This window comes from Ranitomeya variabilis, chromosome 1 (genome assembly GCF_051348905.1).
Source record: "Ranitomeya variabilis isolate aRanVar5 chromosome 1, aRanVar5.hap1, whole genome shotgun sequence".
Taxonomy (NCBI): Eukaryota; Metazoa; Chordata; class Amphibia; order Anura; family Dendrobatidae; genus Ranitomeya; species Ranitomeya variabilis.
Window position 1 is genome coordinate 782,645,611 of NC_135232.1, and position 72,089 is coordinate 782,717,699.

Genomic DNA, 72,089 nt, shown 5'->3' on the forward strand with positions numbered 1-72,089 from the left:
TAAACCCCTGTTTGGGCACACGGGAGAGCTCGGAAGGGAAGGAGCACTGTTTTACTTTTTCAACGCAGAATTGGCTGGAATTGAGATCGGACGCCATGTCGCGTTTGGAGAGCCCCTGATGTGCCGAAACAGTGGAAACCCCCCAATTATAACTGAAACCCTAATCCAAACACACCCCTAACCCTAATCCCAACAGTAACCCTAACCACACCTCTAACCCTGACACACCCCTAACCCTAATCCCAACCCTATTCCCAACCGTAAATGTAATCTAAACCCTAACCGTAACTTTAGCCCCAACCCTAACCCTAACTTTAGCCCCAACCCTAACTGTAGCCTTAACCCTAGCCCCAACCCTAGCCCTAACCCTAACCCTAATGGGAAAATGGAAATAAATACATTTTTTTTATTTTTCCCTAACTAAGGGGGTGATGAAGGGGGGTTTGATTTACTTTTATAGCGAGTTTTTTAGCGGATTTTTATGATTGGCAGCCGTCACACACTGAAAGACGCTTTTTATTGCAAAAAATATTTTTTGCATTACCACATTTTGAGAGCTATAAATTTTCCATATTTTGGTCCACAGAGTCATGTGAGGTCTTGTTTTTTGCGGGACGAGTTGACGTTTTTATTGGTAACTTTTTGGGCACGTCACATTTTTTGATCGCTTTTATTCCGATTTTTGTGAGGCAGAATGACCAAAAACCAGCTATTCATGAATTTCTTTTGGGAGAGGCGTTTATACTGTTCCGCGTTTGGTAAAATTGATAAAGCAGTTTTATTCTTCGGGTCAGTACGATTACAGTGATACCTCATTTATATTATTTTTTTATGTTTTGGCGCTTTTATACGATAAAAACTATTTTATGGAAAAAATAATTATTTTTGCATCGCTTTATTCTCAGAACTATAACTTTTTTATTTTTTTGCTGATCATGCTGTATGGCGGCTCGTTATTTGCGGGACAAGATGACGCTTTCAGCGGTATCATGGTTATTTATATCTGTCTTTTTGATCGCGTGTTATTCCACTTTTTGTTCGGCGGTATGATAATAAAGCGTTGTTTTTTGCCTCGTTTTTTTTTTTTTTCTTACGGTGTTTACTGAAGGGGTTAACTAGTGGGCCAGTTTTATAGGTCGGGTCGTTTCGGACGCGGCAATACTAAATATGTGTACTTTTATTGGTTTTTTTTTTTATTTAGATAAAGAAATGTATTTATGGGAATAATTTTTTTTTTTTTTTCATTATTTTGGAATATTTTTTTTTTTTTTTACACATTTGGAAAAATTTTTTTTAACTTTTTTACTTTGCCCCAGGGGGGGACAATACAGATCGGTGATCTGCCAGTTTGCATAGCACTCTGACAGATCACTGATCTGAGAGAAGTGCAGGCTGCTTCACAGTGCCTGCTCTGAGCAGGCTTCTGTGAAGCCACCTCCCTCCCTGCAGGACCCGGATCCGCGGCCATCTTGGATCCGGGTCTGGAGCAGGCAGGGAGGGAGGTAAGACCCTCGCAGCAACACGATCACATCGCGTTGCTGCGGGGGGCTCAGGGAAGCCCGCAGGGAGCCCCCTCCCTGCGCGATGCTTCCCTGCACCGCCGGCACATCGCGATCATGTTTGATCGCGGTGTGCCGGGGGTTAATGTGCCGGGAGCGGTCCGTGACCGCTCCTGGCACATAGTGTCGGATGTCAGCTGCGATAGGCAGCTGACACCCGGCCGCGATCGGCCGCGCTCCCCCCGTGAGCGCCGCCGATCGCGCTGGACGTACTATCCCGTCGGCGGTCATACGGGCCCACCCCACCTCGACAGGATAGTACATCGGATGTCAGGAAGGGGTTAATACAAGTGTAGGAGAGCCTCATTCTGGATTTCATAGACTTGCATTGAGATCTTGTTAAGTACTGTAGCTTCTGACTTTGGCCAGTCACAATCTGCGCACACAAGATGGTGCCACGGGACCAGAGCGCTGCCATGAAACAGCAAAGACCCCTGAGGGTGAGTATATGACCAGGGGCAGGAGACTTAAATTTAAAGCGACACTCCAGTGCTAAAAAAATGCTGCTCCAGTGGTGCTAAAAAGGTGTTGCCTCTTTTCAACTATTTTAGTCCATAGGCTCACTGTTGTACAATTAACAAACTGAGCTTTATTTACCTTCCCCAGGTCCAGCGTTGCTTCTCCACCACTGCTCTAGGCTTTGACAGTGACGCAGCCAATCAGGAGGCTCATACCATCTACATTATTTTTTTCCTGACACTTTATCTACAGTGATACATGTCTACACTCACATCATGCACTGTGAACTAAAAAATAATGATAATTACATAATGAGTAAGAATAATCTGTTCAATCTTTTTTATCTTTAAAAAAGAAGTAAATAAATAAAAATGAACATGTCAATTGGTTTTTGAGGACAGTGGAAAAAAAGTCCTACATATATACCTTGGAGAAGTGACCCCTAATTTGGGAAAATGGCTGCAACAGATCCCAGGAGCAACATCTGAACTCTCTGGGGAATCTCGGGCCATCTCCGCTGCGGTCTCCCATTCTTCTCCTGCCGCAGTGGAGCCTGCTCAGTGGAGACGTCGGTCCCAGCATCTCGCTCATGCTGACTCTGTGCAAAGAGTTGCTGCTGCCTTTCCTGCTTCTGCCATTGAGGCCAGTGTTGGGCAGTGGTGAGCAGACGCTGCTGGGACTAAGTCCTGCTTTCCTCGTTCTGAGCATGCCCAGAGTAAGATCTCTCAGTGGAGATCGAGGGTCACATGTTCAGATACTGCTGTCAATTCTATTGGTCCTTCTAGGAAGGTCCTGTAGGTGTGCAGGCTCTGTAGCAGCCTCTCATTGGTCCTTCTAGGAAGGTCCTGTATGTGCTGCTTCTATTTAAGGCTCGCATGGCCGCACGACCATGCGCTAGTGTCTTTTCAAGTTATGTGCTTTGCGCCAGTGTGGTCATGTGTTTGGATGTATTCAGGGACCCTTGAAAAATTTTCAAGGAGAGTTTCCTTGACACAAGCCACACCCAATGGGATTACTGTATATAAACCCTTGTACAGCTGAAATCCTCACAGTTTGCTCCTGTATCCTGTGTCAAGATGGATGTTCGCATGGAGAGTTTCTTTTGGAATCTGGATTTGGATGTCAACTTGTTTCTTTCCTTTGCATTTGCTTGTGAGCAAGAATGGAAAAGAGAAAAACAGAGAAGACGGCTTCGGTGCTTTTGGCAGCACCCAATTGTTGAAGTTTGACAGAGCCGTGGAGCCTACTACTCCTTATTCAGTGAGCTCCGTGCAAACCCAGAAAAATATTTCGAGTACACGAGGATGTCTCAAGACAGATTCATGGAATTGCTGGATCATGTACAAGGAGCCATCAGCAGAAAGGACACCCAGCTGCGTAGAGCGATTCCTGCTGAGGAACGTCTGCTGGTGACACTAAGTAATATTTAAACATTAATGCCTGTCATTATTATTATTGTTCTGCAATGTACCTAATATTTTTCCCTTTTTTTCTTTTGCTAAAATACTGTCCTAAATATTATTGTTATAAAAGCCATGTTCTTTCTCGTTTTTTTTTCTTTGTTTAGCAAAACCCCAGTCATAAATATTATTGTTCTGATTTATTTTTTTTCTTTCTCTGTTTGGCAGATTCCTGGCTACCGGAGAGAGCTTATCATTGCTCCATTTCCAGTTCCAGATAGGAATTTCAACACTGTCTGGGATTGTCGCAGACACCTGCCGGGCTTTGTGCGATGTTCTCTGTGCGGAATTTATCCCCCTATCCACCATGAAAATCTGGCAGAAAACTGCTGAAAATTTTTTTGAAGTTTGTAATTTCCCCAACTGTTTGGGAGCAGTGGATGGAAAACATATCCAGATTACCAAAATATTTTTCCATAGTGCTCATGGCGATTGCAGCTGCGGACTGTAGATTTGTCACCATGGACATTGGATCTTTTGGCCATGGTAATGACTCCCAGACATTTAGAAACTCAGACATGGGCCAATGGCTATATTGAAATCATTTTAATTTCCCCCTTCCACAACCTCTTCCCAACACTGAAGGCCCACCAATGCCATTTGTTTTGGTTGGGGATGAGGCCTTTCAGATGTGTGGAAAACTCCTGAAACCATACTTCAGTTGGGGCTTGACACATACAAAAAGGATTTTTAATTACAGACTGACCAAAGCATGAAGAACTGTTGAGTGTGCCTTTGGTATGCTTGTCTCAAAATGGCACATTTTAGGGACAGCCATTAATCTCAAAATTGAGACAGTCGATGAGGTGGTCAAGGCATGTGTGGTTCTGCACAACTACATAATGACCCAACATTGAACATGATGAACCTGTTTCTAACCCATTGCCAGATTACCATCATCACCCTTTCAGAACAACAGTTGAAGTTGCCCAAATGAGGAAAACATTTGCGTCCTATTTTGTTTCTGAGAGTGGATGTCTGTTTTGGCAAGATGACATGGTTTAGTGTTCTTGTATTGTTGTGCAATGTTATGTACCTGTAATTATTTAAATTTACTTTAATGTTTGTTGACAATAAAACACCTCTAGTTAATCACCTGTTCCAAGTGTCCTCTATATTAGAATAATTATTTTTAAAGTTTAATAAGGTGATCACTGGTCACAACAACAGTTTTTATATAATCCACTCACTGTATCATGCAGATTGCATGAAACAGGGATTGGATTACAACCAAGTTAGGTTATGTAACCCATGTTTTACACTACACCTCTTCTCTCTGACGTCAGTGCTATGGTAGGTGACGTTGGAATAGCTCCATCGTCTCTTCCGTATGCATTTCTATTTTTCTATATATTAATGCAGACTGAAGAGATGATGGAGCTAATCCACCTCATATCTTTACTCACCTGCCCTTGTGTCAGAACTAGTGCACTCAGGATGCAGAAAATACAGCATCCTGAGTGCACTAGTGCTGACACCTGGGCAGGTGAGCATTGTTAACCCCTTACCTTTTTTGTTGTATTAATATACTGTATAGTTTTGGAGGATTTGCAGTCCTCTTTGTGTTTTTGCCACGTCATAGCTCCATGACAGACACAAGAAGCAAAGATGCAGTGTAAAGAAAATAAACAAGAGGGGCAATAGATTGTGTGTCATGGAGCTATGAGGTGGCAAAAAACACAGTGTGTGTACACGGCGACGTGTGTTGACAGCGCACGGTGTGTGCTGCTGGCGATGAAAGAGACAAAGATCAAGCAGTGATTGGGGAAAAACAACATAAATTATTTAAAAAAACAAACAAAAAAACCCACACAAATCTATTTAAAAAAAAAAAAAACTTTTACGAACCGATGAGGGGGAAATGTTATGGACCTGGGGGGTGTGGAGATGGGAGGATTAGCTATGGATGGACGATGAAGGGGTTCCAGGGGAAGGGGTAACTAAACTTGTGGGGTCTGGAAAGTCAAGGATGGAAGTAGACACATTAGGAGTGGAAGCATGGGACAGGAGAGACACATTGGAAGGGAGAGAAAAGCTGGACAACACAGACACATTGGGAGGTGAGGGTGGAGATAGCACGACATTTCTGCTGCCATGAGTCCTTTTGCCTTTCTGTCCACTTTTATGTGGCAGCTTCCTTTTGTGTCTCCTTGGGAGGGTGGGAGTGGTGGGTTCATCAGGTCTTTCACAATGTGGACCCGGCCTGGTGATGGCAGTGGACAGCCGTGCAGGATCTTCATGTGTCTTACTGGTGGTGGTGGTGGGCAGCCGTGCAGGATCTTCATGTGGCCTACTGCTGGTGGCGGTGGGCAGCTGTGCAGGAGCAGGACTTGGCATGGTGGTGGTGGTGGAGTGGCTTTGAGCAGCACCCGGCATGGTGGTGGCGGTGTAGTGTTGTGAAACAGGACTGGGCATGGTGGTGGCCATACAGTGGTATGCAGCAGAACTTGGTATTGATATTAAGTGTGTTATTTGTAGCACAGGTAGAAATACCACCTGTGGCTGGTGGAAGTACAGAGTCTGATGCATAACCTGAACGTAAGCAGCATTGAAGGCCTGCATCACATTAAGCTGGAGTTCAGGCATAAGGTGTTCCGACATGCCCAGCTCTATCTTACTTAAAAAATAATGTGATGGTCTCTGGAGGTCGGCTTCCAGATGGTTAAAGCGTTGGTTAACATCCTGGAAAAGTATGTTAATATGGCTCAGACCACTTTCCAGTCTATCTCCCAGCGCATTCAAGCAATTCAGGAAGACCGAGCTCAAGTGAATAAACTCAGGCATGAGGGACCAAAAAAAGAGGCAGAGGACTGGGACAGGGGAACACCTGAAGGACCAGCTGCCTCTTCTCCAGCCTGTGATTCCGGCCCACTTGCTGCTTCACTGGTGGATGGCTGGGATTGGTCCGTGGCTGTTCCATGAGGGACTGCTCCAGAGGACGATCCAGGTTCGAGAGTGCTGCTAAAGGTTCTGTGAAAAGAAAAGTAAAATATTACTACCAAAAAATAACAATTGTAAAAGAGCCAACTCCTATGGAATAGCAAAATAGCAAAATTCAGATTAGGGAATACAACATAATGGAATACAACACAAAAATACTTACGTTCTCTGAGCAAGGACAGGCCTCAGGAAAGCCAACAAATGGTGGTACTTATATTTCCAGATCCTTGCTGATGTCTCAGGTTAAAATTGTTAAACAATGCCTCGCAGGAGTTTCTCGCATCATGCACTGTGTGATTCCGGCCTTCAGGTTCACTGCCGCATCAGACCACACTGCAATACTTACGAAAAGCCTTTCTGACTCATGACGTGGTGTTGTCCCAGTTATCCATCAGCGCTTGGGCCACCTCAGTCCACAACCACAGAATCACCACAGCTTTCAAGTGCTGCTGCTCCCGGGTGTCCCACAACGGAACTCGCTCCTGCACCAAGGTGATGAGGAGGTCATTGTCTATAAAATCCCCCTCCCATTGTGGGACCTAGAAATGAAACAAAGACATTAATGTTGTAAAGATAAAACACTTAAAACAAAAACAGTCAAAAAGAAAAAAAAACAGTCAAGGATAAATAAAAACAGCCAAGAATATCTAAAAACAGTCAAGAATAAATAAAACCAGTCAACAAGAAACCCATGCGTACCCATGCATTTCGATAGACTGTAATGCATTTATGTGATGCACTCCTTCCACAACATCCGCATGCATATAGCGGTGGAAATTTGCTGCCACAAAAATTCTAACACGGTGCGTCAGTTGCGCCCAGCTGCACACCGCAAAAATACGCATGTGTAAGGAAACGCGGGTGAACACATGCAAGGACTCGTTGGTAGGGGACTCGAGAATGAGCAAGGACAAAGAGACCACCCACAATGGGAGTGAGAAGGAAGTTTCTCTTATTAATGGACTTTCTTAGAATTTCTGGCCAGTTGGCAAACCTGTCCCCACGGCTATGTAGTGTTACCTTTCCCTATAACATGGTTAATTGTAGCATACTATGGTTCATTAGTATGAGAAGTTGTATAAAGTGATCATCTTGCCGCTTCTAAAGTAAAAAAAATAATTGAAATAATGTCACACAAGCTTGCCCACTATAAAAGTGACAGTCCCAGTACCCAATATATGCAGTGCCAGGCAAAGTCTCCAAATACAGTGAATTTCAATTTTTTTTGTTCAAAAATCATCAACACCATATTTACATACACTTAACATGGTGTGAGGGGTTGGCACTTAGCTGCTTCCTCAGGTAGACACAGGAACCGTTCTGGTAGCGAATCATTTGCTGGTTTATTGTGGATAGCATAAACCTTGGCAGGGTTCAGCAAAATAAACAGAGCCTTGCTGGCATAATCGTAAAACAAACAAAACACAGTCCTTATGAGTCCTTTCCCTGCAGGGTTCACCTTAAGTTATCCCGCACAGTCATTTAGCTCCCCTGAGAGCTATGTGCTAGTTCCTGCTCTCACAATACATCCAACACCCCACTGACTCTCATGGCCAGGTATTTAAGATCCATGTGATTGTCACATGACCTTGACCTCACACAGGTTCTGCATGTGGAGATATGGTGAACCTCCGCCCACCCAGTCTATGGATGTCCACTAAAACCTGCCCATAATATAGGTTACTACTAACCCTCTCAGCACTTAGCGTGCTGGAGGCAAAAACACTCTGGTTTTACATCACTGACCACAGTGACACGTAACTCCCTTCACATACTATGCCAGTAACTCTGTAGGTGTGATTGCTATGCAGAATAAAAGCAAGTCATAGTCTTGGTCAAACTTTTTGTCCAAGGCAGATTTAAGAAAACCTGCTCTGGGCTTTTGTGTTTTGAAATGGATTACAGGATGGTAGTGGTGCAGTCCATCTCATTCCCAGCCTGGGTTTTCTAGGTTGGCCATGGCCACAGATTCCAGTTTAAATCCCTGCAGTAAAGGGTTTGGGTGTGTCAGAGACAGAGTCAGTGTTATGGCCCCGTCTCACATAGCGATTTACCAACGATCACGACCAGCGATACGACCTGGCCGTGATCGTTGGTAAGTCGTTGTGTGGTCGCTGGGGAGCTGTCACACAGACAGCTCTCTCCAGCGACCAACGATCAGGGGAATGACTTCGGCATCGTTGAAACTGTCTTCAACTATGCCGAAGTCCCCCTGCAGCACCCGGGTAACCAGGGTAAACATCGGGTTACTAAGCGCAGGGCCGCGCTTAGTAACCCGATGTTTACCCTGGTTACCAAAAAAAACAAACAGTACATACTCACCATCTGATGTCCGTCAGGTCCCTTGCCGTCTGCTTCCTGCTCTGACTGAGTGCCGCCGTACAGTGAGAGCAGAGCGCAGCGGTGACATCACTGCTGTGCTCTCACTGTACGGCGGCAGTCAGTCAGAGCAGGAAGCAGACGGCAAGGGACCTGACGGACATCAGATGGTGAGTATGTACTGTTTGTTTTTTTTTACATTTACGCTGGTAACCAGGGTAAACATCGGGTTACTAAGCGCGGCCCTGCGCTTAGTAACCCGATGTTTACCCTGGTTACCAGTGAAGACATCGCTGAATCCGTGTCACACACACCGGTTCAGCGATGTCAGCGGGACCTCAACGACCAAAAAAAGGTCCAGGCCATTCCGACACGACCAGCGATCTCACAGCAGGGGCCTGGTCGCTGGTACGTGTCACACATAGCGAAATCGCTACCGAGGTCGCTGTTGCGTCACAAAACTTGTGACTCAGCAGCGATCTCGCTAGCGATCTCGCTATGTGAGACGGGGCCTTAAGTTTGTTCTAGCCAGCGTGCATAGCTGAAGGCTCTGCAGAGCCACACCTGTGTGAGGCAACACAGGCAGGCGGAGCTGAAAGGCCTGACACCCACAGTGTACACGGCGGTGCAGTCGCCCACGGCATCCGGTCTTGGAGGTAGACGGCCATGTTTATTGACTGAAAACCAGAGGATATGGTTCCCAGCTGTGATCAAGGAGGATATCGTGTGCTGTGTTTATGTGAGTTGAGCATTAAAAAGACTTTTGTTTTGAACTTTGTTGGGTCACTGCCTCATCACTGTACAGCGTGGATACTGCTGCACTACATCGCCTACCAACCATTAAGAGTTCTGGCTCCTACAGACTAGTTAGATAGTTAGACACTCCTAATCAACTCGTTACCTGCATTAAAGACAGCTGTCTTACATAGTCAACTTTATAAAAGACTCCTGTCCACAGACTCAATTAATCAGTCAGACTATAACCTCTACAACATGGCAAGACCAAAAAGCTTCATAAGGCTATCAGGGACAAGGTCATAGACCTGTACAAAGCTGGAAATGGGCTACAAAACCATAAGTAAGAATCTGGGTGAGAAGGAGGTAACTGTTGGTGTAATAGTAAGAAAATGGAAGAAATACAAAATGACTATCAATAGACATCGATCTGGGGCACCATGCAAAATCTCACCTCGTGGGGTATCCTTCATCATGATGAAGGTGAGAGATCAGCTTAAAACTACACGGGGGACATGTTAATGATCTCAAGGCAGCTGGGACCACAGTCATCAAGAAAACCATTGGTAACACATTACATAAAGGATTAAAATCCTTCTGTGCCTCCAAGGTCCCGCTGCTCAAGAAGGCACATGTGCAGGCCCATCTGAAGTTTGCAAATGAACACCTGGGTGATTCTGTGAGTGATTGGGAGAAGGTGCTGTGGTCAGAAGAGAAAAAAATTGAGGTCCTTGGCATTAACTAAACTCGCTGTGTTTGGAAGAAGAGAAATGTTGCCTATGACCCAAAGAACACCGTCCCCACTCTCAAGCATGGAGGTGGAAACATTATGTTTTGGGGGTGTTTCTCTGCTAATGGCAGAGGACTACTTCACTGCATCAATGGGAAAATGGATGGAGCCATGTACCATAAAATTCTGAGTGACAACCTCCTTCCCTCCACTAGGACATTAAAAATGGGTCATGACAGGGTCTTACAGCAAGACAATGACCCAAAACACACAGCCAAGGCAACTAAGGAGTGGCTCAGAAAGAAGCACATTAAGGTCATGGAGTGGCCTAGCCAGTCTCCAGACCTTAATCCAATAGAAAACTTATGGAGGGAATTGAAGCTCCGAGTTGCCAAGCGATAGCCTTAAAATCATAATGATTTAGAGATGATCTGCAAAGAGGAGTGGACCAAAATTCCTTCTGACTTGTGCGCAAACCTCATCATCATCTACAAAAAAAGTCTGACTGCTGTGCTTGCCAGCAAGGGTTTTGCGACCAAGTATTAAGTGTCATGATCTCCATGGCCAGAGAACTAGCATAAGCCTCAATAGGAACAAGCTCTTGGAAGATGTAACTGTACTGACCATGAACTAAACCTACCGCATCATCTAGAAGTAGCCAGGTAGCATGTCCTACTTTTTATCCCTATATGCCCAGCGCCGGCCGGAGAACTAAATAATGCTAGCAGAGGGAAATATAAGACCTGACTCACCTCTAGAGAAATGCCCAAAAAAAAGGAGACAGAGGCCCCCCACATATATTGGCGGTGATATGAGATGAAACAACAAACGCAGCAGGAAAATAGTTTTAGCAAATTTGAGGTCCGCTTTCTAGATAGCAGAAGACAGAAAGCATACTTTCATGGTCAGTAGAAAACCCTAACAAAACACATCCAGAAATTACTTTAGGACTCTGGCATTAACTCATAATACCAGAGTGGCAATTCCTGATCAACAAGAGCTTTCCAGACACAGTAACGAAACTGCAGCTGTGAACTGGAACCAAAATACAAAAACAAAACATGGACGAATGTCCAACTTATCTAGTAGATGTCTGGGAGCAGGAACAAGCACAGAGAGGCTTCTGATAACATTGTTGACCGGCAAGCATCTAACAGAGAAGCCAGGTTATATAGCGACACCCAGATCTAATCAGAACAGGTGAACAGGGAAGATGATGTCACAAGTTCAATTCCACCAGTAGCCACCGGGGGAGCCCAGAATCCAAATTCACAACAGTACCCCCCCCTCAAGGAGGGGGCACCGAACCCTCACCAGAACCACCCGGGCGATCAGGATGGGCCCTATGAAAGGCACGAACCAGATCAGAGGCATGAACATCAGATGCAGTGACCCAAGAATTATCCTCCTGGCCGTATCCCTTCCACTTGACCAGATACTGGAGTCTCCGTCTGGAAACACGGGAGTCTAGGATTTTTTCCACAACGTACTCCAACTCACCCTCAACCAACACCGGAGCAGGAGGCTCAACACAGACATAGCTCTCCAGTCAAGGACTGGGTTGTGAGACTGCAGCCATGGCAATCCCAGCACCAAATCATCATGTAGATTATACAGCACCAGAAAACGAATAGTCTCCTGGTGATCCGGATTAATACACATAGTCACTTGTGTCCAGTATTGTGGTTTATTATTAGCCAATGGGGTGGAGTCAATCCCCTTCAGAGGAATAAGAGTCTCCAAAGGCTCTAAATCATACCCACAACGATTGGCAAAGGACCAATCCATAAGACTCAAAGCGGCGCCAGAGTCGATATAGGCGTCCGTAGTAATAGATGACAAAGAGCAAATCAGGGTCACAGACAAAATAAATTTAGACTGTAAAGTGCCAATGGGAATGGATTTATCAAGCTTTTTAGTACGCTTAGAGCATGCTGATATAACATGAGTAGAATCCCCACAATAGAAACACAACCCATTTTTCCGTCTAAAATTCTGCCGCTCGCTTCTGGACAGAATTCTATCACACTGCATGTTTTCTGGCGTCTTCTCAGTGGACACCGCCAGATGGTGCACTGGTTTGCGCTCCCGCAGACGCCTATCGATCTGAATGGCCATTGTCATGGACTCATTCAGACTTGCAGGCACAGGGAACCCCACCATAACATCCTTAATGGCATCAGAAAGACCCTCTCTGAAAGTAGCCGCCAAGGCACACTCATTCCACTGAGTAAGCACAGACCATTTACGGAATTTTTGGCAGTAAATTTCAGCTTCATCTTGCCCCTGCGATAGGGACATCAAAGTTTTTTCTGCCTGAAGTTCCAAATGAGGTTCCTCATAAAGCAAGCCCAAGGCCAGAAAAAACGCATCCACATTGCGCAACGCAGGATCCCCTGGTGCCAATGCAAAAGCCCAATCTTGAGGGTCGCCGCGGAGCAAGGAAATCACAATCCCAACCTGCTGTGCAGGGTCTCCAGCAGAACGAGATTTCAGGGACAAAAATAACTTACAATTATTTCTAAAATTCTGAAAGCTAGATCTATTCCCTGAGAAGAATTCCGGCAAAGGAATTCTCGGCTCTGATACCGGAGCATGAACAACAAAATCTTGCAAACTTTGTACTTTCGTGGCGAGATTATTCAAACCTGCAGTTACACTCTGTAGATCCATTATAGACAGGTGAACATAGAGCCATTCAAAGATTAGAAGGAGAGAGAAAAAAAAGAAAGACTGCAGCATAGACAGACTGGCAAGTGATCCAATTAAGAGCACACTAACTACTAGAAAAAAAAAAAAAAAAAAAAAAAAATTTTCAGCAGACTTCTTATTTCTCTCCTTTCTCAGCCAAGGATTTTAACCCTTTAGTGGGCCGGTCAAACTGTCATGATCTCCATGGCCAGAGAACTAGCATAAGCCTCAATAGGAACAAGCTCTTGGAAGATGTAACTGTACTGACCATGAACTAAACCTACCGCATCATCTAGAAGTAGCCAGGTAGCATGTCCTACTTTTTATCCCTATATGCCCAGCGCCGGCCGGAGAACTAAATAATGCTAGCAGAGGGAAATATAAGACCTGACTCACCTCTAGAGAAATGCCCAAAAAAAAGGAGACAGAGGCCCCCCACATATATTGGCGGTGATATGAGATGAAACAACAAACGCAGCAGGAAAATAGTTTTAGCAAATTTGAGGTCCGCTTTCTAGATAGCAGAAGACAGAAAGCATACTTTCATGGTCAGTAGAAAACCCTAACAAAACACATCCAGAAATTACTTTAGGACTCTGGCATTAACTCATAATACCAGAGTGGCAATTCCTGATCAACAAGAGCTTTCCAGACACAGTAACGAAACTGCAGCTGTGAACTGGAACCAAAATACAAAAACAAAACATGGACGAATGTCCAACTTATCTAGTAGATGTCTGGGAGCAGGAACAAGCACAGAGAGGCTTCTGATAACATTGTTGACCGGCAAGCATCTAACAGAGAAGCCAGGTTATATAGCGACACCCAGATCTAATCAGAACAGGTGAACAGGGAAGATGATGTCACAAGTTCAATTCCACCAGTAGCCACCGGGGGAGCCCAGAATCCAAATTCACAACAATTAAGTCTTGTTTGCCAGAGAGATCAAATACTTATTTCTCACTGCAAAATACAAATAAATTTATATAATTTACACAATTTGATTTTCTGGATTTTATTTTTAATATTCTATCTCTCAATGTTAAAATTAACCTACTCTTAAAATTATAGATTGTTCATGTTTTTGTCAGTGGGAAAACTTACAAAATCAGCAAGGGATCAAATACTTATTTCCTCCACTGTATATATATAAAATATTTTTTTGTACTGTAGTCATTTACTGGTAGAGAAATGAAGTGCAGTTGAAATTACTGCTGCGCAGTCCCAGGTGTTCAGAATAAACCTTCATTAGTGCTAAATTGCTTTACAATGACAAACAGAGGATTTAAGGTCAGATTGGGGACAGAAAATACCCCTGAACTAAAGATGAGACACTTACAATGCCAGAGGGGAATACTCCTAACTATAAAGTGATAGTAGAGAAAAGGCTATTTCAGATTTCCCCTAAAGGAAGATTTTCTCACCTTATAATTAAAGAAACTTTATACTTCTGAATATAGTACTTTTACCAATTATCAAAAAGTGATGGTGAGAAATGTAGGGTGTAAAATGAGACTGGTGTCTTAGAAGGTTCTGTAACGTTCTTATGTTTTGGCATCTGGGGCTGTGTGAGGGTTTATTTTTTGCACCCTGAGTTGACGTTTTTACTGATAACATTTTATGGTAGATATGATCTTTTGATCGCCTTTTATTGCAATGTAGCTGTTACCTAAAAAAAGGAATTCTCACATTTTGATTTTTTTCTCTCTACACCATTTACTGATCAGATTAATTTATTTTCTATTTTGACACATTTCTGAATGCAGCAATACTAAATATTTGTATTTTTTACTTTTGAAGTTTTAAACTTTTGTGATTTTTTTAAATCTTTTTTTTTGCTCTTTACTGTATTTAATGGTTCCCCTTGGAGACTTGAAGCTGCGATTGTACGATTGCCTGTGCTTTACATAGCAGTACTTTAACACTTCTGTGTATAGCACAAATCACAATATCCTATGAACGCCAGGCCAAGAGGCGACATTCACAAGAGGATCGCGATGACAGGCACGGGGTTCTTTAGCAGACCCATGGCTGTCATAACAACCCATTGGCTCCCTGCAATCATGAGACTGGTGCGCCAGCGGGATCAATGACGCGCTTCCTGTAGGCATGTGCTAAATGACGCTCAGTAACATCAGCATTTAGCTAGTTAACAGCTGTGGATGGATCTCGGATGCAGTCACAGCTGTTAGAGGCACTTGATGGCAGATTAAATCAGACATCAAGTGTGGGGCTCGGAGTGTAAGCCCACATCAAAAGCAAGAACACGGCTAATGAAGTAAATATATGTCATCGGTCATGAAGAGGTTGATAATAAAAATAATTTCAAACATGAAAGTCTCCTTGTGGATTGAAAAAGAATGTATGCACCAGAAAATCATACCTAAAAAATAACTCTCCAAAACAAAAAAGACTGTAAAATAGGCTGTGTCCTAAAGACCATTGTTGCTCAGTTTGACTCTTCAGAGTCTATTCTTTGCTAATAGAACATGGACATTTTGCACAACTCTTAAGGCCCCCATCAGACTAATGTCAGACAAACCCACCGATAGCTAGTTTGGCTGACAGTCTAATGTGTGTGCGAGTGACAGCTGACTGATGGTTGGGAGAGATGTCAATAATACATGTTTGATTTCAGACTGCTCATCACACAGTTCTCCCTGAGATAAGCTGCCAGCCAACGTGTCAGTCGGTGGCTTTCTCATAAAAGCACAGGAGCGCTTAGTCGAATGAGTGCTACTGTTTATGGAAGAGTTGGCTGAGTTGACTGTCGGTTGAAGCATCATTCAGCCAACTGTGTACAGCCAGCTTTAGTCCTAAAGAACTATATTAGTCCAAAAATGCTACAAAAGTAAAAATTTCCAGAGTGATTACTTCTACAATAATAGCTGTAACCAGACCCAAAATTAGATTTAATCCTTGAGACTTTTGCTTCATTCAATGTCTGGTTTTTTTACGTACATAAAAGTAATGGACCAATTTTCATCAGTATTTTGAATCATACCTTCATTAGTGTTTGGTCAGTGTATCAGTTTTACCATCAGTGTTTCATCTGTGATTTTCCCATTTGCTAAAAAAAGAATGCCAAGCTTGTCCTACCCATTGCCATTTTAAAGTAACACAGCACACTGATTGCACTCTTGCGCAGTCTGTGATTTTCATTGACCAATAGATCTGTTTGTCCGGGGTCACACTTGCGAGTTCAACCCGCGCGAGTTTCTCACATCAAGTTCCGGCACTCGGGACAGGAGCATTCAGCTGCATAGAAATACATGCAGCCGCAAACTCCGGTCCCGAGTGCCGGCAGCAGTGCCGGGTATTGATGTGAGAGACTCGTGCAAGTTTCTCGCATTGAACTCGCAAGTGTGACCCCGGCCTTTGACTGATTTTGATCAGCGATTAGATTCAAAACCAAATTTATGTCTTAGATTTTTTGTTAATGCTCGATCTGCAAAAAAAAAAGAACATTTGAGCAGCCCCAGAGAATATGAATGGTATGAGCTTGATTCATGAAAAACGATAGAACACATACGTCAAAAACAGACTCTGAAAGAGTCCTTTCAGTCTCAAAGATTTAAATTGAAAGCAGTTTGTTCTAAAAAATGTTTGTTACTTTTTTTGTTAAAAAAAAGAAAATATCTGCAGATGAACATTTTAGTATTTAGAGCTCTGTGTATCTATCCTACATGTTCATCAAACGTATGTGTGTTTCTTGAATGGTAGATACAGTATTTGCTTGCCATCAATGAATGGATATTCATTTCTAGAAAGACTCGTAAATATACAGATTATGGTCTATGCCCTATTTAACCTGGAACATATTGAAGTCCTAAAGCCAGAGGAAATGGTTTGGGTTACTACATTACTCATCCCACACTGTCTGCATTTCCGGGACACACAAGGTCAGGTCAGTAGGGAGATCAAAAATATGGTCCTGTCACAAAAACAGCTGGAGAAATTTTATTTATTGCTTATTGGCCATTCTAAATAGTGAAGGAGCCTGCAGCTGGAATGAAGTGTTTCTTAGAATATAATGTTGCCACTCCTAAGGTTAATAATGAGTTACAAATTTACAAAAAACAATTTTTCATGTTTTCTTTATAGTGATTCCAGCATTGTTCATTGTAGAATTAGATAATGTCCTGGAACACACCAACTTTCATTCCTGCCATGTAATATTATAGTAATTAGTTTATAAGTGATATTCTGACTTTCCTATTTCAGGATACATTACCATAATTAAGACTAATGTTTTCATTGACCAGCAAAGTGGTTACTATCTGCTGGAAAATCCCTAGGAAAACTAAATATATTTATAAGTAAGGACTGTTTCACGCAACATTTTTGTTGGAAAAAAACTGATCTGTTGTTAAAAAAGGAAATGGAAACCCACACAAATATGGGGAGAACATACAAACTCCTTGAAGATGTTGTCCTTGGTGGGATTTGAACCAGAACCCCAGCGCTGCCCCAATACAAATTGAAGGAATTTTCAAGCAGCGTATAAAAGCTTTTTCAACATATATATGCATCTAATTTTTTGGGAAAAAAAGAAAAGGTTTTATGAAAGAAACATAGGAAGGAGTGTCAGAAGATCATGTGACTTATTTTTCGGAAAGAAATGAAAAAAAACATGAGAAGGCATGTCAAGATCATATGACATTTTCTGAAAAAGAGAGATGAAAATGGATGCAAACATATGACAGTATATTTGCATATGTCTTCCATAAACTGTAAGGTTGTAAGCATTAATTAGTCTTTTTAGTCTGTTTTCTGCATCCTGTGAAAAGAGACCCAGATTAAAACAGATATGTGCGCTTACATACGTGTGAAACAGGCCTAAGATCTACAAATGCTGGAAACAGATACAGATGCTTGGATGCATGACACCACTGCTGATTAAGGTGGGGGATCCACAGTTAGGGCTCGTGCAAATGACTGTAAAAACTGAATTAGTGCTATTTGTCGTTTTGATGGATAGCTCTTGTCCCCATGTTATTCGATGGGGCTGTGCACATGTCAGATTTATTTACTCAGATTTAGTCAGCCCGAGGAAAAAAATCACAGCATACCCGATTTGCTTCCGAGAATCAAATGGCACTTACCCATTCAACTCAATGGGTCCATGGAAAAAATCAGGCTGAACTCCGATGACATCCAAGTGCTGTCCTGTTTTCACAGACTGACAATATAGAGAAAGTAGAGAAACTTTTTTTTTCTCCACCTTCATTCAAGTCAATAGAGCCTACAGTTGATTGCAAAATTATTCACCCCACCACCCACTTGGCATTTTATGTGTTTTCCTACCTCACAACCTGGAATTTCACTGTTTTTTTTGAGGGTTTGCATCAGTTCATGTAAAGAACATACCAACAACTGTGAACATTTGGTTTGCTTTTTCTTTCTTGTGAATCAAATAATAATTAGGACAAAATAACTGAAAACTTCAGTGTGCATAACTATTCCCCCCCCCAAAGACACTTCTTTGTAGCACCTCGTTTTGCTTCAATTACAGCTGCAAGTCGCTAAGTCTCTATGAGCTTTCCAAATCTTGCCACTGGGATTTTTGCCCATTCCTCAAGGCAAACTGTGCCATCTATTTCAAGTTAGATGGTTACTTCTGGTGAACAGGAACCTTCAAATCTGACCACAGATTCTCAATTGGATTAATGTTTGGGCTTTGACTAGGCCACTCCAAAACAGTTACATGTTTCCCCTTAAACCACTTGAATGTTGCTTTAGCAGTATGGTTTGTGTCATTGTTTTGTTGGAAGGTGAACCACCATCCCATTCTCAAATCACTGACAGACTGAAGAATATCCCTGTATTTTGCTCTATCCTTCTTCTCCTCGACTCGGACCATTTTCCTTGTCCCTGCTGACAAAAATCGTGGTGTTCTCGGGGTGATGAGCTGTGTTAGTTTGGCAACAGACATAGCATTTACCTTGGAGGCCAAAAAGTTCAATTTTGGTCTAATCTGAGCACAGCACATTCTGCCACACATTTGGGTAGTCCCACATGTCTATTGGCGAACTCAAAACGAGCCTTACAATTTTTGTGTGGAAGTTAAAGCTTTTTTCTGCCCACTCTTTTATGAAGGACACCTCTATGTAGTCTCTGCTTGGTAACTCTGCAGCTCCTAGAGGGTTTCCTTTGGTCTCTGGTTTGCCTCTCTGATTAATGCCTTCCTTGCCTGGCCTGAGAGTTTTGGTGAGCGGTCCTCTCTTGGCAGTTTTGTTTTGGATCCATGTTCTTTCCATTTGATGATAATTAGTGATGAGTGAATATACTCGTAACTCGAGGTTTCCCGAGCACGGTCAGGTGTCCACCGAATATTTTTTAGTGCTCAGAGATTTAGTTTTCATCGCCGCAGCTGAATGATTTACATCTGTTAGCCAGCATAAGTACATGTGGGGGTTGCCTGGTTGCTAGGGAATCCCCACATGTAATCAAGCTGGCTAAGAGATGTAAATCATTCAGCTGTGGTGATGAAAACTAAATCTCCGAGCACTAAAAAATACTCGGAGGACACCTGAGCGTGCTCGGGAAATCTCGAGTAGCGAGTATATTCGCTCATCACTAATGATAATCAATTTGATGGTGCTATAAGGAATCATCAGAGATTGTGATATTTTTTAATAATCCAACTCTGACTTATACTTCTCAACAACTTTTTCTCTATCTTGTTTGAAAATTTCCTTGGTCTTCATGGTGTTGTTTGGTTAGTGGTGCCTCTTGCTTAATGGTGTTACAGCCTCTGTGGCATTCTAGAAAACGTGTGTATATATTGACAGATGAAAAAGAAATTGAGTGTTCCAGTTCCTTAAAAAAGTCCAGTCATGAGTGGACAAAACTTACAGATATTCAGAATGAAATTGAAAATGCCAAATTACTACTATTTTAATGTATCTTTCAGACAATTGTCGGATGAACACATCAACGTTTTTCACTGGGTCTACATTACGGACCAGATTAGAGTTTCGATCTATTTTCTACCATTTTAAATATTAAGAAATTTATATGCAATCTTACAATAAAAAAAATCTGAAATGATGACACTATTGTGCCTGATCAATGAATACCAGAATTTGGATTTCAAGTAACAGATATCTTTACTTGCCTTCCAGGATTTATGCACTGAAAATACTGTGAATCATGAGTTCACTAATTAATTCTTAAATCTGAATGTCAGGAATCCTTTTTTTTACCCCATCCAGTCAATGTCAGAATGTATGGACACATGCCAGGAAATTGTGGAAAGGGAATTAAAATTTTGAGTGATAATGTTGAAAGTAAACACAATACAGGTAGTAATTTCTCACAAAAGCAAAATATTACCCTACAGGAATTGAAAAACATGTCTGATATTACTGTAAAAATGTTGGGCAAAGGGGGGTGGTCATTGTTATGAACACTGAGGATTACGAAGCAAAAGTTTTGGAGCTATTGTCAAACACATCGAATTACAAGAAACTCCCAACAAATCCCACACTCAGGTTTAAAGCTGAGATTGATGAAATCATTAGGTTTGGTCTAACATTGGGTGTTCTAACAAAAAAATAAGTTGAGTTCCTAGATGTTCCACACCCTAGTCTTCCCATATTACATGGATTACCTAATGTTCATAAAACAGATGGTATCCCTCCCATGAGACCAATTGTCTCAGGAACAGAATCAGCCATTGAACATTTATGTTAATGGCTTGACTCACTGTTGCAACCCCTAGTACGCAGATGGAGCGCCCCCCCTCCACGTATTAGGGCAATGGGGTACTCGGCACCGGGTCCTTCAGTACTCTGCGGGGATGTCACGGTGGCCCGACCCGGTCCGTGGCCCTTTGAGGGGCGTCCAATAAAGAAAAGAGTTTTTATGGTTTTGGGAAAGGTCTTTAAAGGGATAGCTCGTGATGCCACCTGTGGTAATCGGTCAGGGTGACCGACGCTGCTTAGGGGTCCGCTGGGGTGATGTTATGGCAGCTAGATGGTATACCTTCCCACAGGTGAAGGTTTTCCCCAGGGCTTCCCGGATGTGTAGATGGTGATGGTGGATAATGTAAGGCGCAGAGAATAACGAGGACACAAGGTTGCAGTCTCTTTACCTTTACTGAAGACTTCAGCATCCACAGTCCAGGGTATAGACCACAGGGTAGGCAGAGTCCAGCCGGTCCAAAGGCAAATCCAGAGTCCCCTTATCCAGGTGGAAATCAGTAGCCTTCCTACTAGCGCCTGTGTGTTGTAGTACCTCCCTGCTGAGCTTCCCGGTAAGGTCCTCACAACTCTTGTAGATGTTCTAGATGTTATTTCTTCCTCTCTGTCCCCCAGATGGTGTGGCTAGGACAAACCCATATGACTGATGGCATGAGGCTTGTTTATAGGGACCCTAGAGACGCCCCGACCCCCACAAGTTGTCACTGTGTCTTCTTAGGTATTAAGGTCGGGCAGCCAACTTGGAATTGACTGTCCTGCTGGTCTCTGAATTAAAGCGTACGTAAAGACAATTACTCCCTCGGTGTTCCGGCCACCGGCTACACGCCTCAGAAGGAGGCAGCCTATTTCAGGGCAGAACTCCTCCTGGTGTTTTCTCCTTGTGATATGACTTCGTTTCTCACCCTCTACAACACAGTTCTCTTCGTGTCCGTTCTTAGGATGCTGCTGCACGTGGGGCAGGCACAGCTCTATGTCTTTCTTTTCTAGCTAGACCTCCGACAGGATCCCACACCTGCCAGGGGCCCTCTGTCTGCAGCTCCGATGTTCCTCCTTTCCCCCTGTCTGCCTGACAGGTGTTGCCTGGGCAAAGCCCAGCCAGCTTCTCTCTAACTTTCTATCCAGCCCACCAGTTTTACCCTTCTGTGAGGAGTGCCCTAGTAGATAGGAGCAAGGCTCCCCCTGGTGGTCTGGAGTGTGAAGTGTGGTGTATGGTTTGTGATACCTGGTAGGAAGATCTCCTTTATTGCCATCAGACGTAATATCACTCCCCCTGGTGGAAGAATGACATTACTGCAACGACCAGGACTCTGGGGCGCTGCACTCCCCCCCCCGTTAAATCCAGTACTCCCAGACTGGGAAAAGAAAACAACAATACATTAGCAAAAAGACATACAAAATTTTTGAAATGCTTTGAAACAAATTAATATAACAATGCTTCCCTTTATGGGAGGTGAGAACACTTGAACGTTGCAAACAAGAACATATTTACATTGCCAGTAGTGTTGAGCGATACTGTCCGATACTTGAAAGTATCGGTATCGGAAAGTATCGGCCGATACCGGCAAAGTATCGGATCTGATCCGATACCGATACCCGAAACCAATACAAGTCAATGGGACTCAAGTATCGGAAGGTATCCTGATGGTTCCCAGGGTCTGAAGGAGAGGAAACTCTCCTTCAGGCCCTGGGATCCATATTAATGTGTAAAATAAAGAATTAAAATAAAAAATATTGATATACTCACCTCTCCGACGCAGCCTGGACCTTACCGCTGTGAACCGGCAGCCTTCTTTGCTTAAAATGAGTGCGTTCAGCACCTTCCATGACGTCACGGCTTCTGATTGGTCGCGTGCCGCTCATGTGAACGCCACGCGACCAAACAGAAGCCGTGACGTCATCTCTCAGGTCCTAAATTCCTAGAAGGGAATTTAGGACCTGAGGGATGACGTTGCGGCTTGTGATGTCATGGAAGGTGCTGAACGCGCTCATTTTAAACAAAGAAGGCTGCCGGTTACCAGCGGTGATGTCCAGGGGCCTCCGAACAGGTGAGTATATCATTATTTTTTAGTTTAATTCTTTATTTTACACATTCATATGGATCCCAGGGCCTGAAGGAGAGTTGACTGTCCTGCTGGTCTCTGAAGTAAAGCGTACGTAAAGACAATTACTCCCTCGGTGTTCCGGCCACCGGCTACACGCCTCAGAAGGAGGCAGCCTATTTCAGGGCAGAACTCCTCCTGGTGTTTTCTCCTTGTGATATGACTTCGTTTCTCACCCTCTACAACACAGTTCTCTTCGTGTCCGTTCTTAGGATGCTGCTGCACGTGGGGCAGGCACAGCTCTGTGTCTTTCTGTTCTAGCTAGACCTCCGACAGGATCCCACCCCTGCCAGGGGCCCTCTGTCTGCAGCTCCGATGTTCCTCCTTTCCCCCTGTCTGCCTGACAGGTGTTACCTGGGCAAAGCCCAGCCAGCTTCTCTCTAACTTTCTATCCAGCCCACCAGTTTTACCCTTCTGTGAGGAGTGCCCTAGTAGATAGGATCAAGGCTCCCCCTGGTGGTCTGGAGTGTGAAGTGTGGTGTATGGTTTGTGATACCTGGTAGGAAGATCTCCTTTATTGCCATCAGACGTAATATCACTCCCCCTCGTGGAAGAATGACATTACTGCAACGACCAGGACTCTGGGGGCTGCACAGAGTTCCTGGGTATATCAAAGATTCAAGAGATATACAAACAAAACAGCACAATGATTCCTCTAGACCGCGGCGTCAAAACAGGCTCGATGTTACTTCACACAGGCTGAGCCTTGCAGAGCAAGTTTGCAAACCAAGACTGACACACCCAACCCCTTGCTGCAGTGTTTTTAAATAGAATCTGTGGCCATGGGCCTCTTTTAAAACCTGGCCTGGAGGGAGTGAACTGCCCCACTACCATTTTGTAGTTTGCTCCTAAAATAAAAGCCCTTAACGGGTTTTCCTAAACATTGCCTTGGTCAGGTAACTTGACCAGGTCCACACTTACTTTTATTTTTCACTGCAGCCACAGCTATGCCTGTGACTGCAATGCACTCCAGCGGGTTTAATACTCTTCTGTGTGCATCCTGGGGGACACATGGCCACCCTCGCATAAAACACCTGTCACTGCCCCACATGTATGCCACACACCTTGGCCATGCAAACTCACTTAATTAGATTTAGCAATTACTTCCAGGATGTCATCAATTTCATTTTACAAGTCACTCATTTTTTTCTCACACACAATTTTTTCTCTTTCGATCAGAATTATTATTTGCAGAGAGCACGGCGATGGGTGCAAAATTCTCACCATCACTAGCCAACTTTGTTATGGCTTTTTGGGAATTTGAAATTTTGTTTTCTGCACTTAATGTCTTCACAGAATCCATGATCTGGTATGGTAGATACATCGATAACATCCTCATCATTTGGACAGGGGGATATATCTGCTGTACCAGACTTTATGTGTTTTTTAGTTCCAACAATTACACTATCAGATTTAATCACAAACATAATTCTAGTAGAATATCTATTTTAGACTTGGATCTCTGTGTTTCACATGACCAAATAATATCTACAAAAACACATTGCAAGCCCTCAAGTGGCAACACAATATTTAATGCCACTAGTAACCATCCAAAACAAAACAACAGATTGATCCCTGTTGGGGAATTTATTAGAGGAACTGTAGCGATGCTGAGGATTTACGTCAGGAATTACACCTATCCCAGACTGCTGCAGCAGGTTTAGTGGTGCGGGGGCTTCGCTGCAATTTTGTGAAAGCCCAGAGCCCCTGCACATCCATTGCTGCAATGCAGTGGCCTCCAGAAAATCCTATCCCAGGATGGTTCAGCGGTGGCTCCGGGCTTTCACAAAATGTCGGGGGAGCCCCCGCACCACTGAACAATCCTGGGAGAGGAGTCAGAGCATCACCCTGCAGCGTCGGATCACCGAACACCCCCTCTTCCCAGCCCAGGGACGGCAGAATTACGTGACTTCTGCTGCTGCCACACTCCTGGTTAGTACATTTGGACAATAAGACGTACCCCTGTTTTCCCCAAAAACATTTTGGGAAAAAAATGCATCTTATAGTCTGAAAAATAGGGTAAAATAAAGGCAAAATCAAATAAAGAATTCAGACAAAACCTTTTGTCTGTCTTCAGTCTAGTCCTCAATTTAGTAATATCAAAGATATTGTAAACAATTTTTTATATATTCTACATGAAGACCAGATTTTGGCATCAGTATTACGCTCTGGAATTAATACAGTTTTAAGGAGAGCACCTTCTCTTGGAAATAAAATATCTCCAAGCATGTTCCGTTCTAAAACTTAAAAAAAAACCTGTTTGTAGTGTAGGTTTTTTTTCAAATACGGCAATGTTATTTTGTAGAATGTGCAAGTAAGCAATGTACTCCAAAACATTCAGTAACCATAAGGCCATGTGCACACGTTCAGTATTTTTCGCGTTTTTTTCGTGTTTTTTCGCTATAAAAGCGTGATAAAAACGCGAAAAAACGCAAAAAAAACCGCTTACATATGCCTCCCATTATTTTCAGTGTATTCTGCATTTCTTGTGCAAATATTGCATTTTTTTCCGCGAAAAAATCGCATCGCGGAAAAAAAAGCAACATGTTCATTAAATTTGCGGAATTGCGGGGATTCCGCACACCTAGGAATGCATTGATCTGCTTACTTTCCACATGGGGCTGTGCCCACCATACGGGAAGGAAGCAGATCATGTGCGGTTGGTACCCAGGGTGGAGGAGAGGAGACTCTCCTCCACGGATTGAGCACCATATAATTGGTAAAAAAAAATAATTTAAATAAAAAATAGTGATATACTCACCTTCGATGGCCCCCTAGTCTTCCCGCCTCTCATCGGTGCATGCTGCCGCTTCCGTTCCTATAGATGGTGTGTGTGTGAAGGACCTGCGATGACTTCGCGGTCACGTGACCGCGACGTCATCGAAGGTCCTGCACACACACACCATCTATAGGAACGGAAACCGCTGAGGAGATCGGCTGTCTGCAGGTGAGTATAACCATTTTTATTATTTTTTTTTATTATTTTTAAACATTCTATCTTTTACTATTGATGCTGCATAGGCTGCATCTATAGTAAAAAGTTGGTCACACTTGTCAAACACTATGTTTGACAAGTGTGACCAACCTGTCAATCAGTTTTCCAAGCGATGCTACAGATCGCTTGGAAAACTTTAGCATTCTGCAAGCTAATTACGCTTGCAAAAAGGCTAAAAAAAAAACGCGAAAAAAACGGGAAAAAACGCAAAAAAAAAATGCGGATTTCTTGCAGAAAATTTCCGGTTTTCTTCAGGAAATTTCTGCAAGAAATCCTGACGTGTGCACATACCCTAATAATTCTTCCCACTTTAATATAAAGCAATTTATCAACTGCAACTCAGCTAGTGTTGTTTATAAAATTGATTGTTCTGTTTGTCATAAAGCATATGTGGGATGTACGTCACAAAAATTGAAGACACGTATATCTAAGCACCAAGTTTTATTTGAATATAAGTTTGTTCACATGGTATAATTTTATGCATTTGGGATTTGCAGGACCTGTCAGCTGTCATGTGATTTGACGTGACTATGTAAGCAGGTTGCGGGATGCAGTGACAGACAGAGGGCAGAGCAAGGGTTAACAAATTTAATTTAACAGGGGATACTCCAGGCAGGGAGATAAACAGTTGAATGAGAGTTAAACAGTTCAAGAGTAGACAATAGGTAGAGTTGTTGAGCTATAAACAAGATAACGCCAGTTCCTTAAATCACTTAACTGTCATGTATGGTCCTCTGCATCAGATGATCCCGCGGGGGGTTGTAGAATGGCAACGGCTGGGCGATGTCCTCAGATGGGGTCCTTTAAGTGATGGTCCGCTTTCTGGTGGCAGCGGTCGGTCTCTGGTATCTTCCGCTGAGCCCCTAGTCCATAAACACATTCAGCAGCCGAAACAAACAAGGCTGCGGCACTCTCAGAGACAAACGTAAACAGGTGGGAAGCAAGTGGCAAGTTAGGCCGCAAAAGTCTGTCTGGTACTCGGCCTTCTCTTCTCTGCACGTGCGCGGTACTCACAGTCACTGAGCGCACGGCACTTCTGTCTCTGTCAGCTACTGAACGCACGGCACTTCTCTCTGCAGTAGTCCCGCTGGAGGTGGCGAGGACCAAACAATGCAGCCCGCCATGGCGCCGATGCTCAGGGGATGTGCACGCTGCTCACCTGGCTGGGCGCTACTGCTGATTCACGCCAAGCTGCCCAGCATGCGCTGCTCTGCGCATCCCCCGATACCATAAAGTCTCTCATGCAGTAAATCTCTCATGCAGCCATCCTGGATCTGTGCTCTGCGGTCCTTATCTCTGCTGCGTGGTCTGTCATTTTACGAAGCGCGACACACACCTGCTTCTGGCTTAGTCACACTCCCTCTCCCCGGGTCATGGGGCCTGTCCTGTCCACTATTCTTTCCTCCAGACAGCATGGCACGCAGCCTCAGTAGTCGGACCCAACATGATGCAGGCACCTGCAGCCCGGTCTTCCTCCTTACAACTACATGATTGGTCCCTGCATATCATAAATATCGGTGGCAACTAGAGGGAGGCAGCTTTGATAAAATCCGCTATTGCAATCAAAAGGCATCACCTGTTTTCCCCTGTCCGCTAATGACTATGGGTCATTTATCATTTTAAATTTGGACTAAATAAAGCCTGGACTTTTTAAGGAGCTGGAACACTTCATTTCTTTTTCATTTGCCTGTGATGTCTCATCAGGATGGAGCTCCGTGCTCGTGCAGTAGCTGTCCTGGCAATTTGCTTCTTTTTCTTCTCTACATATATTGACAGACCATGTGACACTTAGATTGCACATGGGTGAACTTTCTTTCCCTCAGCATGGAACTTATGAAGGTAATTGCTTGCACCAGAAATTTTTAAGCACTGACTTCATCACAAAAGGGGCGAATACATATGCACATGCCAATGTTTAATTATTTGATCTCATTGATTTAATTTCTGCCTATATTTGTATCACTTCACTTCACCAACTGAGACTATTTAGTGTTGATGTTGAGAAAAAACAAGCTATTGTTCGAAATGCATTATCTGTTACTCATTATCATGTGAATTCATCTGACTGGACTCTCTGTTTTATTCACAATAAATATGGAATTTTTTTGGGAAGCGGGATTTTTCCTTTCCTTGCCACATTAGCTCCATGTGACAACTACACGATATCCGTGCTTCCCCACAACACCTGCAGCTGGTTTTTCTACTTTTGTCTATCAGCCAGCTATGCTTTGTTGTTATATCAGTGGGTCTCCTATACTGTTATTGCATATGCAGTTACGCACCCCAATACCCCTTTGAAGAGATGTACAGGAGGGTCTCCTGAAAACAATGTTCCCATTATTAGGAAGTGGGTCTCCCATAGTGTTTGCCTATGCAGTGAATTCAAGGTCGGCCAAAAATTTGGAGGCACTCCAATGCCCCTTTGAAGAGACGTAGAGGAGGGCCTCATGAAAAAATGTTTCAATTATTAGGAAATAGGTCTTCCATAGTGTTTGCCTATGCAGTGAATGCAAGGGCTGCCAAAAATTTGGATGCAACCCAATACCACTTTGACACGATGTACAGGAGGGCCTCCTGAAAAAATGTTCATATTATTGGGAAGTGGGTCTCACAAAGTGTTTGCCTATGCAGTGAATGCAAGGGCTGCCAAAAATTTGGATGCACCCCAATACCCCTTTGACGAGACGTACAAGAGTGCCTCATGAAAAAATGTTCCCATTATTTGGAAGTGTGTCTCCCATAGTGTTTGCCTATGCAGTGAATGCAAGGGTTGCCAAGAATTTGGACGCACCTCAATACCACTTTGACGAGACATACAGTAGTGCCTCATGAAAAAGTGTTCCCATTATTAGGAAGTGGGTCTCCCATACTGTTTGCCTATGCAGTGAACGTAAGGGCAGCCAAAAAATTTGACGCACTCCAATGCCCTCGGAAGAGACGTGGAGGAGGGCCTCATAAAAAACTGTTCTCATTAGAAAGGAGTGGGTCTCCTATACTTGTAATGCCCATGCGCTAAGTGTATGGGCTGACAAACATTTACCCCTGAGGGGTATACATGAACATAATGTCTAGCAAGTTGTTTTTACGCGCATCATAAAAACACTTTAGAAAAATTATGTGGGTGTTGCATCACGGACCACAGTCACCCTGATCAGCCTGTCAGCATTTTCAGTTGACAGGTGGATGTGCTTATCAGTTATAATTCCACCAGCGGCACTAAATACCCGCTCTGACAAAACGCTAGCGGCAGGGCAGGCCAGGATCTGTGTCCAGCTTAGATTCCCAATAATTATAAGGCACAGAGGAATCATGGAGGACGTTGGTACGGTCAGCAAGGTACTCCCTCAGCATCTTCCAAAACGTTGCACTCCTCATGAGAGTACCGCGTGCCTCAGGGCTTTTGCGACGGGCGTGTCTGAGAAAACTCTCCCAGAATTTTGCCAGTGTTCCCCTGCCTCTGCTGGATTGGAGTTGTGTCTCTCTCACCTGTACTCCTTGGTTGTCCAACAAACTGTGACCTCTGCCGCCAGCATTTTCAGATGGGAATTTTTTTTAATAATTCCGCAACAAGGGACTTCTGGTACTGCCCCATTTTAGTAGACCTGTCAGCCTTGGAAACAAGAGATAGAAAGTTCTCCTTGTAGCATGGGTCTAGAAGTGTCACCAACCAGTAATGACTGTCACCCAAACATTTGAGAATGTGAGGATCACGGAAAAGGCAGCGTAACATAAACTCAGCCATGCATGCCAGACTGCTAACAGGAATGACTTCCGTGTCCTTACCAAGAGGATGACTGACCATGCTTTCCTCCTTCTCTTCCTCCTCCCTGTCCTCAGGCCATCCATGCTGAACAGACGGTATGACAGTTGTGCAGGTAGTACTGTCTATAGCACATGAAACTAGCTCCTGTTCTTCCTCCTCCTTCTTCCTCATTGCCACCCAATCCACGTTGGGATTAGATGAAGCTGGGCTGTGTGTAATCACACTGAATGGTTCCTTGCTCCATCTCATCTTGCTCCACCTGCAGTACATCCTCTTTGATTGTGAGCAGAGAGTGTTTCAGAACACAGAAAAGTGGGATGGTGATGCTAATTATGGCCTTTCTCTTTCCCAAATGGGGTATTGAAATTTTTGTGTCCTGTTGGAAGAGGCTGGTCTCACCCTCTCTTGTTCATTCCTCCTTTGTTCCCTTGGTACACAATATTATTGACATTTTTGTGTAAGACAGGCATTGTCAATGCCTGCACAATGTGAGATAACTTGTAGCAAATAGATCAATGGCTGCACTCAAAATTTACTGTGCTAAGGCAAGGAAATGTGCAATATGTGAAATGTGAATAGCATAATGGCTAGGGAAATTTATGAAAAAACACATGAGATTCTTAGCACAAGATTTGGCCAAAAGTTGTGAGCCCATCCACCAAACGTCAAGGTAATCTCAGATCGGATGGGTAACTGAGCTGACTGCCTAGTGTGAACACTTACCTATGGCTAATAACATGGTAAAGCCTGATTTTATAGGAAGCTCAGAACCAACTGTGTTAGGATGTAATTAAAATCACAGCATGGTGAAGGGCGGAGCGTTCAAGCCAGAAAATAATACATAGTAAATATAAGAAAACTGACCGAACAGCAATCTAATCTGAACTGGTGCATAACCAAAAAAGTCATATAGCAAATAGATCAATGGCTGCACTCAAAATTTACTGTGCTAAGGCAAGGAAATGTGCAATATGTGAAATGTGAATAGCATAATGGCTAGGGAAATTTATGAAAAAACACATGAGATTCTTAGCACAAGATTTGGCCAAAAGTTGTGAGCCCATCCACCAAACGTCAAGGTAATCTCAGATCGGATGGGTAACTGAGCTGACTGCCTAGTGTGAACGCTTACCTATGGCTAATAACATGGTAAAGCCTGCTTTTATAGTTAGCTCAGAACCAACTGTGTTAGGATGTAATTAAAATCACAGCATGGTGAAGGGCAGAGCGTTCAAGCCAGAAAATAATACATAGTAAATATAAGAAAACTGACCGAACAGCAATCTAATCTGAACTGGTGCATAACCAAAAAAGTCATATAGCAAATAGATCAATGGCTGCACTCAAAATTTACTGTGCTAAGGCAAGGAAATGTGCAATATGTGAAATGTGAATAGCATAATGGCTAGGGAAATTTATGAAAAAACACATGAGATTCTTAGCACAAGATTTGGCCAAAAGTTGTGAGCCCATCCACCAAACGTCAAGGTAATCTCAGATCGGATGGGTAACTGAGCTGACTGCCTAGTGTGAACACTTACCTATGGCTAATAACATGGTAAAGCCTGCTTTTATAGGAAGCTCAGAACCAACTGTGTTAGGATGTAATTAACCCCTTCCCGACCTTTGACGCCACGTAGGCGTCATGAAAACCCGTGCCAATCCGACCCATGACGCCTATGTGGCGTCATGGAAAGATCGCATCCCTGCAGATCGGGTGAAAGGGTTAACTCCATTTTCACCCGATCTGCAGAGACAGGGGGAGTGGTACTTCAGCCCAGGGGGGGTGGCTTCACCCCCCCCGTGGCTACGATCGCTCTGATTGGCTGTTGAAAGTGAAACAGCCAATCAGAGCGATTTGTAATATTTCACCTATGAAAATGGTGAAATATTGCAATCCAGCCATGGCCGATGCTGCAATAGCATCTGCCATGGCTGGAGACCCCGATCTGCCCCCCCCCCACCGATCGCCCCCCCAGTCGTCCTTTCTGCCCCGATCTCCTGTCCGCTCCCCTCCTCCCGCCTGTCCGCTCCCCCGGTCCTCTTGTCCGCTCCCCCGGTCCTCCGATCCCCCCCACGTGTTCCGATCCCACCCCCCCATACTTACCTAGCTTCGATGTCCCTCCCGGTGTCCGGCCGTCTTCTCCATGGGCGCCGCCATCTTGGAAAATGGCGGGCGCATGCGCAGTGCGCCCGCCGAATCTGCCAGCCGGCAGATTCATTACAAGTACATTTTGATCGCTGTGGTAGGTTCAATCGCAGCGATCAAAATAAAAAAATAATAAATAAACCCCCCCCTTTATCACCCCCATAGGTAAGGACAATAATAAAATAAAGAAAATATTTTTTTTTCTTTTTCCACTAGGGTTAGGGTTAGAACTAGGGTTAGAACTAGGGGTAGGGTTAGGGTTGGGGGTAGGGTTAGGGTTACGGGTAGGGTTAGGGTTAGGGGTAGGGTTATGGCATGTGCACACAGTGCGGATTTGGCTGCGGATCCGCAGCGGATCGGCCACGGATCCGCAACGGATCGGCCGCGGATCCGCAGCAGATCGTCAGCGGATCCGCAGCGGATCGGCCACGGATCCGCAGGGGATTGGCAGCGGATCCGCAGCAGATTGGCAGCGGATCCGCAGCGGATTGGCAGCGGATCCGCAGCGGATTGGCCGCGGATCCGCAGCGGATTGGCCGCGGATCCACAGCGGATTGGCCGCGGATCCGCAGCGGACTGTTCGCGGATCCGCAGCGGATTGGCAGCGGATCCGCAGCGGATTGGTCGCGGATCCGCAGCGGATTGGCCGCTGCGAATTCGAAGCAGTTTTCCATCAGGTTTACAGTACCATGTACACCTATGGAAAACCAAATCCGCTGTGCCCATGGTGCGGAAAATTCCGTGCAGAAACGCTGCGTTGTATTTTCCGCAGCATGTCAATTCTTTGTGCGGATTCCGCAGCGTTTTACACCTGTTCCTCAATAGGAATCTGCAGGTGAAATCCGCACAAAAAAACACTGGACATCTGCTGTAAATCCGCAGGTAAAACGCAGTGCCTTTTACCTGCAGATTTTTCAAAAATCGTGCGGAAAAATCTCACACGAATCCGCAACGTGGGCACATAGCCATAGGGTTAGGGTTGGAATTAGAGTTAGGGTTGGAATTAGGGCTAGGGTTTGAAATAGGGTTAAGATTAGGCTTGTGGTTAGGGTTACGGATAGGGTTAGGGGTGTGTTGGGGTTACAGTTGTGGTTAGGGTTGGGATTAGGGTTACGGTTGGGATTAGGGTTAGGATTAGGGTTAGGATTGGAATTAGGGTTACGGGTGTGTTGCGGTTAGGGTTGTGGTTAGGGGTGTGTTGGGGTTAGGGTTGTGATTAAGGTTATGGCTACAGTTGGGATTAGGATTAGGGGTGTGTTGGGGTTAGTGTTGAAGTTAGAATTGAGGGGTTTCCACTGTTTAGGCACATCAGGGGTCTTCAAACGCAACATGGCGCCACCATTGATTCCAGCCAATCTTGCGTTCAAAAAGTCAAATGGTGCTCCCGCCCTTCCAAGCCCCGACGTGCGCCCAAACAGTGGTTTACCCCCACATTTGGGGTACCAGCGTACTCAGGACAAACTGGGCAACAACTGTTGGGGTCCAATTTCTCCTGTTACTCTTGCAAAAATAAAAAATTCTGGGCTAAAAAAATATTTTTGAGGAAAGGAAACACATTTTTTATTTTCACGGCTCTGCGTTATAAACTTCTGTGAAGCACTTGGGGGTTCAAAGTGCTCACCACACATCTAGATAAGTTCCTTCGGGGGTCTAGTTTCCAAAATGGGGTCACTTGTGGGGTGTTTCTACTGTTTAGGCACATCAGGGGCTCTGCAAATGCAATGTGACGCCCACAGACCATTCCATCAAAGTCTGCATTTCAAATGTCACTGCTTCCCTTCCGAGCCCTGACGTGTGCCCAAACAGTGGTTTACCCCCACATATGGGGTATCAGCGTACTCACAACAAACTGGGCAAGAAATATTGGGGTCCAAATTCTCCTGTTACCCTTGTGAAAATAAAAAATTGCTTGCTAAAACATCTTTTTTGAGGAAAGAAAAATGATTTTTTATTTTCACGGCTCTGCGTTGTAAACTTCTGTGAAGCACTTGGGGGTTGAACGTGCTCACCACACATCTAGATAAGTTCCTTGGGGGGTCTAGTTTCCAAAATGTGGTCACTTGTGGGGGGTTTCTACTGTTTAGGCATATCAGGGGCTCTGCAAACGTAACATGATGCCCGCAGACCATTCCATCAAAGTCTGCATTCCAAAACGTCACTACTTCCCTTCCGAGCCCCGGCATGTGCCCAAACAGTGGTTTACCCCCACATATGGGGTATCAGCGTACTCAGGAGAAACTGGACAACAACTTTTCGGGTCCAATTTCTCCTGTTACTCTTGCAAAAATAAAAAATTCTGGGCTAAAAAAATATTTTTGAGGAAAGGAAACACATTTATTATTTTCACGGCTCTGCGTTATAAACTTCTGTGAAGCACTTGGGGGTTCAAAGTGCTCACCACACATCTAGATAAGTTCCCTTGGGGGTCTAGTTTCCAAAATGGAGTCACTTGTGGGGAGTTCCTACTGTTTAGGCACATCAGGGGCTCTGTAAACGCAACCTGATGCCCGCAGAGCATTCCATCAAAGTCTGCATTTCAAAACGTCACTACTTCCCTTCCGAACCCCGACGTGTGCCCAAACAGTGGTTTACCCCCACATATGGGGTATCAGCGTACTCAGGAGAAACTGGACAACAACTTTTGGGGTCCAATTTCTCGTGTTACTCTTGTAAAAATAAAAAATTCTGGGCTAAAAAAATATTTTTGAGGAAAGGAAACACATTTTTTATTTTCACGGCTCTGAGTTATAAACTTCTGTGAAGCACTTGGGGGTTCAAAGTGCTCACCACACATCTAGATTAGTTCCTTGGGAGGTCTAGTTTCCAAAATGGGGTCACTTGTGCGGGAGCTCCAATGTTTAGGCACACAGGGGCTCTCCAAACGCGACATAGTGTCCACTAACGATTGGAGCTAATTTTCCATTCAAAAAGTCAAATGGCACGCCTCCCCTTCCGAGCCTTGCCGTGCACCCAAACAGTGGTTTACCCCCACATATGAGGTATCGGCATACTCAGGAGAAATTGCCCAACAAAATTTAGGATCCATTTTATCCTGTTGCCCATGTGAAAATGAAAAAATTGAGGCTAAAATAATTTTTTTGTGAAAAAAAAGTACTTTTTCATTTTTACGGATCAATTTGTGAAGCACATGGGGGTTTAAAGTGCTCACTATGCATCTAGATAAGTTCCTTGGGAGGTCTAGTTTCCAAAATGGGGTCATTTGTGGGGGAGCTCCAATGTTTAGGCACACGGGTGCTCTCCAAACGCGACATGGTGTCCGCTAAAGATTGGAGCCAATTTTTCATTCAAAAAGTCAAATGGCGCTCCTTCCCTTCCGAGCCCTGCCGTGCGCCCAAACAGTGGTTTACCCCCACATATGAGGTATCAGCATACTCAGGACAAATTGGACAACAACGTCCGTGGTCCAGTTTCTCCTTTTACCCTTGGGAAAATAAAAAAATTGTTGCTAAAAGATCATTTTTGTGACTAAAAAGTTAAATGTTCATTTTTTACTTCCATGTTGCTTCTGCTGCTGTGAAACACCTGAAGGGTTAATAAACTTGAATGTGGTTTTGAGCACCTTGAGGGGTGCAGTTTTTAGAATGGTGTCACTTTTGGGTATTTTCAGCCATATAGAACCCTCAAAATGACTTCAAATGAGGTGGTCCCTAAAAAAAATGGTTTTGTAAATTTTGTTGTAAAAATGAGAAATCACTGGTCAAATTTAAACCCTTAGGCCGGGGACACACTTAACGTATAAAAAAACGGTCCGTTTTTCACGGCCGAGAATCGCACAAATGTTTCCAAAACAGTGATCCGTGTGCAGTGCGAGGATGCGATTTCCTCGCATCAAATGATCCGTGTGACATCCGTGTGACATCCGTATGGCATCCGTATGCCGAGATTTTCTCGCAAGCTTGCAAAACCGACATCTAATGGATTTATGTGCTCAAATGTTCGGGAAAACATATATACAGTATATATATATATATATATATGTCATTGAGACACATATATATATATTCTGTATTTAGATTTCATTCAGCGCGATATCTGTGAAAAGCCGGTAATTCAATTGCCGGCTTTGCATTTCTCCTGCACAAACCCGACAGGATATGAGACATGGTTTACATACAGTAAACCATCTCATATCCCCATTTTTTTTGCATATTCCACACTACTAATGTTAGTAGTGTGTGTATGCAAAATTTCAGCGCTGGAGCTGCTGAAATAAAGGGTTAAATGGCGGAAAAAATTGGCGTGGGCTCCCGCGCAATTTTCTCCGCCAGAATGGTAAAGCCAGTGACTGAGGGCAGATATTAATAGCCAGGAGAGGGTCCATGGTTATTGGCCCCCCCGTGGCTAAAAACATCTGCCCCCAGCCACCCCAGAAAAGGCACATCTGGAAGATGCGCCTATTCTGGCACTTGGCCACTCTCTTCCCACTCCCTGTAGCGGTGGGATATGGGGTAATGAAGGGTTAATGCCACCTTGCTATTGGAAGGTGACATTAAGCCAGATTACTAATGGAGAGGCATCAATTCTGACACCTATCCATTATTAATCCAATTGTTGGAAAGGGTTAAAAAACACACACACACATGATTTAAAAGTAGTTTAATGAAATAAACACAGCGGTTGTTGTAATAATTTATTGTTCTCTCAATCCATCAGGACCACCCTCGCTTGGAAAAATAATAAACGCACAAGATACATACCTTCTGGTGAACCGTCTCGTCCCACGAAGTAATCCATCTGAAGGGGTTAACTAATATTACAGGCAGGAGCCCTGCAAATGCAGCTGTAATCCCCGGCGAATGAATGAAATGTAGGTCATTGACCTACATTTCCTTCAGTCGCGGTGATGCGCCCCCTGGTGGATGTCCTCATATGACCTGGAGCGTGGGAAAAAGTTCCCAGGCTGCAGTTCATGAGAACATCCACCAGAGGGCGCCTCACCGCGACTCAATGTAAGTACAGATCCTGCTTTCCTTTCAGCACCCGGGGATTACAGGTACCAGCGAGTGGTTTATCGCAGCTCTGCCTGTAATATTAGTTAACCCCTTCAGATGGATTACTTCGTGGGACGAGACGGTTCACCAGAAGGTATGTATCTTGTGCGTTTATTATTTTTCCAAGCGAGGGTGGTCCTGATGGATTGAGAGAACAATAAATTATTACAACAACCGCTGTGTTTATTTCATTAAACTACTTTTAAATCATGTGTGTGTGTGTTTTTTAACCCTTTCCAACAATTGGATTAATAATGGATAGGTGTCATAATTGATGCCTCTCCATTAGTAATCTGGCTTAATGTCACCTTCCAATAGCAAGGTGGCATTAACCCTTCATTACCCCATATCCCACCGCTACAGGGAGTGGGAAGAGAGTGGCCAAGTGCCAGAATAGGCGCATCTTCCAGATGTGCCTTTTCTGGGGTGGCTGGGGGGCAGATGTTTTTAGCCACGGGGGGGCCAATAACCATGGACCCTCTCCTGGCTATTAATATCTGCCCTCAGTCACTGGCTTTACCATTCTGGCGGAGAAAATTGCGCGGGAGCCCACGCCAATTTTTTCCGCCATTTAACCCTTTATTTTAGCAGCTACAGCGCTGAAATTTTGCATACACACACTACTAACATTAGTAGTGTGGAATATGCAAAAAAAATGGGGATATGAGATGGTTTACTGTATGTAAACCATGTCTCATATCCTGTCGGGTTTGTGAAGGAGAAATGCAAAGCCGGCAATTGAATTACCGGCTTTTCTATAGAACACCGCTGCGTATTTCTCGCAATGCACACGCATGGTCCGTGTGTAATCCGATTTTTTCTCGCACCCATAGACTTGCATTGGCGAGTCTCGGCCGAGATACGCTGACAATCGCAGCATGCTGCGAGTTCCCTCGGATCCGAAATACGGTGGAGAAAATATCGGATGATGGGAGCTGAACCATAGATTAACATTGTGCCGAGTGCTATGCGATTTTTTATCGCATAGCACTCGTCCGTATTACGGTCTAGTGTGACCCCGGCCTTATAACTTCCTAGCAAAAAAAAAAATTGTTTCCAAAATTGTGCTGATGTAAAGTAGACATGTGGGAAACGTTATTTATTAACTATTTTGTGTCACATAACTCTCTGGTTTAACAGAATAAAAATTAAAAATGTGAAAATTGCGAAATTTTCAAAATTTTCGCCAAATTTCCATTTTTTTCACAAATAAACTCAGAAATTATCGACCTAAATTTACCACTAACATGAAGCCCAATATGTCACGAAAAAACAATCTCAGAATTGCTAGGATCCGTTGAAGCGTTCCTGAGTTATTACCTCATAAAGGGACACTGGTCAGAATTGCAAAAAACGGCAAGGTCATTAAGGCCAAAATAGGCTGGGTCATGAAGGGGTTAAAATCACAGCATGGTGAAGGGCGGAGCGTTCAAGCCAGAAAATAATACATAGTAAATATAAGAAAACTGACCGAACAGCAATCTAATCTGAACTGGTGCATAACCAAAAAAGTCATATAGCAAATAGATCAATGGCTGCACTCAAAATTTACTGTGCTAAGGCAAGGAAATGTGCAATATGTGAAATGTGAATAGCATAATGGCTAGGGAAATTTATGAAAAAACACATGAGATTCTTTAATTTAGATTGCTGTTCGGTCAGTTTTCTTATATTTGAGATAACTTGTACATCGGTTTATTCTGATATATATTTTTTTTTATTTTTTTTTATTTGTTTTTTTTGGGAGATATAGGCGCCGCTCTATCTATATTTATACGGTTACTACGGGGCTTCGATGTGGGACAGGCACTTTTTGTGCTCTCACGGTTAAAACTGTCTCTATCTCAGTCCCTATGGCTTGCCTGGGAAACACCATGTGGCTCTGGTTCTTCCCATGATGGGTTAAGTATATGCTTATGTGAAGAGTATGGCGCCGCATTTCCCCCTCTGCACTCTTTGTCATACAGCGTCAATGATAGAACTCTTTGTAAGACAGACACTATTTACGTCTGCGTTTTGCTAGTACAAATTTTACACCGGCACACGCTGACTTGATGTGAGTGACTGATAAGTGTCTGATAAGCGCCGTACTATATGTTTACAGAGAGTGATCACGATACTTTGATGTGTGGCATACACCTCCTGCGCAAGCGCAGCTCAACCTATGTATCTTCTTTTTCCTTCGTTTTGTATATGGCGCTTCAGCCTAGTGAAAGACAGGCATTATTTACGCCTGCGCAGCGTCATTTCAGTGGACTCGAGCGCACTAGTCTCACACGCAGGCATGGATCTATTTGTCTGTACAGGGTTACCATGGTTCCTAGGTATGGGGCGGGTATCTCTGCGCACTTGCGCAGATGAACCTGTAACCAGGAAGCGCTTCACTGAAGTCCACATGCGGCGGTTTGCACACAGCTGCAACTGGAATATTATAATGGAACTTGCATATAAGGTAAAACAGACAAAGCGGGAGGCACCCCTGACGAAGCCTCCTTTGAGGGGCGACACGTGTCGGGTCTTCGCTTCACCTGCGCTAATCTGATTGAGGGTTACATGATCGATTCATGGTATTGTATGGCATGGCTGCACATGGGACTCCTTGCATGTTCACTCGCTTTTAGCCTTATTTGGTGATGCGAGTCAGGAATGTTTTTCTCCTGTGTGTATGCCTAAGTAAGGGATATGCCTTTAGTAGGGTTAGCATTTAGGGCTGCATTTGCGGCAACACTCCTGGTATAGATTGCATATGCTTTATATTGATAGGATTATCTTTCACCCTGTTTACTCTGAACAAATGTCTATGGGTGTACCCTATTGTATTGTATGTGTATACACAGTGGTGTCCATAGAGGCATTTCCTTATTGGCGCAGGTGTCAGCCTCATTATGGGCTATGTTCTTAAGGAACAAGAATGTTCCCTTTTTAATTGTTTTTAAATGTATGTTTTCTTTATAGCTTGTTTCATATGTATTGTAGTGTATTAATAAAATTATGTCCATTTTTGCTGAATCCATTGTGTGGTGATCCCCATTTGTATGACCTTTACTTTCTTCTGTGTTTTTTTTGGGGGGGTTTACAATTGTTATAGGTCAGGGTGATCCCACTGCTGTGTCCGTGTTACGGAGTTGTGCCTGTGCCTTACAGCGGCAGACTCCTAAGAAAGGACAAGAAGCGAGGTTTATTGTGAAGAGTGAGAAACGGGAATACAGCAAAAAGGAGATAAGACCAGAAGGAGTCGTGCCTCAAGAATAGCAACATCCTTCTGAGGCGCGTAGCCGGTGGCCGGAACGCCGAGAAAGTAAGAGACTGCACGCATTACTTTAAACTACGGCCGGGCAGTTAACTATAGGTTGGCTGTCCCACCATTACACCTAACGAAGACAACGGAGGCAAACTGTGAGAGAGGGGCGTCCCTAGGGTCCCTATAAAATAGCTCCAGGCCTTCCCCATCATACGGGTGCGTCCTAACCATATCATCTGGGGGATGAAGAGAGAGAGAAAGAACAGAAACATACACAACAGTTGTGAGGACTATCCCGTGGTGCTCAGCAGGGAGGTACTACAACACACAGGCGCTAGAAGGTAGACACTGATTTCCACCTGCAAAGGGAACTCTGGATGTGCCTTCGGACCGGCCGGTCTCAGACAGCCCTGTTAGCAGTGCTCTGGATTGAGGATCCCGAAGCCTTCAGTAAAGAGGTAAAGAGACTGCAACCCTGTGTCCTCGTTATTCATCGCGACTTGCACTACGCATCACCTACACCTTTCATTGGACGCCCCTTAGCAGGGTCACGGACCGGGTCTAGCCACCGTGACAACCCCAGAACTGAGACAGAGGGGCCCGGTACCGAGTACCCCACGGCTCTGCGTCTGGGGGTGCTCCAAACTTGGCGTCACGAACAGGATCTACTTAAGCCTGAAGAATCAGGTCATGTGTTCCTTGGAACTGTGATTTATTGTGCTTGAACTGTGATTTATTGCAAAGACTGTATGTTGCTATTTGCCGCCAAAATCCGCCATCGCCGCGCACGAAGGGAGGAGCCATAGCTTCGTGGGCGGAGCTGGTCAAAAAGAGCGCGGAACCAGAAGACGCAGTAAAGCGACGATCCCGGAAGAGGAACACCAACTTCCAGCAGGTTAGCAGGGGGAAGGAGCGGCCATGTCTGAGTCGGGGGGAGCAGAGGCGGTGGTCGCAGCCGTTGACCCAGAGGCATCTTCGGCCCCCGCAGTAGACGCAGCCGCGGGCCTTGTACCACAGCCGGTTGCCACAGAGCTCGCTGCCCCTATCCGCCAGCCGGAGGCTGCTGCGGCTACAACAGCCATCATGCCCTTCTCCATGCCATACCTACCTGGAGCAGCCTGGCTCCCGCGATACTCTGGAGAGTCACATACATTAACTGACTTTAAAGAAGGGATCTGCAGCCTGCTCGAGTTCTATCCCTTGACAGAGCCTCAGAAAGTTCATATGATAACAGGCCAACTCTTTGGGGTGGCTCTGAGGGAAGTTAAGTCCTGGCCAGCCGCGGATAAGGGAACTGCACAGCAGGTCTTTGCAAAGCTTAAAGCCACCTTTGACACCCGCACCGCTACAGAAATTAAGTTGACTTTCTATGGATGCAAACAGAGGCTGCAGGATAGCCTACGGGACTATGCCCTTAACCTCCAGCAGGCACTGCGGGCCATCAAGCAGAGTGACCCCGGCAGCATGCAAGATGAAGATAAACTCCTGAAGGAGTGGTTCATTGAGGGGCTCCTGTGCAGCCACCAAAGGGGTCAACTGCACTTCCTGGCCATGCAGAATCCAGACCTGACTTTTGCGAAATTCAAGGATAAAGCCATCCAGGCGCTACAAGAGCGACAGCCCAGCCGTGCAATGCCTCCCAGGCGTCCAGCTCTCAAATACCACCAAGAGGTGGTGTCAGATGCCCCAGTTGCCGCCGAGGCCGATGCCCAGAGCCTGGAGGACGACTCCCCCGCAGGACTGCGCCTCCAGATGCAGGAGCTGACCAAGAGCGTTGCTGCCCTAGCCCGGACCGTGCAGTCCCTATGGGAGGCCCCCAAGGAGAAGATTCGAAGATCCAGCTGGCCTCCAGACCAGAGGATGTCCCCTGGATGCGACAGAAGAGGACTCCGCCGACCAGAGGCAGGGACGACGATCGCTTCCATCGGGACGGACGACCTATCTGCTGCCGCTGTCACCAGGTGGGCCACCTTGCAAGGTACTGTCCTTTAAAAGAGCAACCCCTGGGGCAAAGGGCCAACCCCCAGGAGTAGGACGATCAGGCCCGCAGCATTGGAGAACCAAATACGTTGGAGGGAGACCAGTTCTTCCTGTTGTGATCGACGGTATCCCCATGAGCGATTTGCTTGACACCGGTTCTCAGGTGACGACTATGCCTTACGTGCTTTATAAACGGTATTGGGAGGACACCGATATTACTCGTGGTCCCGATGACGATTTCACCATAATAGCCAGTAATGGTCAGCCATTGCCACAAGTGGGGTATAAAGAGGTCACTATCAAAGTGGGGCGGGTGGAATTGAAGGCCCAAGGGATTGTAATTGTTGATATTGACCGCCGTGAGTGTAATCCCATGATGACCATTGGTACTAATGTTATAGAAAATTGTCTTGCAGAAGTTATTGTCCTATTACAACAGGTAGCAGAAACAGCTGGCTACAGTGAACAACGTGTCCTGCAAAAAGAAATCAGGGCCCTAATGCAAAGACAGCAGGTGGAGCTGACTGGTGGTGAAATTGGTCGTGTCACAGTGAGTGATTCAAACCCCATTGCGATACCCCCCAGGAGTGAAATGTTAATATGGTGTCGGGCGGCCATAGGCCTCAGGGGTAAAGATTATCAGGCCCTGGTAGAACCTGTATATTCGGATAATAGGCCTACCCTCCTGACAGCCAGAGGGGTGGTTGACATCTGCTAGGGGAGGGTGCCAGTACGTGTTCTCAATTGTTGGTAGGAAGAAATCCAGCTAACCAAATATGCCACACTTGCCAAACTGTTTACTGTTAATAGTAGTGTGATACAGGCACCTGGGCCTTTGGTCCCGTCCAATCCGGCGGAGAACAATGGTTCAGCAGGGCAACCGAAAGAGTGGTGTCGGGAATTACACGTGGGCACTGACTCTACCCCACCTCACCAGAAACAGGGGGCCTACAGGGTGGTTCATGAGTATGAACGGGTCTTTAGCAAACACCCCCTAGATTTTGGGCAGGTGAAAGGGATCCAACATCATATCCCCACTGGGGATCATCGACCCATAAAAGAGAGATACCGTCCTTTACCCCCAGCTCATTATCAGTGTGCCAAGGACATGTTGCGAGAGATGAAGGAGGTAGTGAGGGACAGTTGTAGCCCCTGGGCAGCTCCATTAGTTCTCGTAAAGAAGAAAGATGGCACAATGAGAATGTGTGTGGATTATAGGCAGTTAAATCGCATTACACATAAAGATGCATACCCACTGCCCAGGATAGAGGAGTCACTGGCTGCGTTAAAATCTGCTAACTACTTCTCTACCTTGGATCTCACCAGTGGGTACTGGCAGGTTCCCGTAGCGGAGGTGGACAAGGAGAAGACGGCGTTCACGACGCCGATGGGTCTCTGTGAATTCAACTACATGCCCTTCGGACTGTGCAATGCCCCGGGGACGTTCCAGAGGACGATGGAGTGCTGTCTGGGGCACAAGAACTTTGAAAACTGTACTGCTGTATCTGGACGATGTCATTGTCTTCTCCAAGACCTATGAAGACCATCTGAAGCACCTGGCCGAGGTGTTTGAAGCCCTGTCCAACTTTGGCTTGAAGGTGAAACCATCCAAATGCCACCTGCTGAAACCCAAGGTGCAGTATCTCGGCCATGTGGTGAGTGCTGAAGGAGTGGCCCCAGACCCCGACAAGGTTACGGTGATTAAGTACTGGCCGAAACCCAGCAACCTCCATGAAGTCCGGCAGTTCCTCGGGTTGGTAGGCTATTACAGGAGGTTCATCAAGGACTTCACCAAGAAGGCCGCGCCATTACAAGATCTGTTGGTGGGCCAATCCAAGAAGACCAAGGGGAAGAGCACCCCATTTGATTGGAACGAAGGACTGGAAGGGTCATTCTCTTGCTTGAAGATGGCGCTGACGGGAGACGAGGTACTGGCCTACCCTGAGTATGATCAACCGTTTGTTCTGTATACGGATGCCAGCAACGTAGGACTGGGAGCTGTGTTGTCCCAGGTCCAGAAAGGCAAGGAGAAGGTAATCGCTTACGCCAGCAGGAAACTTCATCCCACGGAAAAGAACCCTGACAACTACAGTTCCTTCAAGCTGGAATTCCTCGCCATCGTTTGGGCAGTGACGGAGAGGTTCAAACACTACCTGGCCTCAGCGAAATTCACCGTCTTCACGGATAACAATCCACTAACGCACTTGGACAAAGCAAAACTTGGGGCCTTGGAACAGCGGTGGATGGCCCGGCTGTCCAATTACGATTTTACCATCAAGTACCGGGCAGGACGTAAGAATGCGAATGCCGATGCCTTGTCCCGGATACCCAGTTTGCCAGAAACGGGGGAGGACCCGGAGGCACTTGAAGAAGTAGAACTGCCCACTTTCCATCGCCCCAAAGCCACTCAATGCTCCCATCATGTGAAGAACAGGCACAAAAACAACCAGGGTGCCACGCTGAATCCCCTGCCCCACCACGGGTGGGCAGAGACCCAGGATGGTGACCCTGCGGTCCATCAGTTGAAAGAGCTCCTGACGCAGGCAGGTTTGCATCCCGGCCCGGATGATCTACAAGAAACCCAACAGCTGTGGAAGGGGAGAAGCAAACTGTTTATTCACGATGGTAAGCTGTGCCGAAGGAGTATCGATCCCCGCACCCATGAATTGGTATGGCAGATAGTGGTTCCAAGACAAGATGTGCCCATGGTTCTGGGAGCGTACCACGATGGGGCTGGACACTTCGGGTGGAGGAAGCTGGAGAGATTACTCCTAGGGAGATTCTATTGGATTGGCATGAAAAGAGCCATTGAGCAGTGGTGTCGGGAGTGTGGCCCGTGCAGCCTACGCCGGAAGGACCGTGACAGCCAACGGGCTCCCTTGCAGCCCATCATCACCAAACGGCCGCTAGAACTGGTCGCGCTAGACCACGTGTAGCCGGTCGGGCTATATTTATGCTCTCACCATAGTGGATCACTACTCCAGGTTCCTGGTGGTTGTACCTGTCAAGGATCTAACGGCCAGGACGGCCGCCAAAACCTTCCAGCAGTACTTCTGTAGACCCCATGGGTATCTGGAGAAGGTACTGACCGATCAGGGACCAGCATTTGAGGCGGAGGTGTTCCAGGAGTTCTGCCATCTGTATGGGTGTAAGAAGATCAGAACCACACCGTACCATCCACAAACCAATGGGATGTGTGAAATGATGAACCAAGTGGTGATCGACTTACTGAAGACCTTGCCTGTAGAAGAACGGAACTTGTGGCCAACAAAATTGCTCGACCTGGTAGACATGTACAACCACATCCAAGTGAACACCACTAACTGCACTCCGGCGTACCTGATGCGAGGAAGGCCTAACAAGTTGCCCGTTGATCTGGACATGGGGATTCTAACCCCCGAAGATACCTCGCCGGATGCCGATTGGGATACAGAGAGGCAGCAAAGGTACCGCAAAGTACAGGAGTGCATGGAAAGAAGTCTCGCTCAGGCCAGGCAAAAACAGGAAAGGGACTACAACCAGCATGCTCCTGCGATTCCCTTGCCACCTGGTGAGCAAGTACTCAAGCAGAAGAGAAGGCTACACAAGCTTGACGACCAATGGGAAGCGGAACCGTATACCATCCTGCCGTCCGATTTCGACAATACTAAAGTCTGTCTCATCAGCAAAGATGGGGGGGGAACCTCAACGGCAATATCCAGGGACCACCTTAAGGTATGCCCTGACAAGTTGAGAGAGAAGGAAACAGATCCAAGAACCTCTCCACCTGTAGAAGAGGAGAAGATGATACACACTGTTCTTGGCGATTTTCCCCAGTCTTGGACTCAAATAAATCAGGCCATCGTGGTACCTGTCTTAACGTTTCGTCAACCGAACCCGCCTGAACTAGACGTGGTGCCAGATCCTCTGGACCCGCAATCACCACGGACCCCGCCGGACGATGCCATGCCCACCATCGGACCGGCGGAGCCTCCCTCTGCTATCGGCGAATCTGCCGTACCCACTGTTGGTAGCAGCAGCTCTGAGAGATCCAGCATGCCAGTGCTACCCAGACTCACTAGAAGCGTAGCTAGAAGGCAGTGCACTACACCAGTGGTAGCAAGCATAGCGAGCCCTGCTAGGACAATAGCAACCCCTGCACTACGGAGGTCTACATGTAGCACCAAGAATCAGACTCCCCTTCGCTACAAAACTTGGAGGTATTAACTAAAGTTGCTAATTGTGTTTGTGTAAATATCTTTGTTACAAGTTTAAAAATGGAAAACGGAGCAGTGGACAGTGAATTGCTCCAAAACTTTCAAAAGGGACCCCTTTGTTTACCTGGGGTCCCTGCTGTTTTAAAGTTACAACCACTGGTCTGAGAGTAATAAACTGTGTATGACCAAACTTTCGCAACGTTCAAGAGTCCTCACCTCCCTTAAAGGGAAGCACTGTTATTATTACTTGTTTATTGCATTTTAAAATTTGGTATGTTTGTTGCTAACTTGTATTGTTGTTTTTCTTTTCCCAGTCCGGGAGTACTGGATTTAACCGGGGGGGAGTGCAGCGCCCCAGAGTCCTGGTCATTGCAGTACTGTCGCTCCGCCGCTAAGGGGAGTGATGGTATGTCTGATGGCACTAAAGGAGTTCACCTGACCAGGTATCAAAGACACACATTACACTTCACACTCCGACCACCAGGGGGAGTGGTTCTATCTAGTAGGCCACTCCTCACACTCTGGTAAAACTGGGGGTTGGACAGGAAGTTAAGGAAAAGTAGCTGGGAAGAGCTCGAGAGAGGACCTGTCAGGGGTTGGATCCTGGCAGAGTCCTAGAAAGGGACAGATTGTTACGGAGTTGTGCCTGTGCCTTACAGCGGCAGACTCCTAAGAAAGGACAAGAAGCGAGGTTTATTGTGAAGAGTGAGAAATGGGAATACAGCAAAAAGGAGATAAGACCAGAAGGAGTCGTGCCTCAAGAATAGCAACATCCTTCTGAGGCGCGTAGCCGGTGGCCGGAACACCGAGAAAGTAAGAGACTCCACGCATTACTTTAAACTATGGCCGGGCAGTTAACTATAGGTTGGCTGTCCCACCATTACACCTAACGAAGACAACGGAGGCAAACTGTGGGAGAGGGGCGTCCCTAGGGTCCCTATAAAATAGCTCCAGGCCTACCCCGTCATATGGGTGCGTCCTAGCCATATCATCTGGGGGACGAAGAGAGAGAGAGAGAAAGAACAGAAACATACACGACAGTTGTGAGGACTATCCCGTGGTGCTCAGCAGGGAGGTACTACAACACACAGGCACTAGAAGGTAGACATTTCCACCTGCAAAGGGAACTCTGGATGTGCCTTCGGACCGGCCGGTCTCAGACAGCCCTGTTAGCAGTGCTCTGGATTGAGGATCCCGAAGCCTTCAGTAAAGAGGTAAAGAGACTGCAACCCTGTGTCCTCGTTATTCATCGCGACTTGCACCACGCATCACCTACACCTTTCATGGAAGCCCCTTAGCAGGGTCACGGACCTGGTCTAGCCACCGTGACAACCCCAGAACTGAGACAGAGGGGCCTGGTACCGAGTACCCCGCGGCCCTGCGTCTGGGGGCGCTCCATGAGCACACAGTCGGCGTACTTTCACAAGCAGATCCATCAGCTACGGGTAGTTTTTGAGAAACTGCTGAACCATGAGGTTAAGCACATGGGCCAGGCATGATACGTGTGTCAGCTCACCTCACCTCAGAGCCGCCACCAGGTTCCAGCATTGTCGCACACGACCATGGCTGGCTGTAGGTTCAGCGGTGTCAGCCACAGATCTGCCTGCTCTTTCAGAGCTGTCCACAACTCTTCAGCATTGTACGGTTTGTCACCTAAGCATATTAGCTTCAGCACAGCCTGCTGCCACTTGGCTGAGGCAGTGCTGCAGTGCTTCCAGCTTCTTACCGATGTGGTCATTTCGGAAATGGAGGCTGAAAAGGAGGAGGAGGATGAGGTGCAGGAGCTGTAGACTCTGGGGGCAACCCTGATTAACCTAGGGCCTTCAATCCTCGGTGTTGGGAGGATGTGTTCCATCCCAAGGTCCAACTGGGTCCCGGCTTCCACTATGTTAACCCAGGGTGCTGTCAGCGAGATGTACCGTCCCTGCCCACAAGCACTTGTCCACGTGTCCTTGGTTAGGTGGACTTTCCCAGTAACTGTATTGTTGTGGGCACAGCTAATGTTGTGGGACACGTGCTTGTGCAATGCGGGGACGGCACAGCGGGAGAAATAGTGGTGGCTGGGGACCGAGTACCGAGGGACGGCCACCACAATCAGGTTGTGGAAAGCTTCCGTCTCCACGAGCCTAAAAGGCAACACTTTGAGCGGAAGCAGTCGCAAAATGTTGTAATTTAGTAGTGTTGCCTGTGGGGCGTTGGCTGCGTATTTGCACTTGCATTCCAAGAACTGGGGTATGGATAACTGAACGCTGCGCTGGGACAAGGACGTGGACGTGCTTGCTGATGGTGCTAGTTGATTGTGTGCAACGATAGGTGCAGGGCAGGGGGCATCTTCGCATGCACCATGGATAGGGGATTGGCTTGCATGTGCAACAGTGGAAAAGCACTGGTGTCACCCGCAGACACTGTTCCTGGACATTGGGCTTCGGCTCACAAAGTCGGGTGCTTTGCTGCCATGTGACTGATCATGCTGGTGGTGGTCAGGCTGGTAGTTTTGCTATCCCTGCTGATGCTGGACTGGCAGGTGATGCAAATGGCCTTTTTGAGGCTATTGGCAGAGTCTTTAAAAAGCAACCAGACTCGGGAAGACTCAACAGTTGGACTGGCAACTTCTGTCGTGTTGGTGTTATGGAGAACAGTTGCCTGCCTTCTGTCTGCGGCCACCACACTGCTTCTTCCTGCCTGTTGGGGTGCTACCCCTCCCTCCTCCTGTGTGCTGCTATCCTCTCTCTGCATGTCCTCCTGCCAGCTTGGGTCAGTTACTATATCATCCACCACCTCATCTTCCAATTCCGCTCCCTGGTCCTCCTCCTGATTTTCTGGCAATTGTGTCTCATCATCGTCCACCTCTTATGACACTTTCACACCGTCGCCTTCGTGTGACCATGGCTGCTCAAATATTTGAGCATCAAGTACCAAGTAGTGGCGAGCATGCTCTCTTATCACTAGTGACATCCTGTGTGTGCATAAAGATATACCTGTTAGTCAAGCAGAGGGATGAAGGCAGAAAACACCAGTGGTCTGCCTCCTGAACTTGTCAGCTTAGTCGCACTGTCTGCAGACCACTGAAACATTTCAAAGTAAAACTTATATGGTAGTGTAAGAAAATAATTTATTTAAATCCATTAAAATGAACAATGTTCAGGAAAAACGTTATAACTGACTCCTTTCTGGCAAAAAATGCCCTTATTTATAGAATACCATATAATCATATACTATGATTAAGGGTGTTTTTTTTTGCCAGAAAGGCAAAATATTTTTCCTGGACATTGTTCATTTTACTGGATTTAAATAAATAGATTTTTTTATACTTACAGGACTGACGTGCTGCAATGCCCTTTCTTCCTTTTGTTATTGCTGTGCTGCACAAGCTGGATCTAGTGCCCTCGGGTTACAAGGCGCTCTGCTATCTGCAAGATCAGCAAACGAGGGGGGAGCTCCTTTTTCGCCTTCATTTTTAAAACTTATAATGCTGCAATAATGGAATCAGTCTTTGATTCATGTTGTCCATGGTTTTTCTCTGTTGTGGAGATACAGGGCAGAATAATTTCTGGCACCCATTTTCTTATCGTTACTCGGTACTTTAAACCCAGTATGACACAGTCCAATTCTAAAAAAGCCACATCATAGGGATGAAAAAAGACACCTACAGTTCTGACCAAAATGGAACGCTCATAGAGACCGTATTGACATCTCCTCCCTAACTGCACTATAAAAGTAATACATACCCATAGTAGATCTGCTGTTCTCAGCTGCTCCCATGATGATCCTCACTCTGATCCTGCTATCCACCTCCTCTCCTGGCGCTTTAATTACAGGAAGTGCCAGAAGGGAAGCATTGTCAGCTTGTAAATTTATCTGTCTCACATGATCTCACAAGATCACAACTTCCTCTTGGCATTTCCTGTTTTTAAAGCTCTGGTAGATGAGGCGGACAGCAGCATCAGAGTGAGGAGTGTTATGGATACAGCTGAGGACAGCAGACCTACTATCGGTAATTATTACTATTAGTGCAGTTAGAGCGGCATTGTCAATGCAGCCACATGAGACAGATGTCTCATGTCACCACGATGGCACAGTTCTGACCTTCTCTTTGTGCGTTTCATTTCATTTAATAAAAGCTATGGGCATCTACTTCTTCTTCCTTGTGATGCGGCCTTTTTATGATTGGACAAAGTCATAGTGGGTTGAAAGTAGAGCTGAATGAAATTAAATACCCAGTTAAACAATTTTAAGATTGTCACAAGAAATTTGTAGCTCCGGCACCCCTGCACACTTTCTCCCTCCCAGAGCAGGGACGCCGACTCAGTCACTGCCAAGTACCCCGTCCCGTATTTCATGCTCCTCCTGCTGCTGCCTGGGGTGTACGCACGGCTTGCAGATTCCTGGGCACTGTGTTTAGGGTGCTCCTTACTTCTTAACCCCTTCATGACCCAGCCTATTTTGACCTTAATGACCTGGCCGTTTTTTGCAATTCTGACCAGTGTCCCTTTATGAGGTAATAACTCAGGAACGCTTCAACGGATCCTAGCGGTCCTGAGACTGTTTTTTCGTGACATACTGGACTTCATGTTAATGGTAAATTTAGGTCGATAATTTTTGCGTATATTTGTGAAAAAAATGGAAATTTGGCTAAAATTTTGAAAATGTCGCAATTTTCAAATTTTGAATTTTTATTCTGTTAAACGAGAGAGTTATGTGACACAAAATAGTTAATAAATAACATTACCCACATGTCTACTTTCCATCAGCACAATTTTGGAAACAAAATTTTTTTTGCTAGGAAGTTATAAGGGTTAAAATTTGACCAGCGATTTCTCATTTTTACAACGAAATTTACAAAACCATTTTTTTTAGGGACCACCTCACATTTGAAGTCAGTTTGAGGGGTCTATATGGCTGAAAATACCCAAAAGTGACACCATTCTAAAAACTGCCCCCCTCAAGGTACTCAAAATCACATTCAATAAGTTTATTAACCCTTCAGGTGCTTCACATCAGCAGAAGCAACATGGAAGGAAAAAATGAACATTTAACTTTTTAGTCTCAAAAAATGAATTTTAGCAACAATTTTTTTATTTTCCCAAGGGTAAAGAGAGAAAGTGGACTCCATAAGTTATTGTACAATTTGTCCTGAGCACGCCGATACCCCATATGTGGGAGGAACCACTGTTTGGGCGCATGACAGGGCTCGGAAGGGAAGGAGCGCCATTTGACTTTTTCAATGAAAAATTGGCTCCAATCTTTAGCGGACACCATGTTGCGTTTGGAGAGCCCCTGTGTGCCTAAACATTGGAGCTCCCACACAAGTGACCCCATTTTGGAAACTAGGCCCCCCAAGGAGCTTATCTAGATGCATAGTGAGCACTTTGAACCCCCAGGTGCTTCACAAATTGATCCGTAAAAATGAAAAAGTACTTTTTTTTCACACAAAATTTCCTTTAGCCTCAATTTTTTCATTTTCACATGGGCAACAGGATAAAATGGATCATAAAATGTGTTGGGCAATTTCTCCTGAGTACACCGATATCTCATATGTGGTCACAAACCACTGTATGGGCACACGGCAAGGCTCGGAAGGGAAGGAGCGCCATTTGACTTTTGAATGAAAAATTAGCTCCAATCGTTAGCGGACATCATGTTGCGTTTGGAGAGCCCCTGTGAACCTAAAGATTGGAGTTCCCCCACAAGTGTCCCCATTTTAGAAACTAGAACCCCCAAGGAACTTATCTAGATGCATAGTGAGCACTTTGAACCTCCAGGTGCTTCACAAATTGATCCGTAAAAATGAAAAAGTACTTTTTTTTCACAAAAAATTTATTTTAGCCTCAATTTGTTCATTTCCACATTAGCAACAGGATAAAATGGATCTCACAATTTATTGGGCAATTTCTCCTGAGTACACTGATACCTCACATGTGGGGGTAAACCCCTGTTTGGGCACATGGCAGGGCTCGGAAGGGAAGGAGCGCCATTTGACTTTTTGAATGAAAAATTAGCTCCAATCATTAGCGGACTCCATGTTGCGTTTGGAGAGCCCCTGTGTGCCTAAACATTTGAGCTCCCCCACATGTGACCCCATTTTGGAAACTAGACCTCCCATGGAACTAATCTAGATGTGCGGTGACCACTTTAAACCCCCAAGTGCTTCACAGAAGTTTACAACGCAGAGCCGTGAAAATAAAAAATCATTTTTCTTTCCTCAAAAATTATTTTTTAGCCCGCAATTTTTTATTTTCACAAGAGTAAAATTAGAAATTGGACCACAAAAGTTGTTGACCTGTTTGTCCTGAGTACGATGATACCCCATATGTGGGGGGAACCACTGTTTCGGCTCACGTCGGGGCTCGGAAGGGAAGTAGTGACATTTTGAAATGCAGACTTTGATGGAATGGTCTTCGGGCGTTACATTGCATTTGCAGAGCCCCTGATGTGCCTAAACAGTAGAAACCCCCCACAAGAGACCCCATTTTGGAAACTAGACCCCCAAGGAACTTATCTAGATGTGTGGTGAGCACTTTGAACCCCCAAGTGCTTCACAAAAGTTTATAACGCAGAGCCGTGAAAATAAAAAATCATTTTTCTTTCCTCAAAAATTATGTTTTAGCAAGCAATTTTTTATTTTTGCAAGGTTAACAGGAGAAATTGAACCCCAATAGTTGTTGCCCAGTTTATCTTATGTATGCTGGTACACCATATGTGGGGGTAAACCACTGTTTGGGTGCATGTTGGGGCTCGGAAGGGAGGGAGCACCATTTGACTTTTTGAACGCAAGATTGGCTGGAATCAATGGTGGCGCCATGTTGCGTTTGGAGACCCCTGATGTGCCTAATCAGTGGAAACCCCTCAATTCTAACTCCAACACTAACCTCAACACACCCCTATCCCTAATCCCAACTCTAGCCATAACCCTAATCACAACCCTAACCCCAGCACACCCCTAACCACAATCCTAACCCCAACACACCCCTAACCCTAATCCCAACCCTAACCCTAATCCTAACCCTAATCCCAACCCTAACCCTAATCCAAACCCTAACCACAACCCTAACCCCAACACACCCCTAAGCCTAACCATAACCCTAACCACAAGCCTAATCTTAACCCTATTTCCAACCCTAGCCCTAATTCTAACCCTAAATCTATGTACCCATGTTGCGGATTCGTGTGAGATTTTTCCACACCATTTTTGAAAAATCCGCAGGTAAAAGGCACTGTGTTTTACCTGCAGATTTACCACGGATTTCCAGTGTTTTTTGTGCGGATTTCACCTGCGGATTCCTATTGAGGAACAGGTATAAAACGCTGCGGAATCTGCACAAACAATTGACATGCTGCGAAAAATACAACGCAGCGTTTCCGCGCAGTATTTTCTGCACCATGGGCACAGCAGATTTGGTTTTCCATAGGTTTACATGGTACTGTAAACCTGATGGAAAACTGCTACGAATCCACAGCGGCCAATCTGCTGTAGATCCACAGCCAAATCCGCACCGTGTGCACATAGCCTAATTCTAACCCTAACTCTAGTTCTAACCCTAATTCTAACCCTAACACTAGTGCTTACCCTAGCACTAACCCTAACCCTAGCCCTAACCCTAGCCCTAACCCTAACCCTAGCCCTAACCCTGACCCTAATCCTAGTTCTAACCCTAGTGGAAAAATAAAAGTAAATACATTTTCTTAATTTTATTATTGTCCCTACCTAGGGGAGTTCATTTACAATTTTTTTTATTTTGATCACTGTGATAGGTTTTATCACAGTGATCAAAATGTACCTGGAACGAATCTGCTGGCCGGCAGATTCGGTGGGCGCACTGCTCATGCGCCCGCCATTTTGGAAGATGGCGGCGCCCATGGAGAAGACGGACGGACACTGGGAGGATCGGTAAGTATGAGGGGGTGGGATCAGAGCATGGGGGGATCGGAGCATGGGGGTGGGATCGGAGCACAGGGGGAGCGGACAGGAGGACGGAGGGGAGCGGAACACAGGATGGAGGACTGGGGAGGAGATCGGTGGCGGGGACAGATCAGGGTTTCCAGCCATGGCCGATGATATTGCAGCATCGGCCATGGCTGGATTGTAATATTTCACTACTTTTCATAGGTGAAATATTATAAATCGGTCTGATTGGCTGTTTCACTTTCAACAGCCAATCAGAGTGATCGTAGCCACGGGGGGTGAAGCCACCCCCCCGGGCTGAAGTACCACTCCCCCTGTCCATGCAGATTGGGTGAAATTGGAGTTAACCCTTTCACCCGATCTGCCGGGATGCGATCCCTCCATGACGCCACATAGGCGTCACAGGTTGGATTGGCACCGACTTTCATGATGCCTACGTGGCGTCACAGGTCGGGAAGGGGTTAAAGGGATAGTGAGCACCATCCTAAAATTTCCCCAGCCAATGGCTAGGAGACACTTATTATTTAAGACACCTCCCCCTGATGAGAGGTGCCTGAGCAACTTAAATACTCTGCTTGTTGCATGCTTGCTAGTTCTCAGGTTCCCTGTTCTAGTTTTTCTTCCAGTACCTGCCCTTACCCACCTGTATCTGCCTATGCCAGCCAGTGCCTGCCTGCCTTATATGTTATAATAAATGTCATCTTGCCAATTTAATCCAAATGATGGGTCTATTTTTATTTGGGAAAAACGGGAGATAAAATTAGGTATTGATAGAAGGTAGTTGAAGGCCAGCCTCTACAATACTGGAATCATATATCTTTATTTTAGAATGCACTATGTAACTCAGCATAGAATGCGATCCTTGAGCTAATATGTTTCCCTTAGGCAGACTTTAACTTTTGGACTGGAGCCCCAAAACATTTAGCAAATTCCAAGTCCAATAACCCTAATTCACCTCGCTCCATACATTGCTTAGTGAATAATATTTTCTTTTAGCTGGAGGAAAATAGGACTTTGTCTTTATCAGTCCTATGTCAGCTGCCAAATCTTATCTCATTCTAAGTCATCCAAAAATAGACAAATATTAGTAGACCAAATTTTCATTCTTAATACATTGTAGCTGAGTTTTCTGGAACGCTGCAGTCTTATTGCCAATATTCTCATGAGATATATGTGTTTGGCAGACTGCAAGGGATTTCTGAATCTGAAAAAACAAAATTATGAAACATTGTTAAATACTCCCAGCACCTCCTGCAGGATAGGCAATGCAATAGAGTAGTTTGTATGTTCATTAGTGTTGAGCGATACCGTCCGATACTTGAAAGTATCGGTATCGGAAAGTATCGGCCGATACCGGCAAAGTATCGGATCTAATCCGATACCGATACCCGATACCAATACAAGTCAATGGGACTCATGTATCGGACGGTATTCCTGATGGTTCCCAGGGTCTGAAGGAGAGGAAACTCTCCTTCAGGCCCTGGGAACCATATTAATGTGTAAAATAAAGAATTAAAATAAAAAATATTGCTATACTCACCTCTCCGACGCAGCCTGGACCTCACCGAGGGAACCGGGAGCCTTCTTTGCTTAAAATGTGCGCTTTTCCTTCCTTCCGTGACGTCACGGCTTCTGATTGGTCGCGTGCCGCCCATGTGGCCGTGACGCGACCAATCACAGCAAGCCGTGACGTAATTTTCAGGTCCTTCTAGGCATTCAGTATTTTAAAATTACGTTCCGGCTTTGTGATTGGTCGCGTCGCGGTCACATGGGCGACGCGACCAATCACAAGCCGTGACGTCACGGGAGGCAGGAGACGCGCGCATTTTTAAAATTGCGTCACGGCTTGTGATTGGTTGCGTGCCGCCCATGTGACCGCGACGCGACCAATCACAGCAAGCCGTGACGTAATTTCAGGTCCTGATGCCTATTTCTGCATTCAGGACCTGAAATTACATCACGGCTTGCTGTGATTGGTCGCGTCGCGGTCACATGGGCGGCACGCAACCAATCACAAGCCGTGACGTAATTTTAAAAATGCGCGCGTCTCCTGCCTCCCGTGACGTCACGGCTTGTGATTGGTCGCGTCGCCCATGTGACCGCGACGCGACCAATCACAGCAAGCCGTGACGTAATTTCAGGTCCTGATGCCTATTTCTGCATTCAGGACCTGAAATTACGTCACGGCTTGCTGTGATTGGTCGCGTCGCGGTCACATGGGCGGCACGCAACCAATCACAAGCCGTGACGTAATTTTAAAAATGCGCGCGTCTCCTGCCTCCCGTGACGTCACGGCTTGTGATTGGTCGCGTCGCCCATGTGACCGCGACGCGACCAATCACAAAGCCGGAACGTAATTTTAAAATACTGAATGCCTAGAAGGACCTGAAAATTACGTCACGGCTTGCTGTGATTGGTCGCGTCGCGGCCACATGGGCGGCACGCGACCAATCAGAAGCCGTGACATCACGGAAGGAAGGAAAAGCGCGCATTTTAAGCAAAGAAGGCTCCCGGTTCCCTCGGTGAGGTCCAGGCTGCGTCGGAGAGGTGAGTATAGCAATATTTTTTATTTTAATTCTTTATTTTACACATTAATGTTGTATTTTACACATTAATGTTGTTTCGATACCGATACCCGATACCACAAAAGTATCGGATCTCGGTATCGGAATTCCGATACAGCAAATATCGGCCGATACCCGATACTTGTGGTATCGGAATGCTCAACACTAATGTTCATTGTTTTTTCTAAATTAAAATAAACTAGAAATGTTGGGTAATACATCAAGGTTTAATGCAGAGTAGAAAGTCTAGAGTTACTTCCATAGAATTTTTTTGTTCCGTGTAGTTAGTAAAACTGCTCAGACATTTACCATAGCTACTGCTTCAATGTTGTCTTGGCACATGCACATGCTAGGCCACGCAAGGTAGATCCATAACACCACCATACATGTTACATACTTAGCGGATTCTGATAATTTTCATCGGCCTTGTAGTTATCACATTATTTTCTTTGCAATTTACCACTTACAATACATTTTTGAAAATGAATTATAGGTTGACTACCTATAATCAAATATATGTGGGACTGCCAGACAATCTTACTGACAGTCAAAGAAGATTCACAAAGCAAAGATTCGACCAGTTGGATATTTATTTGCCCAGTCCTTTGTGCTCCATATACTGTATACTGTATTGGACTGGTGTTTTTTTTGAGTCTACCAAATGCAAAAAGAATCTGTCCTCCATGCATGCAGAACATGTACGTATTAAGTTTTATTTGCACTGTAGTTTGTATCGTTACCACAATATCAATAAGCTTGAATAAAGTATTGGATTTGTTTCCTTCTTGACCCTTAGGGCTCATTATTGTGTCAGAGCCACTGGGCAAAGTAAATTATACCACTCTACACCTCTATCACATTAAAATAATATTCACATTGTTAATAGGAAAAGATTGTGAGAAGCTTGGGATGGATATTCCAAACGTTTGACCCAAGTCATTCAGATTAAGGGCAGTGGTACCAAATACTAATGAAGTGTATGTAAACGTTTGACTTTGAGGTAAGCAATAAAAATGCCTTAAAACATTCTCTCTCTCAATATTACAGCATTTGGCAAATATTAATAATTATGGTAATCCTAATTGACCTAAAACAGGAAAGGTTTATTTTGATTTCATTTCAGATATTGAAAAAAACATGCATATGTGTCTTTTTATATAGTGTATGTAAACTTCTGGTTTCAACTGTATGTTTAAACTTAAAACTCCTCAAAACTTCGAGTTTTGACATTATGATGAGGATTTGGCAAGATTGCTCAGTGTTTACTAAAAAATCTAAGTGTAAGTTAGGGCATGTTCATAGTATTTTGGAGGGATAGAAACTGATTAGAATCTCTCTAAATCCTTATCAAATAATCCAAACTTGGTTCTAGTGATTTATTAATGTATTGATGGTGGTTCTTGCGTTGTATTCTGTCCTGGGCACCACCTTTAAAAAAAGAATGCAAGTTCAGAGAAGAGCGACCCGAATGGTGAGTGGTCTGCAAACAATATCCTATGAGGAATGGTTAGAGGATTTGGGAATGTTTAGCTTGTAAAAGAGAAGACTGAAAGGAGACTTAATAGCTATCTACAAATATTGCAAGGGCTTTTGCACTGTAGAGGAATCAGCTTTATTCTCATTTGCACAAGGAAAGACTAGAAGCAATGGGATGAAACTGAATGGGAGGAGACACAGATTAGATATTAGAAAAAACTGTGACAGTTAGGGTTATCAATGAGTGGAACAAGCTGCCTCGAGAGGTGGTGAGTTCTCCTTCAATGGAAGTCTTCAAACAGGGGCTGGACAGACATCTGTCTGAGATGATTTAGTGAATCCTGCATTTAGCAGGAGGTTGGACCAGATGACCCAGGAGGTCCCTTCCAACTCTACCATTCTATGATTCTATGATTCATGTAAGTACCGTTTTTCATTTTTTGTTGCCCTTGCAATTGTATCAGTATGGCATTGCGATTCTTGGACCAAAAAATGATGTGCACACCTGCAGTAGGCCAAGACTTCAGATCTGATAAGGCCCAGGATCATTCTGCAGAAGTGTACAAAATGTGACGCCCCGGGGTCCAGGTCGTCACAGTGGCATTACTTTCCCCTTGGGGAGAGTGATGTCACGCTTGGAAGCGATGAAGGATACCTTTCAACAGGTAATCACATACACACAACACGTTCATACTCCAGACCAGAAAGGGAGCTCTAAACCTGGTTTAGGGTGAACTCCCCTGTGAAATACATTCTGGACTGGAGGGAAAGGGAGATTTCAGTCAGACTGTCAGAGGACAGACATAGAGTGTCAGAAGGTCTGAAGGAGCCATGTAGTCTGAGGTACTATAGCTCCTGGAGTAGTAGAACAGAAAGGGAAAGAACAAGCTTGTGGAAAGTGTGCAGGAGTGAGAAGGCGCAGGAGAGTGACACCAGGGGAGCAGAGCAGTGAATTAGCTACCTCCCAGGCTAGCGTAGATTCCGGTAGCCGGAAGACCGAGGCCGTGTCGGACTCTAAGGGCATAGCTGAAACTGGCAGGACAGCTGAACTTCAAGTTACCTGTCCGTCTTTACACCCAGGACGCACAGTGATATATATAGGGCCCGGGTCGTGATAGAGACCTTGTAAAAAGGTCTGCTTCACCTGTCATACAGGTTGTGTCCTAATCTATATGGGGGACAGAGAAGAACTGTGAGGACCTTATCAGAAGCCGTAGGCAGTAAGGGACTACAACACCACCGAGCTTTGAGGAAGGCTTTCATCTCCACCTGGTAAACGGGACTCTGGATTTGCTTCCAAGCTGGCCGGACCCAGCCTGTCCTGTGATCTGGTGCCCTGGACTGCGGTTGCCTGAAGCTACAGTAAACCAGGTAAAGAGAATGCAAACCTGTGTCCTCGTTCTTCACTGCACCTCTCACCATCTTCACCTATACACCGGGCGCCCTGGGGACCCACTTCACCTGTGGGAAGTTATACCATCTAGCTGCCATAACATCACCCCAGAGGACCCCTTTAAGCAGCGTCGGTCCCCACTGACGGAATACTACAGGTGGCGTCACGAACACGAACTTTATTCATAAAACCCCTAAAAGACTTTTCCTTTAATTGGGCGCTCAGGGCCATGGACCGGGTCGCAGCCACTGTGACATCCCCTTTAAGACCGGACCCGGTACCGAGTATACCCATTGCCCTGGTGGGCGACTCACAAAAGGTAACAACATCATGATGTCACAAAATGCGCTGTGATCTTGTGACCACATGCACAGAACCGTTTCAAGCCTCATCAGAGCCAGAAGTGCCGGCCAGGTTTGAGAGGCCCCGGAATTTAAGTGCTCATGCTGGCATGGATCAGACAAGTGAGAATGAGGAGCAGAGGAGCCAGAGACATGAGGGGTAAGGTAAGTATCAGTATTTCTTTCATACTTTTGATGATCCTTTATGTTTCAAATTGATGCGGAAGCGAATTATGATAAAACACATTTTGGCGAATAAAGATTTTTTTAAAATAATCAAGTACAATTCAATTCCACTGAAATATATTCTCTCACCTCTAATATTAGCCTTTTTTTCACAGAATAATCATGTAAAGTAAGTCAGCCTTCAGTTGACTTACAAATAGGAAGAGAAAAGATGTCACAATTGTATCACATCTGTCACACCACATGTGCCACTGTGCTAAACTTGGAACATCTTCTAACTGGCTATTCTGAGATTATGCCCTCTAAATATTAGACATCATTACTAAATCTGCCAAATTGTTCATGTGTAACACTATACACTACATTTGCTGCATGGAAATGGCTGTTAAAATATCAATTCCACAGTAAATTTAATATTACACAGATTCCTTATAAATCACCATTCTTCAGTGTATGGGTTTTCAAGTATTCAATATCGGCAACTGGCCAATTCTTGTTGTGGTCAGGCAGCAGTGGACACCATGTGACCTTCTTGTATCTCCCACTTCTACATTGTGTATTGCTTTTGGGCTCAAAACCATTTTAGAGCTCCATGTGACACCAGAAATGACTCATCTCTCCTGATTGAAGAGGAAAATGTTCCCCTTCTCTGCTGACGAGCAGATATAATACACAGAGAGAATGCATTACTATTAGATCGGCCATTCTAATACCTGGAGTTTATTTGTGAACCATTCCATTGTAGATTTTGCTTTATGTTTGGGATCAATGTCTTGTTGGAACACAAATCTCCGTCCCAGTCTCAGGTCTTTTGCAGACTCCAACAGGTTTTCTTCAAGAATGGTCCTTTATTTGGCTCCATCCATCTTCCCATCAATTTTAACCATCTTCCCTGTCCTTGCTGAAGAAAAGCAGGCCCAAACCATGATGCTGCCACCACCATGTTTGACAGTGGGGATGGTGTGTTCAGGGTGATGAGTTGTGTGGCCTTTACGCCAAACATATCGTTTGGCATTGTTGCCAAAAAGTTCAATTTTGGTTTCATCTGACCAGAGCACCTTCTTCCACATGTTTGGTGTGTCTCCCAGGTGGCTTGTTGCAAACTTTAAACAACATTTTTTATGGATATCTTAATGGCTTTCTTCTTGCCACTCTTCCAAAAAGGCCAGATTTGTGCAGTGTACGATTGATTGTTGTCCTATGGACAGACTGTCCCGCCTCAGCTGTAGATCTCTACAGTTCATCCAGAGGGATCATTGGCCTCTTGGCTGCATCTCTGATCAGTCTTCTCCTTGTTTGAGATGAAAGTTTAGAGGGACTGCCGCGTCTTGGTAGATTTGCAGTGGTATGATTCTCCTTCCATTTCAATATGATCGCTTGCACAGTGCTCCTTGGGATGTTTAAAGTTTTGGAAATCATTTCGTATCCAAATCCGGCTTTAAACTTCTCCACAACAGTATCACGGACATGCCTGTTGTGTTCCTTGGTCTTCATGATGCTCTCTGTGCTTCAAACAGAACCCTGAGACTATCACAGAGCAGATGCATTTATACGGAGACTTGATTACACACAAGTGGATTATATTTATCATCATTAGGCATTTAGGACAACATTGGATCATTCAGAGATCCACAATGAACTTCTGGACTGAGTTTGCTGCACTGAAAGTAAAGGGGCCGAATAATATTGCACGCCCCACTTTTCAGTTTTTGAATTTCCTCAAAGATGTAAAATAACTAATAAATTTTGTTCAACTTCACAATTGTGTTCCACTTGCTGTTGATTCTTCACCAAAAATTTACATTTGGCATCTTTATGTTTGAAGCATGATATGTGGGAAAAGGTTGAAAAGTTCCAGGGGGCCGAATACTTTCGCAAGGCACTGTACATATTATTTTTCACAAAACTGTACCAAACACAGGGTCGTGTAAGGCCTTTGCGTCTGAAGACTAAGTATTCTAATACAAGATATTTGCTCTCCACTGTAATAGTTTTGGTGGCTGACTCTTGTGATATAGTGCCAATGTTTCTTTCTCAGAGTTTTTGCACAATATATGAATCAGTGTGGTAGGCAATTTTTTTTCAGATATTGTATTTGCAGGCGGAATATGAATCCAAGCCAAACAAATCTTGTCTCTGGATTCAAACGTCCTCATAAAAAAGCCTCAGCTTGCAAAACACATACTCTCTCAGCATGGTTTCAGAGCTCATTCAAAAAGGCTGGCGCAATTCCCTTTAACAAAGTTATATGCTCAAAATTATCCATAAACTCTTGGCTTTTTCTTTTGAAAAATAAATGTGTAGTGACACAGCTAGGCTGATCAGATGCCCTGGGGATCATCTTGAGACACACCAATTGTAACAAAGCCTTGGATCATAAATTAATAGTAAACTGGAGAAACAGAAATCCTGGCATAGTCACGTCTTGTTTGGTGGCTCAAGTCTAAGCTGGCTATTTTTAAAATGTAAATAAAAAAAAACACAATAAGCAGAACAAAAGAAAGGAAATGTTGGAACAGATTAAACACTTATGACATATTTTTGTTATTCTTACCTTTTTTTAATTTCATGGCAACATAGTGAAAAATGGACATTTACAAAAAGAAGAGATAGATCAAGGCACAGTCAGGGTTAATGATAGACACTGTGAGGTATGACATACCGTACTTTGAGTTATAGTGAGGTGAACAGCTATAACCAAAAGGTTGAATGATATTGTCGGAGTTAATATCTAAAATGTAATGAAGATAGGTGCATGTGATGAGCAGGTAGCTATAGGTCATGAGTGCGGAACAGAAAGGGTTAAAGACGTACCCGTAGGTGATAAGTCTGAAGCAAATTCAATCTTGGGCAAAAAAAGAGCTTATATGGACGCAGCCTAAGGAGCAAAATGTATAGATATAGTAATATCTATTTGGAGAGATATCCGTAGTGAATACAATAGAGGGGGGTTTCTTTACCCGAAAGGCGATGCTGCAGATGTGGTGTCCACCGCTGGTCTGGGGCATATAGCAAAAGTGCCCGGTTATAACAAGGAGGAGGAAGGCGGGTGATCTAATCGCTGCTCTAAGCTGCGTATCTGGCTTGTAAACCAGATGTTGCATGGGCAGAAGTCGTCCTGCATTTCATTGGACGGACTTGCATCTCACCGCTGTATGCTGGTCCCGGAAGTGATGTGATCAAAATGCGAAGAGATCCAGAGCGAGGTGAGGCCGATGGTGCATTGTTCAGAGAGATAAGTGAGTGCTGATGATAGACTATGTCCGGAAGTCTATACAGACGACTCTAGGAAAATAGAAGGGACAGTATTACTCATCATTAGTCTTGAGCGATACCTTCCGATATTTGAAAGTATCGGTATCGGATGGGATCGGCCGATATCCAAAAAATATCGGATATCGCCGATACCGATACCCGATACCAATACAAGTCAATGGGACACAAATATCGGAAGTGATCCTGGATGGTTCCCAGGGTCTGAAGGAGAGGAAACTCTCCTTCAGGCCCTGGGATCCATATTCATGTAAAAAATAAAGAATAAAAATAAAAAATATGGATATACTCACCCTCGGACGAGCCCTGGTTGTCACCGCTGCAAGCGTCTGCCTCCGTTCCTAAGAATGCAGAGAGTGAAGGACCTTCGATGACGTCGTGGTCACATGAGTGGTCACGTGACCAATCACAAGACCGCGACGTCACGTCCTTCACTCACTGCATTCTTAGGAACGGAGGCTGCCGGTTGCACCGCTGAGGTCCAGGGTCCGTCGGAGGGGTGAGTATATCCATATTTTTTATTTTTATTCTTTATTTTTTACATGAATATGGATCCCAGGGCCTGAAGGAGAGTCTCCTCTCCTCCAGACCCTGGGAACCATACGCACCGCACACGCCTGGGAAGTTATAGGAACTTCCGATTCCGATTTCCGATATCACAAAAATATCGGAACTCGGTATCGGAATTCCGATACAGCGAATATCGGCCGATACCCGATATTTGCAGTATTGGAATGCTCAACACTACTCATCATGGATACGTAACTAACATAACACAGAACACAGAAATATTAGTAATGCATATAGTTATACAAATGCCAATAGGTCATAGTGAGTCCCTTGGGAGTGAGTGTCTCCAAGGTGTGGATCCAATATGCCTCACGCTTCCCACACCTTGGAGACACTCAGGATCTCTTCACATGCCTGACTCCACTTTATCACATTTTTATCATATTTCTTTATTTTCCGCCATCCTTAACAATAACGTGTCCCCCTTCAATGATTTTTTTAGGGATGCCTCCCTGCACACTAGTGATACGCAGGCCTTTCCAGAGCAGCAGTTTCGTAGCGCTGTCTACCTTGTAAACAGGGATGGAATGCAAACTTGTGTTGTTGGAACGCATAGCCGTTTTGATCACATCACTTCCGGTACCAGAATACAGCAGTGAGATGCAAGGCCGTCCAATGAAACGCAGGATGACTTCCGCCCATGCAACATCCAGCTTACAAGCCAGATACGTTGCTTAAAGCAGCGATTAGATCGCCCGCCCTCCTCCTCCTTGTTATAACCGGGCACTTTTACTATATGCCCCAGACCAGCGGTGGACACCGTGTCTGCAGCATCGCCTTTCGGGCAAAGAAACCACCCTCTATTGTATTCACTACGGATATCTCTCCAAAAAGATATTACTATATCTATACATTTTTTTCCTTAGGCTGCATCTGGATCGCCCCAGAGTAGGGCAATGGGATACTCGGTACCGGGTCCTGCGATTCAGGGGGGTATCACGGTGGCTGACCCGGGTCGTGGCCCTCAGGGGCGTCCAGTAAAAGAGTTTATGTATGGGCAAAGTTCAGTAAAGAACGAGGAGACAGGTTTGCAGACTTTTACCTTGTTTACTGAAGACTTCAGATGGTATCCTCAGCCCGGAGCGCCAGATGACAGAGCAGGCAGAGTCCAGTCAGTCTGAAAGCAACTCCAGAGTCCCCCCTATCCAGGTGGAAATCAGTAGCCTTCCTACTAGTGCCTGGGTGTTGTAGTACCTCCCTGCTGAGCTTCCTCGTAAGGTCCTCACAACTCTTGTAGATGTTCTTGGTGGTATATCTTCCTCTCTCTGTCCCCCAGATGGTGTGGATAGGACAAACCCGTATGACTGATGCCCTGAGGCTTTTTGTAGGGACCCTAGAGACGCCCCGGCCCCCACAGTTGCCACTGAGTCTTCTTAGGTATTAAGGTCGGACAGTCAACTTGGAATTGACTGTCCTGCCGGTCTCTGGAGCAAGGCTTAGAGACAGTTGCTCCCTCGGTGTTCCTGGCTACCGGCTTCTGCGCCTCAGAAAGGAGCAGCTTGTTCCTGGCTGATCTCCCTTTGATATTCCTCTCCTGTGCTCTGCTCTCCTGCACACTCTCTGCAGTATGTTCACCTTTTAGTGTCTTTTCCCAGGAGTTGCAGCACGTCTTGCCAGCAGAGCTCCTCACCTTCTCCCTGCCTGACAGGAACTGAACTCCTTTTTATATATGTATTCATCATGTATATTTGTATCATTTATGTCCTAGCTGCTGTAGTTACTCATATCTGCTGCTCTTTCATACACTCTGCGTACTTCATCCATATCAGTGCGTATCTCCTACCCTCTCCTATGTGCAGCTCCCATGCTTTTTCCACATTCTTAACATAGATCCACTCACTCAAACCATACAACACAAGAGTTGCTGTAACAAATCACTTAACCATTTGCTCACTCTCATTATTTTCCTTCTCCTTTTCGCAGGAGATATCTCCCCTAACCCAGGCCCTTTTTGCAATAGTAAATTAAACTCATTGCCTGCTACAATCAGAAACCCTGCAAATCTCATTAATATACTTTGCTTTTTTCTCCTTTAACCCCTTCACCCTGAAGCCTCTTTTCATCTTCCTGACCAGTCCAATTTTTACAATTCTGACCACTGACAGTTTATGAGGACATAACTATGGAATGCTTCAACGGATCCCGGTGTTTCTGAGAGCGTTTTATCATGACATATTGTACTTTATGATAATGATAAAATTTCTTTGATAAAACTTGCGTTTATTTGTTAAAAAAATGGAAATTTGGAGAAAATTTTGAAAAATTTTACAACAAAATTTGCAAAACCATTTTTTTTTAGGGAGCACCTCATATATGAAGTGAATTTGAGGGACCTATATGAAAGAAAATACCCAAAAGTAACACCATTCTAAAAACTGCACCCCACATTCAAGAAGTTTATTAACCCTTCTGCAGCTTCACAGGAATTTTTGGAATGTGGAAGGAAAAATAAACATTTGCTTTTCTTTCACAAAAATTTTCCTTTAGACCTATTTTTTTTTTACTTTTGCAAGGGTAGCAGGAGAAAACGGACAATACATTTTGTTGTGCAATTTCTCCTGAGCATGCCAATACCCGACATGTGGGGGAAATCAGAAATTTACACGGAAACCCCTATGTAAACGCTCAGTTCAGAGCACAGGATAAATGTGTGCCGAGCCTTAGGCCGGCGTCACACTCGGCGTAAGACAATACGCCACGTATTATACGTCCGTACTACGGCCGTAATACGGAGAAATGTTCCCAAAATAGTGATCCGTAGTCAGGGTGTGTCAGCGTATTTTGCGCATGGCATCCTCCGTATGTAATCCGTATGGCATCCGTACTGCGAGATTTTCGCGCAGGCTTGCAAAACCGACATCTAATGGATTTATGTGCTCAAATGTTCATTAAAACATATATACAGTGTATATATATATATATATATATGTCATTGAGACACATATATATATATTCTGTATTTAGATTTCATTCAGCGCGATATCTGTGAAAAGCCGGTAATTCAATTGCCGGCTTTTCATTTCTCCTGCACAAACCCGACAGGATATGAGACATGGTTTACATACAGTAAACCATCTCATATCCCCTTTTTTTTTGCATATTCCACACTACTAATGTTAGTAGTGTGTATGTGCAAAATTTCAGCGCTGTAGCTGCTGAAATAAAGGGTTAAATGGCGGAAAAAATTGGCGTGGGCTCCCCCGCAATTTTCTCCGCCAGAATGGTAAAGCCAGTGACTGAGGGCAGATATTAATAGCCAGGAGAGGGTCCATGGTTATTGGCCCCCCCGTGGCTACAAACATCTGCCCCCAGCCACCCCAGAAAAGGCACATCTGGAAGATGCGCCTATTCTGGCACTTGGCCACTCTCTTCCCACTCCCTGTAGCGGTGGGATATGGGGTAATGAAGGGTTAATGCCACCTTGCTATTGGAAGGTGACATTAAGCCAGATTAATAATGGAGAAGCATCAATTATGACACCTATCCATTATTAATCCAATTGTTGGAAAGGGTTAAAAAACACACACACACATGATTAAAAAGGATTTTAATGAAATAAACACAGCGGTTGTTGTAATAATTTATTGTTCTCGCAATCCATTTCCAGGCCCTCGCTTGGCAAAATAATAAACGCACAAGATACATACCTTCTGATGTCAGATCAGGTCCCACGAAGTAATCCATCTGAAGGGGTTAACTAATATTACAGGCACGAGCTGCGATAAACCACTCGCTGGTACCTGTAATCCCCGGGTGCTGAAAGGAAAGCAGGATCTGTACTTACATTGAGTCACGGTGATGCGCCCTCTGGTGGATGTTCTCATGAACTGCAGCCTGGGAACTTTTTCCCACGCTCCAGGTCATATGAGGACATCCACCAGGGGGCGCCTCACCGCGACTGAAGGAAATGTAGGTCAATGACCTACATTTCATTCATTCGCCGGGGATTACAGGCACGGAGCACACAGCTGCATTAGCAGGGCTCCTGCCTGTAATATTAGTTAACCCCTTCAGATGGATTACATCGTGGGACGTGATCTGACATCAGAAGGTATGTATATTGTGCGTTTATTATTTTGCCAAGCGAGGGTTTGCAAATGGATTGCGAGAACAATAAATTATTACAACAACCGCTGTGTTTATTTCATTAAAATCCTTTTTAATCATGTGTGTGTGTTTTTTAACCCTTTCCTACAATTGGATTAATAATGGATAGGTGTCATAATTGACGCCTCTCCATTATTAATCAGGCTTAATGTCACCTTCCAATAGCAAGGTGGCATTAACCCTTCATTACCCCATATCCCACCGCTACAGGGAGTGGGAAGAGAGTGGCCAAGTGCCAGAATAGGCGCATCTTCCAGATGTGCCTTTTCTGGGGTGGCTGGGGGCAGATGTTTGTAGCCACGGGGGGGCCAATAACCATGGACCCTCTCCTGGCTATTAATATCTGCCCTCAGTCACTGGCTTTACCACTCTGGCGGAGAAAATTGCGCGGGAGCCCACGCCAATTTTTTCCGCCATTTAACCCTTTATTTTACAAGCTACAGTGCACAAATTTTGCACATACACACTACTAACATTAGTAGTGTGGAATATGCAAAAAAAATGGGGATATGAGATGGTTTACTGTATGTAAACCATGTCTCATATCATGTCGGGTTTGTGAAGGAGAAGGAAAAAGCCGGCAATTGAATTACCGACTTTTCACTAACACCGCTGCGTATTTCTCGCAAGTCACACTGCAGGTCCGTGTGGAATCCGTATTTTTCTCGCCCCCATAGACTTTCATTGGCGTATTATTTGCGCAATACGCTGACAAACGCAGCATGCTGCGATTTTGTACGGCCGTAGAAAGCCGTATAATACTGAACCGTAATATACGGCTAATAGGAGCAGCCCCATTGAGAATAATTGTGCCGTATGTAATGCGAGTTTTACGGACGTAGTTTCTGCGCTCTTACGTCCGTAAAACTCGCCAGTGTGACGCCGGCCTTACTGTGGTCTTTGGGATGCAGAATGAAAAAATCAACAGCATGTGAAGAATTGGTTTTATATATTTTTTACGCCGTTCCTTGTGAGGAATAAGTGATTAGGCAACTTTATTCTTCGGGTCAGTGCAATTACAGCGATACCAGATTTATGTCGGGTTTTTAATGTTTGGCTGCTGTCACACACTAAAAGACGCTTTTTATTGCGAAAACCAGTTTTTGCATCACCATATTTTGAGAGCTATAATAATTTTATATTTCAACCTACAGAGTCATGTGAGTAAAATTGGTAAGGCAGCTTTATTATTCGGTTCAGTATGATTACAGGGATACCACATTTATATAGTTTTTTTATGTTTTGGCCCTTTTAAACAATAAAAACTATTTTATAGAAAAAAAATATTTTTGCATCGCTTTATTCCGATAGCTATAACTTTTTTATTTTTCTACTGGTGGAGCTGTATGGCAGCATGTTTTTTTGCAGGACAAGATGACATTTCCAGCAGTACCATTTTTATTTATATTATTCTTTTTGATCGCATTTTATTGCACTTTTGTTTGGCGATGTGATGATAAAGCATTGTTTTTTGCCTTTTTTTTACGGTGTTCACTGAAGGGGATAACTAGTGGGACAGTTTTATAGAGCAAGTCATTACGGATGCAGCGATACCAAATATGTGTACTTTAATTTTTTATTTTTTTTACATAAATAAATATATTTATTGCATTGTATTAACTTAAAAAAATATGTTAAAGCTGTGTAATTTCTGGGTTCAAATCCCACCAAGGACAACATCTGCAAGGAGTTTTTATGTTCTCCCCATGTTTGCGTGGGTTTCCTCCAGGTACTCCGGTTTCTTCCCACATTCCAAAGACTTACTGATAGGGATTCTAGATTGTGAGCTCTGTCGGGGACAGCGATGACAATGTGTGCAAACTGTAAAGTGCTGCGGAATATGTTAGCGCTATATACAAATAAAGATTATTATTATTTATTACTAGATGGTAGCCCGATTCTAATGCATCGGGTATTCTAGAGTATGCATGTCCACGTAGTATATTGCCCATTTACGTAGTATATTGCCCAGTCACGTAGTATATTGCCCAGCGACGTAGTATATTTCCCAGCTACATAGTATACAGCACAGCGACGTAGGATATTGCGCAGCTACGTAGTATATTGCACAGAGCCACATAGTATATTGCACAGCTTTGTAGTATATTGCCCAGCCTTGTAGTATATTGCCCAGCCACGTAGTATATTGCCCAGCCACGTAGTATATTGCCCAGCCTTGTAGTATACAGCAGAGCCACGTAGGATATTGCCCAGTGACGTAGTATATTACCGAGGCACGTATAGGGCCAAAAAATAAAAAATAAACATACTCACCTAACGATCCGAGGGCCCCTTGTAGTGTATCATACTCACCATTCTTGTCGCTGCTCCTCTGCGTCCTGCCTCTTCTCTTCCTGGGATCCTGTGCAGATGGTAGTGGTCGGCTTCAGGAAAATGGCCGCTGGATGATGTGTGTGCACAGATCGAGATCGCGGCGGCCATTTTCCTGAAGCCGAGTTCCATTGCAAGTGCCAGGGCTGGTGGGAGCAGGACCTATGAAGACGTCGCGGTCACATGACCGTGACGTCACGGCAGGTCCTTGCCGCACACCAGCCCTGGGACGGGACCGCACCGCAAGCTGACGCTTGTAATGGAGCGGTCCGGGGAGCGTGGCGAGGAGCGAGAAAGGCGGCGGAGGGTGAGTATAGCAGGTTTTTTTTTTTTATTTATTATTTTTAACATTACATTTTGTACTATTGATGCCGCATAGGCAGCGTCAATAGTACAAAGTTGGGGACACACAGGGTTAATAGCAGCGGTAACGGAGTGCGTTACCCGTGGCATAACGCAGTCCGTTACCGCCGGCATTAACCCTGTGTGAGCGGTGTATGCGGGCGCCGGCAGTGAGTGCGGGGAGTAAGCGGCCATTTTTTTCTGGACTGTGCGCGTCGCTGATTGGTCGCGGCAGCCATGACAGGCAGCTGCCGAGACCAATCAGCGAACGAATAACGGTGACAGACAGAAGGACAGACGGAAGTACCCTTAGACAATTATATAGTAGATTTTTACATTGTCCCAGGATGGGACATTACTTTATAACATCATATTGTTGATCTGACATCCACAATGTCCTGTCACAAAGGCTTGTGTCATTGGCTGCTGAAATCACATGTCCCTCTACATATAAAGAGCAGACATCTTGTTTTAGTGCTATTTTGACAATCTAACAGTGCAGAGAGGCTGCTCCTGACACTAGGACTGGTTGCTGATAGATTTTAGCTAGTTAGCTAGGCGGTTATTTCTAAATTAGATTGTTTAGATAGTTAGTGTCTTCTGTGGCTGTGAGATCGACTTTCCAGAATTTTTTTTTATGTCATTTCTGAGGTGCACAGAAAAAAAAGCAGGGCACATTCCATATAAATGTGTTGTGCACTGCTTCTATTGTGCTCCATGCACTAGGAGACTCTTCTAAATCAAAATTATTTTTTTAGTTGCAAAATGTGATACAGCAAGGCATATGTCACCTTGTAAGTTATTGGTGGTGAAATTGTTCTGTGATTTGAGCTGTTGGCCAGGAAAATAAATTTGGGGAATTTGCCACCGTGATTCAGCATGCCATATCTCACCTTGTCATTTTTTGTCGGCGAAATTCAACTATCTGCATAGCTCATGGCAATTAAAAAAAATATTTTGTTGCTATACATGATACAGCCCACCTTATCCCATGTTGCAATTTTGTGGGGTTGAAATTGTTCTGTGTGTAGAGCTGTTGCACTGTAAAAAATAGTTTTTTTTTGCTGTTGCTAGCGTGATTCAGCACACCATATCCCACATTGTCATTTTGTGGTGGTGAAATTGAGCTGTCTGCAGTGCTCATGCACATTAAAAAAAAAAATCTGTTGCTGAACGTAATACAGCCCACCATATCACATGTTGCAATTTTGTGGGGTTGAAAATGTTCTGTGTGTAGAGCTACTGCACAGTAAAAAAATATTTTTGTTGTTGTTGCTAACGTGATTCAGCATGCTATATCCCACATTGTAATTTTGTAGCCATGAAAATAAGCTGCCTGCAGAGCTCGTGCACAGTGTAGAAAAAAAATGTTCTGTTACTAAACATGATACAGGCAGTCATATCCCACCTTGTTATTTTATTGTTGGTGAAATTAAGCTGTCTGCAGAGCTCATTAAGAAAAAAAATCTGTTACTGAACGTGATAAAACCTGCGATATCCCACGTTATAATTTTGTGGTGAAGAAATTGTTCTGTGTGTAGAGCTGCTGCACAGTAAAAAAAAAAAATT

The 72,089-nt window shown here is 44.8% G+C and overlaps 1 long non-coding RNA gene across 1 annotated transcript; it reads right to left on the bottom strand.

Annotated features, from left to right (window-relative positions):
- Positions 1-6,274: 6,274 nt before the first annotated feature.
- On the bottom strand, positions 6,275-49,852 carry LOC143767466 (uncharacterized). The gene is made up of 3 exons (XR_013213715.1): positions 49,763-49,852; positions 6,765-6,957; positions 6,275-6,448 (listed from the first exon to the last, which is right to left on the bottom strand). It is a non-coding gene; the product is annotated as an uncharacterized LOC143767466 (long non-coding RNA).
- Positions 49,853-72,089: the final 22,237 nt, after the last annotated feature.